The sequence below is a fragment of the Hyaena hyaena genome, unplaced genomic scaffold (genome assembly GCF_003009895.1).
Source record: "Hyaena hyaena isolate Hyena2069 unplaced genomic scaffold, ASM300989v1 scaffold_9, whole genome shotgun sequence".
NCBI classification, from domain to species: domain Eukaryota; kingdom Metazoa; phylum Chordata; class Mammalia; order Carnivora; family Hyaenidae; genus Hyaena; species Hyaena hyaena.
The window spans coordinates 5,552,406-5,616,268 of record NW_024080641.1 but is presented as its reverse complement, the minus strand read 5'-3'; the positions used below and the strand labels follow the sequence as shown (position 1 = coordinate 5,616,268).

General features: G+C 39.8%; 3 protein-coding genes across 3 annotated transcripts; 2 read left to right on the top strand and 1 right to left on the bottom strand.

The window, feature by feature from the left end:
* Positions 1-17,735: 17,735 nt before the first annotated feature.
* LOC120244501 (vomeronasal type-1 receptor 4-like) lies at positions 17,736-18,882 on the top strand. The gene is made up of 2 exons (XM_039251082.1): positions 17,736-17,826; positions 18,053-18,882. Exons 1-2 carry the CDS (start codon positions 17,736-17,738, stop codon positions 18,880-18,882), a joined length of 921 nt encoding a protein of 306 aa, XP_039107013.1.
* Positions 18,883-26,771: 7,889 nt separating this feature from the next.
* LOC120242354 (prothymosin alpha-like) lies at positions 26,772-27,104 on the bottom strand. Its single transcript, XM_039248071.1, has one exon. The coding sequence runs from the start codon at positions 27,102-27,104 to the stop codon at positions 26,790-26,792; it is 315 nt and encodes a 104-aa protein (XP_039104002.1). The 3' UTR covers positions 26,772-26,789.
* Positions 27,105-35,826: 8,722 nt separating this feature from the next.
* ZNF283 (zinc finger protein 283) lies at positions 35,827-46,791 on the top strand. The gene is made up of 4 exons (XM_039248057.1): positions 35,827-35,846; positions 35,948-36,035; positions 37,871-37,997; positions 44,090-46,791. Exons 1-4 carry the CDS (start codon positions 35,827-35,829, stop codon positions 45,784-45,786), a joined length of 1,932 nt encoding a protein of 643 aa, XP_039103988.1. The 3' UTR covers positions 45,787-46,791.
* The last annotated feature ends 17,072 nt before the right edge of the window (positions 46,792-63,863 follow it).

The following is a 63,863-nucleotide window of genomic DNA, read 5'->3' as shown; positions in this document are numbered from 1 at the left end:
TTTTAATTTCTAGGAGAGAGAGACAGCGTGAGCAGGGGAGGGTCAGAGAGAGGGAGTCACAGACTGAAACAGGCTCCAGGCTCTGAGCTGGCAGTCAGCACAGAGCCCGACGCGGGGCTCGAACCCACGAACCGCGAGATCATGACCCAAGCGAAAGTCGGACGCTTAACCGACTAAGCCACCCAGGCGCCCCCATAGCATTCTCTTATGATGCTTTATATTTCTTTGGTATTTGTTGTAATTTCTCCTCTTTCATTTCTGATTTTATTTCTTTGGGCCCTCTTTTTTTCTTGATGAATCTGCTGAAGTTTTGTTGATTTTATTTATCTTTTCAAAGAACTAGCTCTTAGTTTCATTGATCTTTCTTCTTTCTTTTTTTTTTTTTTAGTTCCTATTTCACTTATTTCCACTCTGATCTTTATTATTTTCTTACTTCTACTAACTCTGGGGTTTATTTTTTCTTCTTTACCTAGTTCCTTTAGGTTATGAACTTCCCTCTAAGAACTGCTTTTGTAGGGTCACAAAGACTTTGAAACATTGTTTCCATTTTCATTTGTCACAAACTATTTTTTTATTTCCTCTTTGATTTCTTGATACATTGGTTGTCTAATAGCACTTTGTTTAGTCTCCATGTGTTTGCGTTTTTCCCAGTTTTCTTCTTGAGATTAACTTCTAGTTTCACAGCATTGTAGTCAGAAAAGGTGCTTGGTATAATTTTCATCTTCTTAAATTTATTGAGACTTGTGGCTTAACATATGATCTTTCTGGAGAATGTTCCATGTGGACTTGAAAACAATGTGTGTTCTTCTGTTTGGGGATGAAATGTCCTATATGTATCTACTATCTGTTTAATGTATTGTTTAAGGCTAGTGTTTCCTTTTTGACTTTTTACCTGGATGGTCTGTGCATTGATGTATGTGGGGATATCAAATTGTCCTACTACTATTGTATTGCTGTCTACTTCTGCATTTATTTCTGTTAACATTTGTTTTATGGATTTAAGCACTCCTATTGGGTGCATAATTGTTTACAAATGTTATATCCTTTTGTTGGATTGACCCCTTTATCATTATGTGATATTCTTCTTGGTCTTTTGTTAGTCTTTGTTGTAAAGTCTGTTTTGTCTGCCACCTGAGCTTTCTTTTCATTTCCATTTGCATGTTATATTTTTCCTGTCCCTTCTCTTTAAGTCTGCAGTATCTTTAGGTTTGAAGTGAGTCTCTTGTACTCTTGTAGGTAGCATATAGAAGGGTCTTGGTTTTTGTGTGTGTGGGGTTTTTTTTAATTCATTCAGCCACCATGTGTTTTTTGATTGGAGAATTTAGTCCATTTACATTTAAAATAATTATTGATAGATATATACTTGTTGCCATTTTAATTGTTTTCTGACTCTTTTTGTAGTCTCTGTTCCTTTTTCTCTACATTCTTTACATTTGATTGTTTTCATTAGTGTTATATTTAGATTCCTTTCTCTTTTTCTTTTGTGTATTTATTATGTTTTTTTCTTTGTGGTTACTATGAGGTCCACATATAATATCTTATGTATGGAGAACTCTCTTTTAAGTTGATAGTAACTTAATTTTGAGCACATTCTGAAGCATTATATTTTTACTTCACACTCCCAGCATTTTATGTTTCTGATGACACATTCTGCATCTTTTTATTTTATGTATTCCTTCACTAATTTTATACTTTAAATTAATTGTGCCACTTTTGTCTTTCACCTTCCCTACTTGCTTTGTAAGTGGTTTATACACACCTTTATTATTTATTTACCTGTTCCAGTGAGATTTTTACTTTAGTATGTTTTCTTATTATTAATTGTGCCTTTTCTTTTTAGTTTAGGTAAGTCTCTTTAACATTTCTCATAAGGCCAATTTAGTAATAATGAACTGTTTTAGCTTTTATTTGTCTGAAAACTTTTAAATCTCTTCTTCAATGCTATGTAAACTTGCTGAGTAAAGAATTCTTGGTTGGCAAGTTTTTTTTCCAACACTTTGAATATATCATGCAGTCTCTTCTGGCCTACAAAGTGTTTGTTGAAAAATCTGCTGATAGCCTTATGGAGTTTATATGCAGTATGTTGCTTTTTCCCCTTCTGCTTTTAAGATTCATTCTTTTTTTTTTTTTAATGTTTTATTTATTTCTAGGAGAGAGAGACAGCATGAGCAGGGGAGGGTCACAGAGAGAGGGAGTCACAGACTGAAACAGGCTCCAGGCTCTGAGCTGGCAGTCAGCACAGAGCCCGACGCGACGCTCGAACCCACGAACCACGAGTACATGACCTAAGCGAAAGTCGGACGCTTAACCGACTAAACCACCCAGGCGCCCCATTAAGATTCATTCTTTATCCTTAACTTTTATCATTTTAACTATAATGTGTCTCAGTGTGTTTCTCTTTGGGTTCATCTTATTTGGAACTCTCTGGGCTTTCTGAATATGGATGTATACTTCCTTCCCCTGATTAGGGAAGTTTTCAGCTATTATTTCTTCAAATAAGTTTTCTGGCTCTTTCTCTCTTTCCTCTCCTCCTAGGCTTCTGAGACCCCCTATAATGTGAATGTTAGTCTGCTTGATATTATCCCTGAAGTTCTTAAGGTATTCTCACTTCTTTTAGTTCTTTTTTTTTCTTTGCAGTCCTGGCTGGGTGTTTTCAGTTGCTTTGTTTTCCAGCTTGCTGATTTGTGCTTCTATTTCATGTGTTCTGCTATTGAACCCCTCTAGTATTTTTCAGTTCAGATATAACTTCTGTTTGGTACTTTCTTATAGTTTTTTAAAACTTAAAAAAATTTATGTTTATTCATTTTTGAGAGAGAGACAGAGACAGAGCATGAGCAGGGGAGGGATAGAGAGCAAGAGGGAGACACAGAATCTGAAGCAGGCTCCAGGCTCTGAGCTATCAGAGCAGAGCCTGATGTTGAGCTCAAACCCATGAACCGTGAGATCATGACTTGAGCCGAAGTCAGATGCTTAACTGACTGAGCCACCCAGGCTCCCCTTAAAACTTTAAAATAATTTTTAAAATTTATTTTTGAGAGAGTGTGTGTGTATGTGTGAACAGGGGCAGAGAGAGAGGGGGACAGAGGATCTAAAGTAGGCTCTGTGCTGACAGCAGCAAGCCTAATGTGGGGCTTGATAGCACAAACCATGAGACCATGACCTGAGCTGAGGTGCCAGTACTTTCTTATATTTTAGAAATACCTTTGTTGAGTTTCTCGCCCTGTTCATCCATTCCTTTCCCAAGATCAGTAAGCATATTTATCACCATTACTTTGAACTCTTTATCAGGTAGATTATCTTCTGTGGGGAAATAGGTTCTATCTACATAAATGGGTTAGAAAAAAAGCTTAGGGAGGAAAGCTGCCACCATGGGGCAAAAGCACCCCAGGTTAGCTGGCGAAATATTGTAGTAGAGTCATGAGTAACTTGTTATATCACCTGCAGGAAATTACTCTCCTTCTGGTGCCAATGTACCTTGATCACAAACACCACTTGCTCCCAGACCCTTTGCTTCTTACTCACACAGTCAATGATTACTATCTGACTGTTTTCACCATGTTTGTAAGATCTTGAGAGCTCAATAAACACAGAGACAAAACTCCTGTTTCGGGCTCTTGTCTCCTCCCAAACATTAGCCTCTCTCATATTCAATTCTGTGCCCACTCTCTTGCTGGATGATACAGAACTCCAGATTCATAGTCTGCAACAATCTCCGTTCCATTCAGTTCTTTTTCTGGGGATTTCCCTTTTTCTTTGGTTTGGAATGTATCGCTCTGCCTCCTCATTTTGCCTATCTGTCTGTGTTTGTCCGTATGTATTGGTGAAGGAGTTATCTCCCTTATCCTTAGAGGAATAGTCTTGTTTAGGAGCTGTTTTGTGTGGCTCCAAAGCACAGTCTCCCCTGGTCATTGGAACCAGGCACTCTAAACCATCTCTCATGTGGGCTGTGCACTTCCTGGCCATGATAGGGTTGCAGCTCGTGCATGAGGAGGGTGGGGTTCGAGGAACTAGCTTGGCCTGGTTGCAGCTTGGCTCCTGGGCAGGGATATGGAGCTTGAGCCACTTACCTGTCCTGATTATGGCTTGGTCTCTGCAAAGGGAGGACAGATGCATGGAACTTGGCCCAGCTGTGGCCCATATGCTATGTAGGAGGTGAAGACTGTGGGGTGCTCATCCAGCCTGTTACTGTGGGGTGGACAAAACAAGAAACTGCAGTTGAGAAAGACACAGGAATAAATACGTTGACACCTAGCTCTTCTTACTGAAGGGAATACAGTAAAAATTGTACTCCCATCCTCCTCCCGTGCCAGCTGGCTAGAGGGAGGGCACCAAAAGCTTGCCTTTGGTTCTGTCACCAGCAAATTAGGATGAGATTTAAAAAATGGGGTCTGCCAGGGCTTCTAGCCCCCAGTAAAGTCCGTGCAGGTTTCTGCCCCTCCAGTCACCACTTCAAAGTTAGTAAATGGGTTTCCCTCGTTAATGGTCTGGGTACTTTTCAGGGTTTTTTTTTTAAATTAAAAAATTGTTTTAAATTGTTCGTTCTTCTAAATTTTTATTTAAATTCAAATATGTTAACATACTTTAGGAGTAGAATTCAGTGATTCATCAGTGACACACAAAACCCAGTGCTTTTCATAACAAGTGCCCTCCTTAATACCCATCACCTGTGTAGCCCACTTCCCCACCCAGATCTAAGCACTTTTTAATGTGTTGCTTTTGTGCTGGATCTCAGGGCAAATGGGTTTGAGTGCAAGTCCTTTAAGAGCAAGATCTCTATTCACTATAGTTCAGTGATTCTCTTGGTCTTAATCTCCACTGGTAGTCAAAGCCAGATGTTTTGGGGGCTTGTTTTTCTGGTACTGCCTCCTAGGGTCGAGGTGCCTGCTGTAAAACATTCTTTCCTTCACTCCTTGAGGGAATGTTCCATAATATTGGGATCCCTCCTGCTTGTGGGGTCACTGTGTCTTGGGTGGAGTCCTGGGTGAGGCTGTATCTCTGCTTCTCTTACCTTTTTTGAAAGTCTCTTTATCTTTTGTTGTGGAGGCACTATTTACCTATTTCTCAGGTTCTTTTCAGAGGAAAATTACTCTATATGTGTCAGTAAATTTGTTGTGGAGGCACTATTTACCTATTTCTCAGGTTCTTTTCAGAGGAAAATTACTCTATATGTATCAGTAAATTTGTTGTGTCCAGGAGAGGAGGTGGTTTTGGGTCTTCCTATGCCACCATCTTGAACCCCACCACCACCATTTTTTAAAATTAAAACAAATTTTTAAAGTAATATCCACATTTAATGGGGCTTGAACTCACAACTCCTAGATCAAAAGAGTCACTTGTTCTACTGATTGAGCCAGCCAGGTGCCCAAAACCCACTCCTTTTAAATGGTATTTTAAATGGTATTACTTTTTTTTAAAATATTTTTATTTATTTCTAGGAGAGAGAGAGAGAGAGAGACACAGCGTGATCAGGTGAGGGTCAGAGAGAGAGGGAGTCACAGACTGAAACAGGCTCCAGGCTCTGAGCTGGCAGTCAGCACAGAGCCCGACGCGGGGCTCGAACCCACGAACCGCGAGATCATGACCTAAGCGAAAGTCGGACGCTTAACCGACTAAGCCACCCAGGCGCCCCAAATGGTATTACTTTTAAATTTCATTTTATAATTGTTTGCTAGTTTGTAGAAATGTAATTGATGTGTAAACATTGACCTCATAAACCCCAATGTTTCTAAATTTACTTATTATTTTTTTTTAATTTTTTTTAATGTTTTATTTATTTCTAGGAGAGAGAGAGAGAGAGAGACAGCGTGAGCAGGGGAGGGTCAGAGAGAGAGGGAGTCACAGACTGAAACAGGCTCCAGGCTCTGAGCTGGCAGCCAGCCCAGAGCCCAACGCGGGGCTCGAACCCACGAACCGCGAGATCATGACCCAAGCGAAAGTCGGACGCTTAACCAACTAAGCCACCCAGGCGCCCCGAAATTTACTTATTAGTTCTAATTGTAGATTCCTTTGGCTTTTCTATGTACAGTTTTGTCATCTATAAATAAAATTTTACTTCTTTTCCAATATTTGTGTTTTTATTTCTTTTTCTTGTCTTATTGCACAGTACAAGATTGAAGAGAGTATGCTTCTCTGTTCCTAATATTGCTGTAATGTTTGAATATCACCTCTGTTCACACTTCTCAGAATCTATATTATCTCCCTAAGCCCTTCCATTTATCACCTTCACAACAGCAAAACATCAGATCAGGGTCATGGGCCTTCTGTCCATCCATGTAGCCTCCAGGATTCAAGGCCAGCATCTAGGCAGGGATTTAACTGAATTTCTCAGGGCCTAACTGCTCATCAGGATTAACCCCACATCCTGGGGGCCTGGGTGGATAAGGGAGAGACATGGAGGTAAAGAACCCATTAGATACCTCCCAAATCCTCTGACCAGAGTCAGTTTCCATGCACATCTATCTGGAAGCCTATTCCAGAAATGCTTTATCAGTATCTGGTTCTTGATGGTATCTTTTGAATCATTAAGTCTGATATTGGGTAAAGGAGTCCATGACTACTTAGAGTTCTTCTGGTTGTATTAACATGTTAGGCAATAGGAGGGAAAATAACCAATTTGTTGGATAAACACACAAAAAAATGTAGTCTGAGTCTTTTTTGTTTTTTTAATGTTTTATTTATTTAAAACATTTTATTAAGTTAACTTTTTAATGTTTATTTTTGAGAGAGACTGAATGTGAACTGGGGAAGGAGCAGAGAGAGAGACACAGAATTTGAAGCAGCTCCAGGTTCTGTGCTATCAGCACAGAGACTGATATGGGGCTCGAACCCATGAACTGCAGGATCATGACCTGAGCTGAAGTCAGATGCTTAACCAACTGAGCCACCCAGATGCCCCTAATGTTTTATTTATTTATTTTGAGAGAGAGAGAGCAAGGGAGGGGCAAAGAGAGAGGGGGAGAGAGAGAATCCTAAGTAAGCTCCATGCTCAAAATGGAGCCAGCCTGGGGGCTTGATGCCACAAACTGTGAGATCATGACCTGAGCTGAATTGGACCCTCATCCAACTGAGTCACCCAGGCATCCATGCATAGGGAGTCTTACTGAGTTTTAGCACTTTCAAGATAGCTGGTAATTAAAACAAAGTTTGGTGGTTTCTCCTTTTTCCTTTTTGTATTTGATGGTCTGAGGAAAACTTAAATATGAGGGGTGCTTTGGAAATGCAAATAATAAGATTTTTCATTAATTAGGAATGATCTGAATGGCATGGAGGGAACCTTAAATACAATTCCTAGACCCTTAGTGGACAAATACAGGATATGATTGTGGACCTAGAAATTGGTCCAAGAAGAAAGATACCAGTATTTTAACAGGAAAAATCACAGCAAACATGTAAAAAGCTATTAGACCCAAAGGCATGATCAAACCCCTTTCTTTGGCAGCATTTGTATAGTTCTGATAATGGTCTAAAATATGGTAATAAAGATTTATTAAATATTCTCATTTTGCTTAACAAAGCTGTAAATAAAATCAAGAAGTGAGTATTTTGAATTAACATACTATAAGCAATGTTTCATAGTTTTGGAAAAAACGATAATATGGGATGGTAGAGAATCATGATATCATGAAAATAAAAGCTATTTTCTTCAATTTTATTGTGAAAAAAATGTAAAGATGCAAAGGTGTTGAAATGTTGGTTTGATTATCGCTTAAATACGTACAATCTAGATCAAAATTATTAACAGCTGTCATTATTTGTTTATTCTATCAGTATTTCTGTATCAGTTATCTTTTGATGCATAAGAAATTGCAAACAAAACCTACTGGCTTAAAAAACAAGCATTTTATCTTCTGGTAAGGATTGACTTGACCCATCTCTGTTAAGACCTATCATATGCCTATGCCTAGCTAGTGGATTAGATGGTGGCTAGATGATCTAAGATGATCCCACTCACAAGACTAGTGGTTGGTTGGGGTGCCTGGGTGGCTCAGTTGGTGAGGCGTCTGACTTCAGCTCAGGTCATGATCTCACAATTCACAGCTCAGAACCTGGATCCTGCTTCAGATTCTGTGTCTACCGCTCTCTTTGTCCTTCCCTTGTTCATGCTCTGTCTCTCTCTCAGAAAAAAAAAAAAAAAGGACTGGTAGTTGGCTGGCTGTCATCCAGGCCTCAGTTCTCCTCCACATGGCCTCTGACCCTCCAGCAGGCTAGACTGGACTTTTATCATATAGGAGTGGCAAGATTCCAAAGGGCAGAAAGAAAGGGCAACTTCCAATCAACAAGGTCCTTTTATGCCTCTCCTCAAGTTATGTTTGCTAACTTGTCCCATTGGCCAGAGCAAGTCACAAGGCTAGCAGAGAGTCTGTGTTGAAAGGCAGTAACCAAGGGTTTGGATAGATAGAGGCGAATAATTTGTGGTTGTTTTTTCTTTCTTCCTTTCTATCTGTCTGTCTGTCTATCGCCGTTGTACCACTAAAAGGAAATGGTAGATACCATTTTGCTTCACTCCTAAATAAAAATCCTGGAGTAGGCAAGGGGTTTCCCTTCCCTCCCTGCGGGTTATTGTTATTACTTTTTTCCCTGCAGGCTATCTTTAACAAGCTAAATGATTTGAACACACACACCCCACTCCATCTGTCATAGGACATCCCTGCCCTGTCGCGTGCACAGTCATGCAAATACATCACTTTCACCACAGTGAAACACACTCTTGACTTTATCACGCGCTCAATGTTCACATACAACCCCTACATCATGTGTGTAACTCACCATCACGGAAACAGACTCAGTCGCTGTCCCACGCCTGTCCCTCCGTCACACGAGCTAGGGAGACATCTGACCGTATTTTGCCTACTCTCCCCTTCAAGCCCGTCACACCATCACCTCCCTCAGCTGCTCACGCCTCCCACCCCCTACCTCCACCATTGGATGGGGTCAGAGTACATAAAGCCCTCTCTGCTAGTGTTGATTTCTCCTTTTAGAAGACCCGCACACACGCGCAACCCTAGAAACGTGGACACTCCAGGGAAACCTCGGAGATCCTCCATCATATGGGCCCGGTGGCCTATGGGAAATGTAGTCCAGTGGGGAAAAAGCAGGAGACTAGAAAAGCCAAGAGCCATTGGTCGGCCTGCCTAGGGGGTTTCTGGTAGTTGTAGTCCGTCTCTCAGTGCGCAGGCGACGGCTCCACCAGCCTCGCACCTCGAGAAAGATTTCCGCGTGGGGTAGTTTGGTGCGCGTCCAGGGCTGGTGGACCCGTGAGTTCTGCGGTCGGTAAGGCTGAGTGGTGTATGTGGTGGCCAGTGTAGTGCTCTAGCCGCTGGAGCAGGGCTGGGAACACGTCAGGCGGCGTGTGTGTGTGTGTGTGTGTGTGTGTGTGTGGTGTACACGTCTGTGTGCCTGGGTGTGTCAGACGATTGAGTGCAGGGGTGTACGGGAGCCGTTTGTTACTGGCAGATTCTCAGAACACTTGAGAATTGTGTTAAACACAACCATTATTTTAAAATTCTAAATTACTTAAAAATTTTTTAAGATGTTTTTGTTTATTTCTGAGAGAGAGAAAGACGGCACAAGCAGGGGAGGGTCAGAGAGAGAGGGAGACACAGAATCCGAAGCAGGCTCCAGGCTCTGAGCTGTCAGCACAGAGCCCGATGCAGGGCTTGAACCCTCGAACAGTGAGATCATGACCTGAGCTGAAGTCGGATGCTTAACCGACTGACCCACCCAGGCGCCCCTAAAATTCTAAATTACTATAAAATTTATAAATTATTATAAAATTATATTTATTGTAAGCGTACAATAAATACATTAAAAACAAAGATAACAAATAGTCAAATGCATCACTTTCTAATTATTTCCCTATCTGTGCTCTTGAGATTATGTCTATAGTGTCTGCGTGGTGGAAATACTGTATCACTATGTCCTACTGCATGATACCACTTTGGTGGCTAGAAATTTGCCACAATGGGACTGTTTACAGTATGGGAATTGCACTGCAAATTAGGCTTCATTTATTGTTTTTGTTGATTGTTTGGGGATGGGGGAGCTCTCCAAAGTCCGAGCTCAGCTCCTAAGTGTCCGTCCAGCGCCCTCTCCTGGTAGAGCGTACTATTGCGCTCACTTTGAAGAGGAATACTTCGGGTAATAATCCCTTTGTTTATTCCAGAGCGTATATTGAAGATACATCATACAAACAAATGTCATACTACGTTTTCACTTACCAAATTTCAAAAACAAATGTAGATAGCATACAATATTTTTCAGAATGTGGGGAAATGAGAACTCTCGTAGGTCGCCGTTGGGAATGACCACAGCCTTTCAACAATTAAGTTGAGTAGTAACTATCAGAGTATCTGAAGGCAACCCCCTAACAGCCACCGTTTTTCTATATAAGAATATAACCCACAAAACTCCTGGCCTGAAAGAAAAAGATGTGGCTACAGTAATGCTTACTAAAACCATGTTTGTAATGCTGAAGAACTGCAATCAATCTCTATGTTCACTTCCTGAGGAATTGTTAGTCTGTGCTGACCAATATGGTAGTTGTTTGTGGCTATTTAAATTTAAAATTGTTAAAATCAAATAAAATTTAATATTCAGTTCCTTAGTCATGCTAGTCACATTTCAAAAGCTCAGTAGCCAGTGTAACTAGTGACTACTGTATTGGACACCTTAGGTATAAATAAAACATTCCCAAAGTCACAGAGAGTGATATTGGGTAGAGCTGGCTTAGATAATAATTCAGCAATGAAAAGAATGAGTTAGAACTCTATAACTGACATAAAATAAACTTGAGGAGCTGTGTTGAAGCGAAGAGGGCAAAGAGAACAATGTGTATAGCACGATCCCATTTCTGTATAAAATAGATGATCTATACATATATTCAGCATACAGAAAACTCTGATAGAAGATCTAAAAAAGTTAATTTTGGTCAGTTCTGTAGAGAAGGAATGAGTAGAGGAAGATTCCTCTATCTCAGAGTCTTAACTACAGAGTACAAACTGATGGTTACCAGAGGGGAGAGGGTGTGGCGATGGGTTAAATAGGTGACAGGGATTAGGGCGTGCACTTGTGATGAGTTCCAAGTGTTGTACGGAAGTGTCGAATCATTATACCGTACACCTGAAACTGATAGAACTGTATGTGAGCTGGCTGGAATTAAAGAAAACTTTTATTTATTTATTTATTTATTTTTAATGTTTTTTTTTTATTTATTTCTAGGAGAGAGAGAGAGACAGCGTGAGCAGGGGAGGGTCAGAGAGAGAGGGAGTCACAGACTGAAACAGGCTCCAGGCTCTGAGCTGGCAGTCAGCACAGAGCCCGACGCGGGGCTCGAACCCACGAACCGCGAGATCATGACCCAAGCGAAAGTCGGACGCTTAACCGATTAAGCCACCCAGGCGCCCCAAAAGAAAACTTTTAAAAAGATGCCTGTGATTCTTTCATGAAAGAAGAAGGTGGCTGTGGGGGTGGGACACCACCAGTGACTGCCGCAGTGGGGAAAATGTTCACATCCAAGGAACAAAGAAAGACATCTCAGACCTGGGGGAACTCAGCAATTATCCCAACCACCTAAACTGTCTAAGGGAACTCTGAGGAGAGGGGATCTGGCCAAATGACATTTAAATCAGAACTAAGCTTTCAGGGAAGGAGAGAGGAGGGGACCTTTCAATTCCTTTCAAAGCCTCCAAGCACTTTTCTCCTCTTGGGACTTCTGTAAGGCCAGGAATTCTCTTCTCCCTGTCTTTGCCTGAGACACTCATCCTTGCTTTTGAACTGCAGCCCAATTCCTGATTTCTCTTACTGGCTTCCTACCCACATTTATGTCATGATCACCCACCACGGGTTCTCAAAACACCCTCCTCTTTTTGTTCTGGTCACTTCTTGTTACATGGGAAATTTTACATTTATTATATTCCAACTATGCTATGTCTCTGTCGTCTGGTCAAATAAAATGTCCATTGGGGCAACAATTTTGACTCTTTGTTCATCAAGAACAGGGATCAAAAAACTACAACCCCAGGCCAGATCTGGCCCACCTCCTGTTTTGTACAGTTAGTGAGCAAAGAATAAAGGTTATTCCATTTTTAAGTGGTTGAAAAAAAGAAAGGTGAACAATATTTATGGACAGCTGAAAGTTATAAAGTTCAGATTTCACTGCCCATAAATAAAGTTTTATTGGAACACTGCTACATGGGATTGCTTACATATTGTCTATGGCTGCTGCCCCACTGTGATGGCAGAGTTGAGTAGTTGCAACAGAGACCTAGTACTAAATTCTTACTATCTGGCCCTTTTTTTTTTTTATGTTTTTTTTTTTTTATTTATTTCTAGGAGAGAGAGAGAGACAGCGTGAGCAGGGAAGGGTCAGAGAGAGAGGGAGTCACAGACTGAAACAGGCTCCAGGCTCTGAGCAGGCAGTCAGCACAGAGCCCGATGCGGGGCTCGAACCCACGAACCGCGAGATCATGACCTAAGCGAAAGTCGGAAAGTCGGACGCTTAACCGACTAAGCCACCCAGGCGCCCCTATCTGGCCCTTTATAGGAGAGGTGTGGAAACCCCTGCCCTGTATCAGTAGAGAGACAAATGCCTGGCAGATCATGGAATCTCTTGGTCCAAATCCAGTGTTTCACTTAGACATCAGGCATTCACCTCAAGAGCTGAGTTTTATTTTATTTTTTCAAAGTTTATTAATTTATTTGGGGGCACCTGGGTCGGCTAAGCCTCTGACTCTTGATTTCAGCTCAGGTCATGAACTCATGGTTTGTGGGATCGAGCCCTGAGTCAGGCTCTGCTCTGACAGCGTGATGTCTGCTTGGCTTTCTCTCTCCCTCTCTCTCTGCCCTTTCCCCTGCTCTCTCTCTTTCTCCCCAAATAAATAAACAAGATTAAAAAAAATAAAGGCAAAAAAAAAAAAAAAGGCAATCACTTCCTTCAGCAGTGCGATAGCCCTAGAGCTAAAGGGAAAAGGGAATCCTTGGCTGCTCAAGATCAAGTTTGTGGTGTCAGACAAGGATACAGGTAGATGAAAATGTCACCACGGGGACACAGGACTTTGTCACTAATGCTGTGCCTCCAAAGGCTCTGTACTCAGACACACAAGTCCCCTCTGCTCCATTCTCAAGGCCTGTCTGTTTCTACACATTACAGAAAAGTTTCTCTGCAAATTATGTTGGTCTCTCTGGATTTTTCTCACTAAGTATTACTCATGTTATTTATTTTTCTTGGGTCAACAGTTTCTCAGGGATATTATCAATTCCCCTTACAGACATTGTCATTGCTACTGGTGACATTATAATTGCTGCACTGGTGTGAAATGAGATCATGGTGTCCCTAACCTATAACTTGGGGTCAGGTGCTTTCTCACCCTCTCAGGCATAAACTCCAGCCATGACAGGCTCACTATCCAGGTATCAGAGATCTGCTTGGTGAGTTTTTTTTCTTTTTCCTCCTCTTAGAAAATGTCAGAAAAAATCACTTTCAGTGTCAGAGCTTTATCTTAGAATCCTAATATGCTTCTTACCTGGGGAGGGAAGAGTGTTATATTAAATCTGAGGATTAGAGAGAAATGTATGGCCTTCAGGAGGGCACTATTATATCTTGTGTTGGTACTTTATTTAGAATTATCTTCTTTCCCTTGCTTTCCTATTTGTTCTTGCCTTCCTGAAATCTCCTGTCCATCGCATGTCACTATTAGACTTGCTAGAATGCTCTTCTTTTCTCTCCCAACCTTTTACACCCTTTCTTAAAAGCGGGGGAGCACAGACTCTCCACTGTCTGAATATTATGAGGAATAAATAATACACATGTCTGGCTTTAAGCATGGACATAGAAAATGTAGGTTCATTTTTTTTCTTGTTTTCTCAGTGGTCACAACTGGCTTCTGAATGTTCATAGAAAGCCATCCCTTTGGGGGTGTGAGGAAAAGGCAAAAATCATATTCTTCTCAGGCTCGTCTTAGACCAAAGGAGAGGAATGTAGTTGCTGACTCTAACTCTCTTAAGGAGAGCGATATTCCTGAATTTCTTTCCCAGAATCAATCATGGACATAAAACCACCCACTGACCACATCATCAGAGCCAGAGTAATAAATGGGCCGTGGCATTAAGACAGGAAATCCTGACTTTGGGGCTCTAATTCAGGGAACTATCCCTAGGTCTGACCCTACCCTGCTCTTGGTGTGACAGGAAATGAAACAATGCCATCAAGAAAACATGCCATACAAGGGCAGGGCCCAGCAAAGAGCCCACCGAATATAGGGTTATTTTCAACATTAGTTGCTGGTAGCTGCAGGAACGAGGTGAAGGCTGCCATTTTGCTCCTGGCTAACGGCCACTGCCTAAAGAAGGGAAAACCCTCCCTTACCTTGGGTCTGCCTTTTCTGTCTGAGTATATGATTTCCCGCTATTTCCCCTTGAATGACTCACTCCTTTGTCCTTTCGTGCCCTTATATATATAGTGCTCTTTTTGACAAAGGAAGCCTGGATCCTCCTAAATATTTGCTTGTCCATGTTCTTTTATTTTCTCAATTTTTAAAGTTGTTTTAATGTTTATTTTTTGGACAGAGAGGGAGGGAAGGAGCAGGAGCTGATGAGGGGCAGAGAGAGAGGGAAACAGAATCTGACGCAGGGCTCGAACCCACAAGCCGTGAGATCGTGATCTGAACCAAAGTCAGATGCTCAACGGACTGAGCCACCCAGGAGACCCTGGATGTCCATGTTCTTATTCCCTGTTTTTGGTTTTCATTATCTCATGCGTAGGCTTCTTTCTCTACTCTAGACTTGTTTCTAATGACTTTGCTTGTTCACCATAACACATTGGAATCTGGGAGCTTATCACAGAATCTGCTTGGATGGTCATGACTCCACAATCCTCAAAGCCAGGTTGAAGTGGGGACCCCCTCAAACATGACTGGTGCACCCATATCCCAGTTGCTGTGAGTTTTGGTTGCGAAAGCCTCACACCTGCACCTCTCTCTGCATTGCCCTTAGAGGCAGTGCAACGTCCCCTGCAATGTCACCAGAATGGCCAGCGGCCAATGGTGACTGAAATGAAGTCTGTGAGCCCAGCCTGTTGCCTCAGTGGGATACTGTGCTCACTGTGCTGCACTGTGAGCACCAGGGCCCCATGAGATCAGTCCATGACCACACCCTTGCTTTTTATTAGCCTCTCTTCCTTGCCCTACCTGCCTCCCTCCCTCCTCTCTCTGAGCGTCCTTCCTCACTAGACACTTTGGGAGCTTTCCTGTCTCCAATTCCAAGGTTTCTGCCTGGCCCAGGGGTTTTAAGAGGGATTAAGGAAGTTAATCCGTAAAGGCAGTGCATTGCTCTGTAACTTTTCTTTCTTTCTTTTAATTTTATTTTAAAGTAAGCTCTACATCCAACATGGGGCTCAAACTCACAACCCCGAGATCAAGAGTCACACACTCCACCGACTGTGTCAGCCAGGCGCCCCTGTAACTTTTCTCGATTACGCGTGGAGTCGACGATGCCAGCGACAAATATCACCTCAGTGCTCTGGGGTTGGTCAAGGGGCTTCAGTTCCTGTTCTGTGATGTACAGGAGGACTGTGTTCTTTCTGCAAAGGGAGGCAAGGTCTACAGATCACAAAGGGAAGTCAGGACAATCAGTTGTGTGACCTAATAAAAGAGCATTTTACTAAAAAAAAAATTGCTAGGCTAATCATAAATCAAGGTGGCTTCAAACAGACTTGCTGACTTCTGTAGCATGGGAAAGTTTTGATCCTTCTCTCCTCAAGGCCAGTCATCGTCTGCTATGGATCAAAAGGACTTCGGTCAGCAAGTAAGGAGTGTGTCAACTTGAAGGCACTTAATCCTTAAGACCAGTGGGAGTGGTATTTACAACTCCCCTAGAAAACTTCCCTGGCCAGGAACCCCACTTTAAACACTAATGACAGAGCAGAACTTGGTGGGGGAGATTTCTTTATAATCTGCTTTTCTGGTGTTTGGTGGAGAAAGAGAGAAGGAGTGAGCGTCTGGGGAGAGCTGATTATCCTACGTCTGATGTCATCATTTTCTCAACTCAGCAAGGCTTTTAATCTTCCTGGATAACCCCATCCAATGTCATCCCACCTGGGATATCATTATCTAGTGCTATGGATGGGGACCAATTATATCCTCTAACTACAATATAAGGGAGCAGCAAGTGCAGAATATCAAAGCTCTCCAAAATTATTTCCTTCTTCTGCATCCATCAACAAAGACGTTTCTTAAGCCTGTGCACGTAATATCCTCTTAGGATGTTTAAAGCCTATCTAGATCTACTATAATCTTTTACCATTATAAAGTTGTTAGTTTTTTCCCTTTTGTCTTGACCATATTTACCAATGTTAGACTCATTCATATATCTTTTATATTTTTGTCAATTATAGAGTCATTTTTATTTCTATTTACTTATTATATTATCTTCAGTGATATCTTCCTTCTACTGCCTTCAGTATAATTAGGAGAATGTACAGTTTAACTTTAAAATGTTTTCTTCAGTTTAAAATTATTCCATAAAGTCTGTTAAATCAGGCAGGCTGATGACATTATTTAAATCCTCTACATTTTACCTATTTTTGTGAACTGAGTGGCATTCTCACAGAGAAATTTGCTAAAATCCGTCTTGTGTCTTTATATTTCTGAAAGCTTTTCATGTATAAGGAGGCAACTGTCAGTTTAAATGTTACAGGGTTGGGGCGCCTGGGTGGCTTAGTCGGTTAAGCGTCCGACTTTCTCTTAGGTCACGATCTCGCGGTTCGTGGGTTCGAGCCCTGCGTCGGGCTCTGTGCTGACTGCCAGCTCAGAGCCTGGAGCCTGTTTCAATCTGTGACTCCCTCTCTCTCTGACCCTCCCCTGCTCATGCTGTCTCTCTCTCCTAGAAATAAATAAAAAACATTTTAAAAAAAATAAATGTTACAGGGTTGAGCCATTAACATGAATAGATAAACTTGGTTTCATTAAGGCTATTATGAACTAGGGGGTGCCTGCACTAGTCAATGGAGTTGACATTACCTAGCTCCATCAATCATTTATCATGGGAGAATGCTGGCCACATCATAGCATTTTCTAATTTTTAAAGAGAAACAAAAAATTTCAGATTGTTTAAAAGTTGGCAGATAATCTAAAATATTTAAACTACAGAGTGGGAAAAGGAAGTGAAATATCGGGATCATAAACTTACCATTTCCTACCCTTGTGTAGTCTATGTTTAGAAAAATGTCATTCGTAAATGTGCATCCACATACCCTAAAGGAAATGCTAGCAAATCATACTCTTGGATGAGAACTAGATTACCCTTTCAGAGTAGTTTGACTCAATATTTATATATCCAGGGGCGCCTGGGTGGCTTAGTCGGTTAAGCGTCCGACTTTCGCTTAGGCCATGATCTCGCGGTTCGTGGGTTCGTGCCCCGCGTCGGGCTCTGTGCTGACTGCCAGCTCAGAGCCTGGAGCCTGTTTCAGTCTGTGACTCCCTCTCTCTCTGACCCTCCCCTGCTCATGCTGTCTCTCTCTCTCTCTCTCTCCTAGAAATAAATAAAACATTTAAAAAAAAAAAGAAATAAATTAAAAAAAAATATTTATATATCCAATATTATGGAGTTGGATTTTGTAAATATGAGTAAGGGTGAAATTTAGTAACAGTGAACTTGCCATACAAAAGAAAATAATATACATATTATTTCTTTCTAGATCATCTGGCTTTGAATAAAACAAACTCCTTCTGGGCACTGACATTATGGCTTCTTGTGAGTTTGTAATGGGGATTCTCTTTCTCTTCCAGACTGGAACTGGGCTCCTAGGGAATTCCTTACTCCTTTATTTCTTTTTTTTTTTTTTTTTTTATTTCTAGGAGAGAGAGAGACAGAGTGAGCAGGGGAGGGTCAGAGAGAGAGGGAGATACAGACTCTGAAATAGGCTCCAGGCTCTGAGCTGGCAGTCAGCACAGAGCCCGACGCGGGGCTCGAATCCACGAACCGTGAGATCATGACCTAAGCGAAAGTTGGACTCTTAACCGACTAAGCCACCCAGGCGCCCCACTTCTTTATTTCTATATATTGACTTTGTTTTCTAAACACACTCAGAAACCTATAGATCAAATTCTCAACCAATTGGCCTTAGCCAACTTTCTGGTCCTTTTCTCTAGGGGAATCCCTCAGACACTGGCTGCTTTTTGTTTGGACAATTTCCTGGGAGAAGCTATGTGTAAGATTATCTTTTATACTCACAGGGTGACCCGAGGGGTTTCTCTGTGCACCACCTGCCTTTTGAGTGGCTTCCAGACTATCGCTATCAGTCTTAATAATTCCAGGTGGGCACAACTCAAACTGAGAGCTCCTAAGTTTGTTCAACCCTCCTGTTGCCTCTGTTGTATTCTTCATCTTCTGATAAATATTGTTGTGCCAGTGAAAGTGACTCACCCAGGGAATACTAGAAACATTACAAAAAAGGAGTTTGGATTGTGTTCTGGCAATGGGTCCAATGCATTCATAAACTCATTCTGTGCATTCCTGTTTACCTCTCTTGATATTTTGTGTTTGGGACCCATGTGTTGGGCCAGTATTTCCATAGTGTTCTTCCTGCAAAGACATAAGCAGAGAGTCCAGTACCTTCACCGAATCAGTCTCTCTCCCAGAGCCTCCCCAGAGACCACTGCCACTTACAGTGTCCTGCTTCTAGTGAGCTCCTTTGTTGCCTTTTATTTTATGTCCTCCATCTTATCACTCTATATGACTTACTTTGTCAACCCAAGCCTGCAATTGGTGACCATCTGTACATTCCTTTCTGGTTGTTTTCCAGCTTTCAGTCCCTATGTGCTCATCAGCTGTGAAATTCAAGTCTTAAGAATCTACTTTGTCAGTTGTAAAACAAGAATCTCCAAATAGTCCCTTTACAAACAGCTACCCTCCATTCAACAATTTTTTAAGTACAAAATATTTGGCAACTTTGGGTCTAACTGTAGACTCATTTAAAATATGTCCTGGAGGGGCACCTGGATAGCTCCTACGGTTAATCGCCCAACTTCGGCTCAGGTCACAATCTCACGATTCCTGGGTTCGAGCCCCGCGTCAGACTCTGTGCTGACAGCCAGCTCAGAGCCTGGAGCCTACTTCGGATTCTGTGTCTCCCTCTCTCTCTGCCCCTCCCCTGCTCATGCTGTCTCTCTTGCTCTGTCTCTCAGAAATAAATAAAAAACATTTAAAAAATTTAAAATATGTCCTGGTTATGTTTCAATGTGAGATTTCAGTTTTGTGATTTAATTTTATAAATTAAATTAAATTATTTATTAATTACTGTATTAAATGAATTTAATTATTATATTAAATTTTATAATGCATTTATTTTCTTGTTGAATAGTGCCTTCCAATGTAGTGAAATATGTTCTATTATCTGCAGGAACTACATAACCCAAGAAAAAGGGGCTCACTTATATTGACATTTGCTGTTATCCTAATGAGATGGCAGAGACAATATAATAATCTTAATGGAAGACCCACTTGACACTCTTTGTGCTCTACCACACATGATTTGAATCATTTTTTATCTTTTATTTATTTTTTATGTTTTTTATTTATTTTTGAGAGTCAGAGAGAACGCGACCAAGGAAGGGTCAGAGAGAGGGAGACACAGAAACTGAAGACAGGCTCCAGGCTCTGAGCTAGCTGTCAGCACAGAGCCCGACGTGGGGCTCAAACCCATGAACTGTGAGATCATGACTTGAGCCGAGGATGGACGCTTAACTGACTGAACCACCCAAGAGCCCCATTGAATTAGTTTTTATTTATTTCTGAGAGAGAGCGAGAGAGACAGCGTGAGCAGGGGAGGGTCAGAGAGAGGGAGACACAGAATCTGAAACAGGCTCCAGGCTCTGAGCTGTCAGCATAGAGCCTGACATGGGGCTCGAACCCACGAACCGTGAGATCGTGACCTGAGCCTAAGATGGATGCTTAACTGACTGAGCCACCTAGGCACCCCATTGAATTAGTTTTTAAAGGCCTCATCCTTTAATATGAATCAGCCAAATGCCAGCAGTCATCTGAAGAAACATTCTACCTTGATAGAAAAAAACAATGACAGGCGTTGGGGGAAAAGTAACATGGGAAAAACAAAGCATATTAAGGAAGTAGGATGAAGTCCTATAATTTGTAAGTAATATTGTTGATGAGATATGAAATTCTATTGCATGCACAAGGCAAGGATAGGATGCTATTAAAATGAATGATAGAAGACTAAAAAGAGCTTTTGGGAATTAGGACCATGACAGAAGAGATAAAGTACTCAGCCCAGCAGTTGGAAGGTAATATGGAGCAACCTCTAGGAAATTGGAAGAAGGGAAAAGAACATTGGAAACATTAGAAAAACAGGAAAACTTTCCTGGATGAATAGTAGATATGCCTTGGAGAAAGAATTATAAATGTAGAGAGAAGGATAGTATCAAAGAAATTCTACAAGATGGTTTGTCACATCCATTAACAGACTAAAAGGATCTATTTGTTTAATGGGAAATGAATCAAAATAAGCCCATATCTAATTTTAAAATATTAGAGAAACTAATATTCTGTACTTCCATCTATGGCATTGCAAATGGCAAGATTTCATTCTTTTTTATGGCTGAGTAATATTCCACTGTACGTATTTAATTTTTGTGGAATTTAAGAGAAAAAAACAAATGAACACTGGGGGAAAAGAAAGAGAGGCAAAGCAAAAAACAGACTTTTAACTATAGAGAACAAATTGATGGTTTGCTTTAGGGGGGCAGTAGGCTAGGGGATGGGTTAAATGGGGGATGGGTATTAAGGAGGGTACTTATTGTGACGAACACTGGGTATTATATATCAGTGACGAATCACTGAATTCTATACCTCAAACTAATATTACACTGTATGTGAATTAACTGGAATTTAAATAAAAACTTGGATGAGAAAAAAAGTATTGGAGAGAAATAACAACTTCCTAAAGATTCTGGAGAGCAAACAACAGGTATATCCAAAGGGAGGAAAATCAAATGGCCTCATGTTTCTAAAGAGCAACACTGAAAACTAGGAGTGATGGAATAATGCTGTCAAACTTTTTAGATAATGATTTACAAACACAAATTGAACACCTGTCAAACTAATTTTTTTTAATGTTTATTTTTTAGAGATAGAGATACAGAGCACAAGTAGTGGAAGGGCAGAGAGAAAGGGAGATACAGCATCCGAAGCAGGCTCCAGGCTCTGAGCTGTCAGCACAGAGCCTGACATGGGGCTGGAGCCCACAAACTGAGAGATTATGATCTGGGTTGAAGTATGCTCAACCGACTCAGCTACCCAGGTGCCCCAGATGCCTGCCAAACTAAACTCAGGGATGATTTAAAATAGAGGTATTTTCAGGAAGGCAAATTCTCAAAATATTCTATTAATGCTTTTCCAGGAATTACTGAAGGGCAAACTCTGTAAAGAAAGTAAATGAAAAAGGGGACGCCTGGGTGGCTTAGTTGGTTAAGCATCTGACTTCAGCTCAGGTCATTATCATGTAGTTCATAAGTCTGAGCCTCATGTCGGGATCTGTGCTGACAGCCTAGGGCCTGGAGCCTGCTTCCGATTCTGTGTCTCCCTATCTCTCTGCCCATCCCCTGCTCATGCTCTCTCTCTGAAAAATAACTAAACATTAAAAAAAAAAAAAGAGCATCATAGATGAACTTTCTGAGAAAAACTAGAAGGATGATTCAAATATTCTTTATGACATTGAGGTTGAGTTCCCATAAGATGAACAACTGCAGTCTTGTGGCTGGGACACAGAATAAGCTGACGAATTCTGATACATAAAAAACTCAAAAAACATATCAGGCTAGCAGAAAATCTATGTTTATACAAAAAGTGTATGAATATAGTTCTAGCAAAATCCATAAAGTACACTAAACGTACATGTTGAGTCATGTTTGGATTGACCATGTTACTTTTCAAAACTAGGACATGTAGAATATCTACTATTTAGATGCATAAGGAAAATACAGAAAACAGAATATAGGAATCTGCCTTTAAGGAGCTTACAATCTAATTGCAAGATAAGTAAAAAACTTGTGAAAAGCTAATTAACAGTATTAGCCACATGTTTGATAAAGATTAAAGAGGGTCAGGTTACCATAGGATGGAGTAGTCAGGGAAGACTTTGTCCTTTTGTGGTGAGATGGGACTTTGTCTCATCCTTGAAATGGTAGTATTTGGATAGAAATTTATATAGAATTCCAGATGACAGAAACTGGGAGAAAAAAGGAAGGAGGAAGATAGTGGTAAAGAGGTAGGGGTTAGAATATTTTATTTGAGGAACAGTAAGCAAATTATAGTTTGATAAGATTGGAGGACATATATGGTTACCAAGGGATTATTATATATGCATTATGTCTTTATATGTATTTAGCTCTGTTTGTTACGTCGTTTTCTTGTCTACTTGTTATGGATTTAATTCTGGAGTAGAAAAATGGCCTGCAGTTGCAAGTGGATGGCATTTGATGGACAACAGGGGAAATCTGCCCCTCCCCCCGTCCCCCGGGATCAGGAAATATATGCCAAAGACTTTCTGAAACCCTAAAGCTCTTCCCATAAATAAAGAGATTTGCTTGTAAAGTGGGAAATCTACCCATAAATGCCAGTTTAGGCCTGTTCTTGAGTTTGGACCTGCAAAGAGAACATCTTTATTGAACCAGATTATTTGTACACAAATACATCTTTTGTCTTATTAGAATACTGTGTAATTGGCAGAAATTCTATGTTTTCTGTAAGGAAATTAATACTCACTATATAAATGTTTCAGCTTAAAAAAAAAAAAGAATTATACTAGGTAATATGAAGAATGGTAAAAGATGGGATCAGAGAAGTGGCTGGGGCAGATCATGAAGGAGATTATTGGTAAGGATCTTCTCCTAAATGAAGCCAGTCTATAAAGACTGAGGAAAGTGGTTGTCTTTTGAAATGCATGGATTTTAACACAAAGTTATCATAGTTGTAAAGAAATAAGCATGGCCCAAACACAGGAGCAAAACAATCCCCAGAAACTGGTCCTAAAGAAATGCAGTTATATGACTAACTTAAAAATAATTCAAAATAACCATCATAAAGATGCTTTACATGCTCAAGAAAATGATGCACGAACAAAATGGGAATATCTACAAAGAGGGAGAAATTATAAAAAAGGATCAAGAAGAAATTTTAGTACAAAAGAATATAATAACTGAACTGAAAAATTTATTAGAAGGGTTCAACAGCTGACTTGATCAAGGAGAATAATCAATGAATTCAAAGATAGATCCTTTAAAATTATACATTCAGAGAAATAAAAAGAAAAATGAAAAAAGAGTGAAGAAAGCCTAAGGACTTATGGAATACCATAAAGTAGACCAATATATGCATTATGGGAGTCCCAGAGAAGAAAGGAAAGAGAAGGGGGCAGAAAGCTTATTTAAAGAAATACTGGCTAAAAACTTCCCAAGTTGGGGGAAAGGAAATAGATATGAGATTCAAGAAGCCCTGTGGACTTCAACGAGGATGAATCCAAACAAATCCACACTGAGTCACTTTATAGTTGAGTCTTGAACAATGTGGGAATTAGGGGCACTGACCCTATCTTTTCAACATGCAGTAAAAAAACAAAAACAAAACTATATATAACTTTTGAATTTCCTTTAAGCATAATAGCCTACTGTTGACCAGGAGGATTACTGATAACATAAACAGTTGATTAACGTATATGTTGCATGTTATCTGTATTATATACTATATTCTTACAATAAAGTAAACTAGAGAAAAGAAATTGTTATTAGGAAAATTATAAGGAAGAGAAAATGCATGTACATACTGTACTGCATTTATTTTAAAAAAATCTGTCTGTAAGTTGACCTGTACAACCCATGTTGTTTAAGGGTCAACTGTATAATCAACTTAACAAAAGTTAGAGAGTATTTTGAAAGCAGCAAGAGAAAAGCAGCTTGTCACATATATGGGAAACCCCATAAGACTCTCAGCAGATCCCTTGCAGGCCAGAAGGGAGTAGGATAATATATTCAACATGCTGAAAGAAAAAAAAATGCCAACCAAGAACTCATATATCTGGCAAAACCGTCCTTCAAAAATGAAGGAGGCAGACTTTCCCAGAAAAACAAAAGCCAATGGGGTTTACCACCACTAGACCTGCCTTACAAGGAATGCTAAAGAGAGTCCTTCAAGTTGAAATGAAAGAATGCTAAATAGTAACATAAACTATGAGAGGTTCATAAAATATGAACATGAGAGTAACATAAAATATGAGAGGTTCCTGGTTAGGCTCTGGTGGAGCATGCGACTCTTGATCTCCAGGTCATGAGTTCAAGCTCTACATTGGGCATAGATTATTCTTTAAAAAATGCATAGTATATGAGGGGTGCTGCCTAGTTGAGTTGGAAAAAACTTGCAACTCTTGATCTCAGGGTCCTGAGTTCAAGCCCCACATTGAGTGTAGAGATTACTTAATAAATAAAACTAAAAAAAAAAGTGTATAAAAGTATAAAGCTCACCAGTAAGTACACAAATACACCATACTATAAAACTGGAATGGCAGTGCATAAATCACTGTGTGGTTTAGAAGTCAAAAGAAGTATAAGAAAGCTTTAACTATTAAAATGTTAATGGATGCACAATATAAAAAGACACAATGTATGACATAAATAACAAGGTGAGGGGAGAAAAGTAAAAGCGTTGAGTATTTCTTTGCAAGTGAAATTAGGTAGTTGTCAGCTTAATACAGATAGTTATAACTACAAGATGTTTCATGTAAGCCTCATAGTAACCACAAAGAAAATACTTATAGAATATACACAAAAGAAAATTTGAAAGGAATCAAATCATGACACTACAAAAAAAAATCAATGAAACACAAAGGAAGAGAGCAAAAGAGGTAAAGAGGGAGAAAAGAAAAAAAAAGCCATAAGGCAGGAGTGCCTGGGTGGCTCAGTCAGTTAGGCATCCAACTTTGGCTCAGGTCATAATCTCATGGTTGATGGGTTCAAGCCTCGCATCAGGCTCAGTGCTGACAGCTCAGAGCCTGGAGCCTGCTTCAGATTCTGTGTCTCCCTGTCTGTCTCTCTGCCCTTCTCTCAAAAATAAAAAAAAAATGTTTTTAAAAAGCCATAAGACATATAGAAAATGACTAACAAAATGAGAATAGTCCTTCCCTATCAATGATTATTTTAGATATCCATGGATTAAATTCCCAATTCAAAAGACACAAGGTGGCTGAATGTATAAACGTAATCCAACTATATGTTGTCTACAAGAGAGTCATTTTAGATTTAAGGACACACATAGGCTGAAAGTGAAGTATGGAAAAAGTCATTCCATGCAAAAGGTAACCAAAAGAAAGCAGGGGTGGCCACAATTGAATCAGACAAAATAGATTTTAAGTAAAAAATGAAGGACATAAAAATAAAAGGTGAAAAACATCTGAAAGCCTACTACCTCGTAATAATAATTGTTAATGTTTTTAAAAGTTTTTTTCTTTTAACTTTTAATGTTTATTTTTGAGGGGGGCGGTGAGGGGCAGAGAGAGAAGGAGACACAGAATCTGAAGCAGGCTCCAAGCTCTGAGCTGTCAGCACAGAGCCCGACGTGGGGCTTGAACCCACAAACCATGAGATCATGACCTGAGCCAAAGTCTGACACTTAACTGACTGAGGCACCCAGGTGCCCCTGCATTTTACACTTTTAACAGAAATTTCTTTTTACACTGATTATCTATTAGTTTCTCCTCTGTACATACCTTTACAAGTTTTCACAGTCCCCTTGTATAAAACATATTGAAAATCTAGTGTACATATCCCCCCCACAGTTGTGTTCAATTCCTACATCAAAAAAGTTTTAAAATTTCATCACAAATAAATTAATGTTTATAACTAATGAGGAATATATCAAAATAACAGTATACGATTGTGTAATATAATGCAGTTTAAGAAATTTAATACATAGGGGCGCCTGGGTGGCTCAGTTGGTTAAACGTCCGACTTCGGCTCGGGTCATGATCTCATGGTTCGTGTGTTTGAGCCCCACATTGGGCTCTGTGCTGACAGCTAGCTCGGAGCCTGGAGCCTGTTTCGGATTCTGTATCTCCCTTTCTCTCTGACCCTCCCCTGCTCACGCTGTCTCTCTCTCTCTCTCTCTCAGAAATAAATAAAACATACAAAAAAATTTTTTTAAATGTTAATACATAAAATAACTGTGTTTTGTTTCATTTTTAGTTGGAACAACTCAGCAAAATAAAATTCCAGTTTATTGTTGGAAAACATTGTTTCACACATACATCAAAGAGGACAAATAAATAAACAGCAACTTCATAGACAAAAAAAGGAGGGAAAGAAATCTTTTATACTTGGCTTTTTTCATTAAATTTTTTAAAATTTATTTATTTTGAGAAACAGACAGACAGTGTGCATGGAGGAGGGGCAGAGAGAGAGGGAGAGAGAGAGAATACCAAGCAGGGGTGGGACTGGATCTCACCAACTGTAAGATCATGACCTGAACCCAAATCAAGACCGGGAAGCTTAACCCACTGAGCCTCTCAGGCGCCAGGGAAGTTTTGATTCATTTTTCCTTCTCTGTTGCAGATTCCCATTGTGGTTCTGGGTGGCTGGCAGAGCAAGTCATCTGTGGGTGGCGCTGCCCACGTGGGGTGGACAGGACTCTTCACTCAGCAGTGACCATGTTTACATTTTGAGACTGGAAATGGGGGGTGAGTAGGTCATGGTGGCCTTTTTTGTCGTTAAGTTTAACTTTTCCTTTTTTGCTGTCTAGTCATCCTCATTGGTGTTCTGCTTCTTGGTGTTGATATTGTCATCCTCATCATCTTCAGCTGCCCGTGTGCCCGCAGCTGCCTCAGCCTCATCATCTTCCTCTCCATCCTCTCCCTCTTCTTTGTCTTCCTCATCTACCTCATTGTCGGCCTCCTGCTTCCGATTTTCCTCATCAGTGTTCCCATTAGTAGGGGCAGCTCTTCCCTTCACCTCCTCCTCAATCTCCTTCTTCTCCTGTAAGTCCCTGATTGTGATATCAGAGCTGGTGTCCACTGCAGTGTCTGAAATGACGGGGCATGCTGGTGACCCCATGCAGCTGATTAAAAAGCAAGCAAGAGTTGGTGGACCATCATGGAGGAGGCATGCGTTGGAGGTGGTGGAGCCGGTCACCAGAACAACGCAAACAAAGCTTTTCAGGGCAGCCAATGGGGCCATGACATAGTTATGAATCCCTTTGGAAATTATCTTTTCATCTTTCCTCCCCTCTGAACTTACCACATTCCTGAATTTTATTCACCATACCCTTGTTTTCCATTATCTTCCACTTAAGCACAAAATAACATTTATTTTGCTTCCTTTTAAAGATTTTATGAATGAAACATACTGCATGTATATTTCTATGGCTCAGTGCTCATCATACGTTAGATTCAGTAACTTTCACTGCTGTGTACTATTCCAGTGTAAAGGTACTAATTGTTCATCCTACTTTTGATGGGTATGTTTCATTTCCAGATTTGTTACTGCAGTAATATTAGTGACAGCAATGCTACTGTGTTTGATGACAGGGAAAGCATTTTAAGAATTTTCAGCTGTGATCTAGCCACTTAGGGAGGAAGCAAAAGACAGACTTTTGGAAGAGAAACAACAACAAAAAAGTTCAGAAAAAAATTTTTTTTCTCCCCAGGAACATTTAGGAGTTCTGAATTTGTGTTAGAAGAGGAATTTTATCTTCTTCCTTAATACTATAACCATTAGCTCTTTATCTTTTTTATCTACTATTTGAGATCTGAAGTGTCAAAAATGTCTGAAGAAGTACAAATATTTGGGTTCAACATTATCAACTGCAATAGAGGAATCAGGCACTGTTTAGGAAGTGGTAGCCTGGTTTTTTGTATACTCAGAATACAACAAAATGTAATTACCATTTTTTGAAATAAGACAAGTAGTGTTCTGATGGACTAATTATGTAGTCTCAAACAGGTTCCTTGCCTTGCATGACCTATAAGCTAGTATATCTGATTCCCTAATTCTGGGCTCTGTTCTAATATACCTGCCTCCACAAACAGGAAGTTATTTCCTTAGTCTAGGCCTTTCAAAGTTATCTGGTTAAGTACCCTTAACATCACAGAAGGATGGAAACCTACAGCAGCCTCTCTATAACTGGATGTTACTTTGATTTCTTCTTTCTTTAAAAAAATTTTTTAAATGTTTTATTTTTGAGAGAGGGGAACAGAGAGCAAGTAGGGGAGGGGCAGAGAGAGGGTGGGGGAGACACAGAGTTGGAAGTAGCCTCCAGGCTCTGAGTGTCAGCACAGAGCCCGACTCCAGGCTTGAACTCATGGGCTGCAAGATCATGACAGAAGCTGAAGTCAGAAGCTTAACCGACTGAGCCACCCAGGCACCCCAGATTTCTTCTTTCTTTCTTTTTTTTAAATGTTTTTTTTTTTAATTTATTTCTAGGAGGGAGAGAGAGAGAGAGAGCGTGAGCAGGGGAGGGTCAGAGACAGAGGGAGTCACAGACTGAAACAGGCTCCAGGCTCTGAGCTGGCTGTCAGCACAGAGCCCGACGCAGGGCTCGAACCCACGGACCGTGAGATCATGACCCAAGCGAAAGTCGGACGCTTAACCGACTAAGCCACCCAGGCGCCCCTCTTCTTTCTTTTAAAGAGTTATAAACTCTTTTATTTCTATTTCTATTAAATAGTTAATAAACTATTAAAAATTTTAAAAATAAAGTTATGCCACTTTGCAGTCTTTCCCATAAAACACCATTGATTCATTATATAATATCTAAATTATTTGGTGCATAAATTGTAAATATTTTTTCTGCATCTTAAGTTTGATGCTCCAAGACTTAAAAAAAATTTTTTAATGTTTTATTTATTTTTGACAGAGAGAGAGAGAGAGAGAGAGAGACAGCGTGAACAGGGGAGGGTCAGAGAGTGAGGGAGACACAGAATCTGAAGCAGGCTCCAGGCTCTGAGCTGTCAGCATAGAACCCGACGTGGGGCTCCAACCCACGAACTGTGAGAACATGACCTGAGCCCAAGTCAGACGCTTAACCTACTGAGCCACCCAGGCGCCCCCCAAGAAGATTTAATAGTACTACTCTATTGTATAGATAATGAAACTGTGGAAAGAATGAAACTCACTATCCTAACAGTTACAATTTTCCAGGCACATATAGTGATTGGCAGTCAGGTAATCAAACTAACACATACTAAGCCAGCCAACACTGCACTGTTTTTCGATCTCAGCTGGACAGTCATCCACCATAATCACCATAGTATGCAAAAGAAAAGCCTATTTTAAAAAATCTAAATTATCCTCGGTTACTGATATGAACACACAGTGTCACAGAGCTCATCTCTTAGTCCTACAGAAACCTATGCACATGATCACAATATCAATTCACGACCACGTATTGTTGCTTTTCAAAGGTGGTATATAATCTCTAACAGAAACCATCTTACACGTAAATAAAGATTCACACCAGCAGAAAGTATCCCATGAATATAAACAACTTCACAAAAGGTCCTAGTCACTGAATTGGACCCACAAACTCACCCAGAGCAAGACGTACCCATTTGTTCAACCCGCCAGACCCTACTCGACTCTCCTGTAAACTATGTAAGCCCGTAGCCTCGCTCAGGGTTATTTTCAAGGACCTTACTTGCGATGTTGCTGCTCGTTGAAGCGTAAGTCTCTGGTCCCGTCCACCCCGCCCCTCTCTGCCAAACGCTCCCCTTCCCATCTCTAGCATTCTCAGAATGCATTCCTCAGCCGTCTTTGAAAACCATTTAATTCGCCCTCAGTCACAGCAAAGATTATTGAGATATGATGTTCGCCAAGCCGGGACCTATCTCCTGCACCACAAACTAGAGGTTCGGGTTGACTTTGGATACAGCGCCTTTGCTAGGCGTAGCCGAGTTGCATGCTGGGAGCATTCTTAAGTTCCTAGATCCCAGCTTCTGAGGATTTGCCCGCCGCGGACTACATTTCCCAGAAGTCGCCGGGCGCAGGTCTTTTTCCGGGCGGTGTGAGTTTGCCTGCGGAGAGCTCCTAGGACCGCCTGGTTCTCGCCCTCCGAGGACTTTCCGTCTCTTATTTCCCATAAGTCTGTGGGGCCGTTTCCGGCGTCCTGAAGATTCTCGGGCTCCTCGCAGGGAGTTGCTCGCGTCGGAGGAAGTAGTGAGCGCCGGGTCAGAACTCGCAGCGAGGGTAGGGGTGACTCCGGGAGGCGCCCGAGGTGAGGAGGCCCGGGTGTGTCGCGTTCGGAGCCTCCGGCCTGTGTGTGCGCGAGCGGCTGAGAAGGATGGTGTGTGACAGACGGCGTGGCAGGGCCGGGGTGTGTCTCTGTGATGCGGAATGCGATTGGGAATGTGTGAGGGGGTGCGTGGCCTTGTGGTTTTGCTTTGGCTGCGTGCACTAGGTTCCCTCTAGACTTTCTCTGGGCCTGCCAAAGTTCAATGTCCGCAATAAAAGGGGTCCCACCCGAAGCCCTAGAGTGAACGTTTCACGCAAGAAGGCCTAGGGCCGGCCTTGGGATGGGTTTGTATCTCCTGTAGTGTCCTCGTGACATGCTCCTAGAAGGACGTGATGGAGAGGTCCCCGAGGCACGATTCTTAGAAGGGGGTGCACAGCCAGACCTTCGTCCCCAGCAATTGCTGTCAACTCAGAGATAGATTGCAGCCGGCCTTCTTTTCATCTCCGTTGGGTTTTGTGTGGATGAAGGTAAATACTCTAGGCGGCGTTTTGTTTTTTGTTTTTTGTTTTCGTTAGGTCTGTGTGCTCCAAGAAGTGCTGGTGTCTCATGAGTCTTTTTTTTTTTTTTTTAAATTACCCCTACTGTGGCGAGTTTCTAAGAAGGACCATGAGGAGGAGGGAAGAATTGTTGCGTATTTTGAAATCAAGGACCAGGGTGAGTTTGTGTTTCTTTTTTTTTTCCACACAGTTAACTTTCGTTTTTAGATTGTGAGCATATTTGCTTTCTTGGCCTGAAATATCACTAGTAGCGTCTATCCTGGGTGTTCTTCCTGGTGAATGACCCACTCTGCTCATGCATCCCTCATCTCAGTCGCCGCCTGTTGCCCTTATTCTCAACCAATAGCTAGCTGTTCAAGTTTATTCAAGTTTCAAAAAGTGGCCAGCTGCTCAAATGATCTAGTACGGGAAATCTTTTTTTTTTTTTTATGTTTTATTTATTTCTGAGAGGGAGAGACAGCGTGACCAGGGGAGGGTCAGACAGAGAGGGAGACACAGAATCTGAAACAGGCTCCAGGCTCTGAGCTGGCTGTCAGCACAGAGTCCGATGCGGAGCTCGAACCCACGAACCGTGAGATCATGACCTGAGCTGAAGTCTGACGTTTAACCGACTGAGCCACCCAGGCGCCCCTAGTACAGGTAATCTTAACCTGAGGTCTTGTTCCATTTATGAACTGCCAGATGGTCCCATACCTCTTGAAATTGAGACCGAGTTTTTGTAAATATTTGTATTTTTTTGGTGGAAAAAAATGTCTATAATTTCGTGAGATTGTCGGGTGTACATGACCCAAAAAAGCTCCAGCTCCATTGGTCCACAATTAGGATTTGATAGCTGGGAAGGAGATTTTTACAAGATCAGTGTCCAGTGATAGTGGCAACAGTGTCTCCTGTAATGAAACAGTGTGCACCTAATAAAAATTATGTTCATGAAGAATCAGAAGGAAAAATGTAAATAATAAAATATTAAGTAATAGTTATAGTTATGAACAAAAGTCTGCCAGAATATTGTGAGTTCTATACGAATCCCATTCAGGAGGAGTTTTGAAAGATATTTTTCAAGGACTGTGTCCAGGGCGCCTGGGTGGCTCAGTTGGTTAAGCGTCCAACTTTGGCTCAGGTCATGATCTCATGGTTCGTGGGTTTGAGCTCCGGTCAGACTCTGTGCTGACAGCTCAGAGCCTGGAGCCTGCTCCAGATTCTGTGTCTCCCTCACTCTCTGACCCTTCCCTGCTCATGCTCTCTCTCTCTCTCAGAAGTATATAAAAACATTAAAAAATTAATAAGAAAAAGGATTGTGTCCAAAATGTTTTAATTGACTACAGTGAACAGGTGGAGGGGTGTGGCCATACTTGCTGAGCACCTTTTCTGTACCAAATGTTGTTCTATTAATGTGCATATATTTCCTTCCCTTAGCTTTGAAGGTGACTTACGTAATTGGTGTGTTTGTTACTGGGAATCTCGATAGTGAAAGTGTGTCAGTGTAGTGGTGAGCTCCAGCTCCAGTGTGCTCAACAGCTGAGCGGTGTACTTTGTTTCTGGCCCACTGATCTTCAGGATCGGGTCTGTTTTTTTCAGCTTTCTTAATGATGGAAATATGCCCCTTTCCTATCATTTTTTTTTTACATTTGGAAATACCTTTATATTTCTGGTTATGGAATTAATACACTTTTTTTTTTTTGCAAAAAATTCAACAATCCAGGAAACAAAGAAAAGGATGTTACAATTACATCCTCTAGAGTTAATCATTAAAAAATTTTTTTTTAAACATTTTGTTCATTTTTGAGAGAGACAGAGCGTGAGCAGGGGAGGGGCTGAAAGATAGGGAGATACAGAATCTGAAGCAGGCTCCAGGCTCTTAGTTGTCAGCACAGAGCCTAATGTGGGCCCAAACTTAGAAACCATCAGATCATGACCTGACTCGAAATCAGATGCTTAACTGACTGAGCCACGCAGGCACCCCTAGATTTAATCATTCTTAATGTTTTGGTGTGTTGCTGTTTAAATTTTTTTTCCTGTGGATCTGTGTGTCTGGTTTTGTTTCTGCTGAATAAGAACAGTAATTGGTAATACAATTGAATTGAAGACTCTCTAGCTTTTACTTTGATGGAGAAGTCCAACCCAGATGTGGATTTTGTTTTACTCTTGAATATGTAGAAAGAAGAGGGAAGTGTTAGTGATTTCTTTTTTATTTAGAAACTCAAAGTATTCAGAACTTTTGGGAATATAAAAACACCATTTGAAAATTAATTACGAGGGCCACAAAGAGGGACTTTCAGAATTAGATTATTTTAAAGGTTATTTCCACAGAAAATAGCAGTAATTTCCACTGTATACATTCTGTCTTATGAAAACCTGTTTTACAAATAACATTTCCAAGGACAGATACTAATAACAGAAGGTAGAATAAGTAGGTTATGATTATGGATATTCAAATAAATCGCCAGTATACACAGAACCAGAGCAAACCTCTGGTTAATGTTCTCCTCTTGACTTCTAATTGGGTTGTATTTTCTGAGCCGGCTTTATGATGCTGAGCCCTGTCTCTATCTGCAGCTTTTGGGAGGAAGGGGTAGTGCCTCTGTGTCTTTCTGAGAACGTGTTTTGCTTATATTGTTACTCAGGAGGAATAGCAGGCTCAGGGCTGGACTGTGAAACTTGTAAGAAAACAGGCCTGAGTAGCATGGATTTTATTGAGGAAAAAATGGAAAAGGTCATTAACTTTTTTCTTGTTTAGTAGAATCAGGGGCAGTAATCTCCATTTTCTTTCTTTCTTTCTTTCTTTCTTTCTTTCTTTTTTTTTTTTTTTTTTTTTTTTTTTTTTTTTTTTTTTTTTTTTTTTTTTTTTTTTTTTTTTTGCAATGTTTTCTTAGTACTTTTATTGTTCCATATAACTGATTGTCCTTTGTCAAATGTATTTTTCTTTTTTTTTTTTTAACAAATAGTTTATTGTCAAGTTGGTTTTCAGCTGAAACTTAGGTTAAGTAATTATTGTACACTAGTGTTTAAAAAAAATTTTTTTAATGTTTATTTATTTTTGAGATAGAGACAGAGCACAAGTAGGGGAGGGGCAGAGAAAGGAAGACACAGAATCCAAAGCAGACTCCAGGCTCTGAGCTGTTAGCACTGAGCCCAGCGAGGAGCTCGAACTCATGGACTGTGAGATCATGACCCCAGCTGAAGTCAGACGCTGAGTCAGCTACACCACCCAAGCACCCCAGTATTTTTATTTTTAATTTAAGAAATCTCTACACTCAACATGGGGCTCAAATTCACGACCCTGAGATCAAGAGCCTTATGCTCCTCCAATAAGCCAGTGCAGTCATCTGTAGTAGACAGTGTTCCTATCTTTCTTTTATTCTTTTATTGACAAGGAAATAAAATTGTTGAGAAATTGGTCACTGTCAAGGCCAGATTCACATCTTGAAAGTTGACACCACAGCCTTTGTCTTAATTTCAGATACACCTCCCACATGCCTGTCTCACTAAGAAATTGATTATGTCTGTCTGTCTTCAGTTTATATGGTCTAATGCCATCAAACTGATGAGGGCACAGCAGACCAGTTGAGCAAACCTTTTGCTTACTGTTCTGTGGTTTCTAATTCTTGGTTATCATAAATGATTTTGGGTTGAATATTCTTTTTTTTTTTTTTTTAATGTTTCTTTATTATTGAGACAGAGAGAAACAGAGCATGAGTGGGAGTAGGGAGAGAGAGAGGGAGACACAGAAACTGAGGTAGGCTCTAGGCTCCGAGCTGTTAGCACAGAGCCTGATGCGGGGTTTGAACCCACAAACCTTGAGATCATGACCTGAGCCTAAGTCGGGTGCTTAACTGACTGAGCCACCCAGGCACCTCATGAATATTCTTGTGTATACATCTGTACTTCTCTAACTATTCAAGGATACATTGCCATTTGATCTCAGCCAAAAGGCCGAGAAAACAATCAATGACACATTTCCATAAGGGAATTTTAGGTACAAATTTGCTCCAAATTTAAGACCCTGAGATAGTACTTGAGTAGTTATACAGTAACTGAAAGACATGGTTGTTGCCTTTAAGACAAGGAAAACTAAATTTACATAGGAATGAATGTAAGGCCGCCTGCCACAAAGGCCAACAAACAACTCAGGAAACCTGTCTTAGGAACTCTAGGAAGGTAATTATAGGCAATACTGTTGGGTCATGACTAGTTTTGCAGAGGCAAATGGAATTTGTCCTATGAGTTTTATACCCTATATTTTGTATCCTCCTAATGTTAGTTGCTAAGTGAGACCAGTAGGACCAGTGCAGCACTTATGGGGAGAGTGTCCTGTCTAAAAAGACATGAGGTTCAGATACAAAATAAACCCATGTGTCAGAAGACATGAAAAGAAGCAGGATTGAGATCTCATCAATGTATCCCTGACATTTCTTGAGGGAATTTCAGCCATTTTTTTCTAGGTGAAACAGGAGTGTATGTAGAAATCATATAGTTAGAATAATGCGTGGCCTTGGTTACAGCAATTATGCTGAATACTTAAACAAAAAGAACATTATGACCACAATAAAAAGAAAACCATGTTTTGTACATAGATGTATAACTTTCTAAACCCTTTATCTATGGACGTGTGATTGTCAGTCTTTCCTATATTGTTAAACATATATAATCTATAGTCATACTATACGTCCTGCAAGCTATATTTTTCTATTAACAATATATCTTTATTATTTTCCCCAACTTAGCATAGTTTCATAGTGTTCTAATGCAAGGATGTTCTGAATGCGTTAAGAGGTCAGCTTTTTAAGAGGTCAACTGCTCAGGCAGTTGTACATCCTGTCCACTCCCGTGTCTTGACCAACCTTCTTCAGCCCCGAGCCCATGAAAGATATTCTGGCTTGGACATGTTGCTCTTTCTCAGCCCCGAGTAGCAAAATGGCGGGTGGGAGATCTGGTCTGGGAAGGACCAGTAGTCTACCCTCAGGCCCATATCAGCATCGCCAGTATCAGGCACTGCCAGAAACCTTCCCACTGAGGGACCTTCAGGTTTGAGGTGAGAGTGTAGATTCCACCGATGGTGTGGGAGTGCGGAGGGTAGAAGGAGGAATGGAAGAGGTAAAAGTTTATGTTAGCTTAAGTCAGGATGGAATCACTTAAGCATACCTGGTCTAAAGCTTTTTTTTTCCCCTCCCCAGCTCTGACTTTTCTGGATTCTGTGCTTCACCAATAGAGGAATCCTATGGATTATTAATTAGTTCTTGCAATTCTAGAACCATGACTGATGTAAGTTGGTATTTCTCTCTCCTTGAAATATTGTGGTTTTTAGGTCATATGAATCTTTTCCTTAATTATCCGAATGCTTTCTGCATAACAGAACCCCACTCCTGAACCTGCCTCTCAGTTCCTCCTGTTCCAGTAAAGGTGACAGAGAGCCTAATGTCCTTCCTATGTGCCTTTCCAGTGCCCTTGCCAGTCAGTGTCGTCATATTCATTGAACACGTTATCCATCCATCACCTGTGTGCTCGGTCTTCAATCAAGAGCAGTGAAGGGATTGAATCTTTGGAGAGAAATACTTGAGCTTCTGTCAGGGAATAACTCGAAGAAATGTAGTTAACAATTAGCACACTTTCACTTGCATACAAGGGAAATCAGCAGTAGACTGATTTCACATATCAAAGCACCAACAATTTACTTATAAGGGAAGGAAAAAAAGAGAGAATGAAGACTGTAGACATTTTGAAAACAACAGTTATTCCTTTTTCAGGTTAAGGTGCTGATTGGCAGGCATCTGGGAAAGAAGCCAGTCACGATACAGTGCTCTTAGACAGCTGGATGGTCACCCAGGAACAATTTCAGTTGCTTGTGCCTTCTCTGGAAGAGCTTTGGTGCTTACCTAGGACAGTATGGCAGGCTGTGTCGGGTAGTGCCCTTTGTTACCGCCTCTGTCTCTTCCACTAGGGCTGCGCCATCTCCCTTATCAGAATTCCTCATTCCCATCTCAGGTCTGTGATGTGACGAGTCAGGGATGAGGGTCCCATTTGATCACGCAAGCAAACTTGGACCTTCTTCATGGACCTGAGCTTCCCAGAGAGAGAAGATGGAATTTGGAACTTGTTGGTTTCAGCCTCAGTCTCTGTGAGGCTTTGCAAGGCCTTTTGGTTGTGGGGGCTTGTGAGTGGGCCTTTCCAGGGAAAGTGTGGTTCCCTAATCGATGAACACCAGTGTCACCGTTCATTTGGTTGTTGACAAGGATGCACAGATCTTGGTGTGTCATTCATCCGTGTCATATATGGTGTGCTCTCTTGGTGTCCTCCTACTCAGGATCGAAGAGGGTGTCAGGTGAGAGGTGGTTGATGGTAACAAGTAAGAAGGTGATTGAGATTTCTAAATACTGGATGATAGCAGATTTCTAGAATTAAAGTCTTCAGAAGTTTTGTTCACCCTAAATGTATAAATATAACGGAGATATTAATCTCATTTCTCTATATGATGAACTGAATGCAGCTAATAAAAACATCTTATGTATTCCTAAGATGTGTAAGAAAAAATGCTTATGTTGTAATCTAATGGAATGGTTTACTTGAAGCTTAATGATAATCTTCAATTTACTGGAAATCATTTTTCTGAAGTAGAGATTTTATAGTGCATTTGGGAAAAACAGTTTTCTTATTTGTGTTTTCTATTCCTTAAAGCCTTAAAGGGAAGAGATGTTGTAGCAGTTTATGGAAAGAATTTATGAGGCAGGCACATAGCAGGTTGTGTGTATGTTTATATACTCATAAAACAGCCCCCCTCCCACTTTTATTTAATAGAAGAGAAACTGGGATTATTTTATATATTACCAGACAAGTCTGGATGGCTTGGTTATCTCACAATATCCAAGAAGTTTTTTCTGCTGTAACAGGATTCTTCTAGAACATGTAGACGCTCTGCTTTAGTCGTACTAATTTCTTTACTTTTCTCTATGTATCACAGGCCTCCAGCCTACTTGATTGTTACACATTTTCCTCTTCTTGCAGTTTATCCTTCATAATCCTTTTTCTCCCTCTTGGAAATATTTTCTTAAATTCTTAAAGTTCTTTAATTTCACAAGTAATGTATGGGTTTTTGGTTTTAGGGCTTGGTGACTTTCAGGGATGTGGCCATCGACTTCTCTCAGGAGGAGTGGGAGTGCCTGGACCCTGCTCAGAGGGACTTGTACGTGGATGTGATGTTGGAGAACTATAGTAACTTGGTCTCCTTGGGTAAGGTCATCTGCCTGAAATACTTTAGAACCTTTTTTTTTTTTTTTTTTTTTTTGCACTATTGGCTTTCTCTGTGGGAATTATAGGACCGTCTTTGAAGAAACCAGGTCAATTTCTTCTCCCTCTTAGGGATGACTTGATGTTTGTTGGATTAGAAATGGCTTCAGCAGTCTCCTTGATTGTCCCATACCTACACACCTTCTTCCTCTGACTTTTCCTGCAGTGGCCTTTCTTCTTTACAAGGAGCTGGATTTGCATTATGGGGCATTCAGTTCATAACCATTGTCACAAAAACCAGGTTTAACTTCAGTGTGCATACACATTACCTGTGTGCTTGCTGCTCAGAGTGTGATTGTTAATGTTTGAGGACCTGTGGGAAGACTGGAGCAGAGTTAGTGAGGGAGAAGATACCAAGAAGTTAGTAAAGGAGACAGGCAGGGCCCAGATGACAGGCAGTTTTGTTGGTTTGGGGGAGGAATGTGGATTCTCTTAGTGATTAGAAGCCTTTATTTGGCTTAGTGAGGCTTTAGCTTTTTTTTTTTATGTTTATTTATTTATTTTTGAAAGAGCGAGAGTGTGTGAGCGAGCAGGGGAGGGGCAGAGAGAGGGAGAGGGAGAATCCCAAGTAGGGGCTTGAGATGCAGGGCTTGATCTCACTGAGCTGAAATCAAGAGTCGGCTGCTCAACCAACTGAGCTACCCAGGTACCCCGGTTTTAGCTTTTTTATTGTTAAATATTACACACATCAGCTTTTTCTACCAGCTTGTCTTTTTTTTTTTTCTTTTTCAAGTTACTGTTTAAGTTCTAGTTAGTTAACATACAGTGTCATATTGGTTTCAGGAGTAGAATTTAGTGATTCGTCACTTGTATATATAAGTGAGTGAATTAATGAATGAATAAAATATTAAAAAAGAAATAACAGGGGCACCTGGGTGGCTCAGTCAGTTAAGTGTCCGATTTCGGCTCAGGCCATGATCTCACAGTTTGTGGGTTCAAGCCTCGCGTCGGGCTCTGTGCTGACAGCTTGCTCAGAGCCTGGAACCTGCTTCAGATTCTGTGTTTCCTTCTCTCTCTGACCCTCCCCTGCTCACACTGTCTCTCTCTCAGAAATAAATAAAACATTAAAAAAAATTAAAAAAAAAAAAAAGAAAGAACAGTTGTCATGTCCTATTCCAGACATGCAGAACAGAGTCTACATTTATACAAGATCCCTGGGTGATTTTTATACACATTAAAGGAGCACTGCCCTGTTAGTTTTTGACCCACATGCAAAGAGTACAGCTAGAAACGGGCCTGATGTACTCTGACTTTCAGAAGAGCCTCTCCACTTGATGTAGTGGAGGACTGAATAAACAATTCATTTCATTCTAAGTGAGCACATTCCTTTACTTTCAGCACGTGAACCTTGGTTTTTACAAAGTTAAACTCCACACTGAATTAAATCCTAAAGATGTCTCCTGAAACTTCTTTTCCTGTTAGCAAAATGGTAACAGTGACAATATTAACAACGCTGTGCTAACTACAAGCCAGGCTGTGTTGTTTTCTCATTTTTAAATTTACTTATCTTGAGAGAGAGAGAGCATGTGTCCATGTAGAGAACTGGGGAGGGCCAGAGAGAGAGAGAGAGAGAGAGAGAGAGAGAGAGAATACCAAGCAGGCTCCATGCTGTCAGTGCAGAGCCTGACTTAGGGCTCAATCGCACAAACTGTGAGATCATGACCTGAGCCAAAATCAAGAGTCAGATGCTCAACAGACTGAGCCGCCCAGGCGCCCCAAACCAGGCTCTGTTCTAAGCAGAGCAAATACATTAGCCTAATTAACTTTCACGAGGGCAGGTATTGTTTTCATCCCCTTTTTATAGATGAGAATACAGAGATAACAGACAGTGAAAGTGACTTCCCAGGGTCACACAGCCAGTGGGAGGAAGTTGCAGCCACTGACCCTGCAAAGAAGTCTGGCTCATGAGCCTGTATTCTCGACCCTTGAATGTGCATTTAAAAAATCTTCTTTGTGGTGAAATTCATTAAGTATTCATTACTCTTCTGCTGCATACCCAAGTATGATGGGTACCTTGGGGAAAACCACTTGTGCAGGTATTTGAATTGTGAATTAAACCGGCTGTTATTTTCATGGGACACCGCTTTGTTTTTGAAAGAATGCCTAATAGACGAACTATTATTATTTAGAATTAGGTAGTTGGAAAACTTTTCTTATAAGTGAGCCCACCACTTTAAAGACAAATAACAGTATTTTTGCCAGTGATAGAATTCAGACTTTCAAGTAAAAATTAGAATTGTGTGAAACTTATATCTACCATTTTGAGCTTTTACAACTTCCCAATACATAAACATTTTTCTGGGATGAGATAGATGGATATATTAACATATGATTTTTAAAATATTATCTAATGAAATAAGTGAACGTTTCGAAGATCTGCATAACTCCATGAACCACCATTTTTCACATGACCAGCGCATGATATTTTAAAATTAGGCCTGGATTGGGGCGCCTGGGTGGCTTAGTCGGTTAAGCGTCCGACTTTCGCTTAGGTCATGATCTCGTGGTTCGTGGGTTCGAGCCCCGCGTCGGGCTCTGTGCTGACTGCCAGCTCAGAGCCTGGAGCCTGTTTCAGTCTGTGACTCCCTCTCTCTCTGACCCTCCCCTGCTCACGCTGTCTCTCTCTCCTAGAAATAAATAAAAAATTAAAAAATTAAAAAAAAATAAAATTAGGCCTGGATAAAAGATCATCCAAAATGCAGTGGATTTTAAGGTAACATAATACGAAAAGTTCATGGATATATTTGCATATTCCACATTGCAACTATCCTTTATGAAACTATGCTTTTTCAAGTTTTACTGTAATATCAAATAGTAACTTACCTATAGTATCAAAGAATAACAGCTATGTATATGTGGGAGGCTAGATTTTCCTCATATACTTCAATCACAATAGCATATTGCCATAGAGTGAATGTAGAAGCAGATAAGAGAATCCACTTGACTTCTTTTAAGCCATATATTGAAGAGAACCACCAAATATTAAGATAATACTTACTTTTTGTTTCAGAAAATATAATTTTCATAAATTTGTTATTGTGCTTACAGACAATGATTCTTTATTAAGTGTTTTTATTTTATTTTTTTTGAGAGAGAGAGGCAGCAAGTGAGTGAGGGGCAGAGAGAGAGGGGGAGAGAGGGAGAATCCCACGCAGGCCATGCACTGTCAGCACAGTGCCTAAAGTGGGGGTCGTGCTTGCCTGATGCAGAACTCAAACTCCCAAACATTGAGATCATGACCTGAGCAGAAGTCAGATGCTTAGCCGACTGAACCACCCAGGTGCCCCAATTTTTTTTTAACATTTAAAAAGTAGTTAAATCTCTTTTGGTTAAAAAAAATTTTTTTTTTAATGTTTGTTTATTTTTGGAGAGACAGCACGAGCAGGGGAGAGGCACAGAATCCAAAACAGGCTCCAGGCTCTGAGCTGGATGTGGGGCTCGAACTCAAGAACCATGAGATCATGACCTGAGCTGAAGTCAGCTGTCCAAAAACTGAGCCACTCAGGCTCCCTTAAATCTATTTTCATTTACTAATATTGTTAAGCCTTCCTTACCAAGTAATTGTAATGTAAGCTCTTGCATGGCAGTTCAGATTGGTTGAACTAAATTCAAGTTTACTGAACTATTTATTGATGTTAAGCTATACAAAAGTGCACTGCATTTAGTATATACTTGGCCATCTCATGGTAGTTGTAAGGTAGGTTGGTCACTTTAGATACTCTGACTTCCTTTTGGATATACACACAGTCCTTTTACCCAAATGTTCGTGTATACAAAGAAATAAAACATCATTAAATAAAGCAGCAATAGTTACTACAGTTCATCTATGACCACTTATGCATGATTAAAATGACTTACCACAGACATATCCACAGTACTCCTCTACCCTTTAATAAGTCACCTAAAATGTTATAAAATCACCATTAGACAAAAATACCAACTTTGTATATTTTGTATTGCAAATACACTTATGCTTGAGCAAGCAAAGAATTCACCAGTAATTAAGAGTATAGGGATTCTGAGACCAATGAGTTTGAGGACTGCTCCACAAGATGATGAGTCTTTCCATATATGGTCTTTGTGAAGCCTCAGATGAACGCCTCTTTCCACTCAGTCTGGGTTGGTACTCTGGCTGCCTTGTGGACAGTCACTGTATGGATGCATAAACTAATATTTAGTTACAGATCCAAGTGGGGAATCCCTGCATAGATTTCTGGGACTGCATTGCATTACTTCTTTACTTAATAAACCTTGAGCTACAAATTCCAGCTTCCTTAGTAGCCCTGAACTCAGATACCAGTATCCTTTGCCCAGTGAAGCCACTGCTCTATAGTTGGACTTCATTTTCCTGAACCTTGTTTTGGAGGACACAGCCAGGCAGAGAGGGTGAATGTGAAGTTCTCCTGATAATCTTCTCTAAAAGTTTTTGCAGCCCTGTGTCTAGTATACTGTTTTATAGCTTTATAGCTGTTTATAGCATGAGAGTAAGTCTAATACCAGATTTTTCTTCAAGGCTGGGCCTGGAAATCTCTCATCTTCATTTTAAAGACTACTTTGTGTTTTATATAAAACTCTAGGTTGAAAGCTTTCTTTCAGCCATTGAAGATATCATTCCATTGTCTTGTAGCTCCCATTGTTAGGGTTGTGAAGTCAGCCATGCTTCTTAAAGTTGTTCTCTAACTTTAAGGTTCCCCCTTTGCCTCCTTTTACTCTTTTCCTTTATTTTCAGTTTTCACCGGTTTGAATATGATGTTGCCAGTTGTTGCTGTTCTTTGTATTTATCCTGCTTGCAGTTTGCTAAAAGTAGATTGCTTGTTCATACATTTTAAGAATATTTAATTAATAATAAAGTACTTATTTGGCTCTATCCTTTTTATGGAACTGCTGTTGTCTGAAGTTGGATTGTTTAATATTGTCGCACAGATCTAACTCTCTTCCCCCCCCCCCCCATCCTTTTTCTCCTTGTGCTTCAGTTTGGGTTTTTTTAGTTACAGAATTTCCCTTTTACAATTTTAGAGTTTGTTTCTTTGCTGAAATTTCCCATCTGTTCTGTATATTTTCTTCCAGAATCTGCAAAATATAGTTGAATGGCCTTGCCTGCTGATTCTAATATCTGTGTTTTCTGTTCTTTGTCTCTTTTGTGGGTTTTGGGGGTGAGCTGGGGGGGGGAGTGATTTTAGGTCACACTTTCCCTGTTCCTCAACTACAGCCTAATTTTTCATTGTGTGCCAGACATTTTGAAGAGCAGTAATAGATAGTTCCCTCCGCCTAAAACTGTATGCCCGTTTCTCAGTCAGCTATTTAGAGGCAGGGTCTGATAACTCAGATCCCACCAGGCTTGCAGCTGAGTTGGGACTGGATCATAGCTTTCATGAATGACCACTGATGTGCTTATCTCTTTGATTGTATCAGGATTTGAGCTAAGTGGAGGTTCTATTAACAGTTTAGGTTTTGTTTCACATATTTCAACTCCAGTAGAGCCTTGGAACTTAGTAGATTTGTCTGCTTTTAGCTCAAAACCAATCAGAAAAATTCGTATGGAGTATTATCTAGCTTAATGGTTTGTTGTGGTTTGGTTCCCCCCCCCATTTTGTTTTGTTTTGTTAGTGTAGTTGACATACAATATCAGTTTCAGGTGTTCTTGGTTTTGAAGATTCGAGTTCATCATGTCAGCCTACACAGTTTGAAAAAGTTCATCTGAACCCCACCTGTGCACATAAGGGCTTGCTTGATGGAAAGGCATTTTGTTTAAGGGATCATCCACACAGGGAGATATGGAACTTGTTATAGTGTTCTTTGTGGAATCCTCCAGAAAACTGTCAGATCAGAACATTAAGATCATAAGAGCTGAAAAGTCAAAACTGAGGTTGTAGTTCCAGCAGAGTAGAGACTGGATGCTTAGGAGTGAGCTCAGGAGGTTTTCTAACCCAGTGCTTTTATGGGTAGTATTTCTAATTTGCCTTGTATTTCTACTCTGGAGGGTTTCTTAAATTTTTTTGTATGGTAAAGTATGTGATTTTCTTGTTTTCTTTCAGATTTGGAGTCAACATATGCGACTGAAAATAAAATTTCAGAAAAAGACATTTTTGAAATACATTTTTCCCAATGGGAGAGGATGGAAAGAAGTAAAACTCTGGGCCTTGAGGCATCCATTTTCAAAAATAATTCTAAGCACAAAAGCAAATTGGGGGGACTACAGGGACATCAATACTTTAGCCAAATGATAATTAGCTATGAAAAAATGCCCACTTACAGAAAAAGTAGATCTTTTAGTGCACATCCAAGAATTCATAATAGAGAGAAACGCTATATTTGTAAGGAATGTGGGAAGGCTTGTAGTCATGGCTCAAAACTTGTTCAACATGAGAGAACTCATACGACTGGAAAACGCTTTGAATGTAGTGAATGTGGGAAGGACTTTTTTAGTGCCTATCAACTCACTGTGCATCACAGATTTCATACTGGTGAGAAACCCTACAAATGTAAGGAGTGTGGGAAGACCTTTAGTTGGGGATCTAGTCTTGTTAAACATGAAAGAATCCATACTGGTGAGAAACCTTATGAATGTAAAGAATGTGGGAAGGCTTTCAGTCGTGGCTATCACCTCACTCAACATCAGAAAATCCATATTGGTGTGAAATCGTACAAATGTAAGGAATGTGGAAAAGCCTTTTTTTGGGGCTCAAGCCTTGCTAAACATGAGATAATTCATACAGGTGAGAAACCTTATAAATGTAAAGAATGTGGGAAGGCCTTCAGTCGTGGTTATCAACTTACTCAGCATCAGAAAATTCATACTGGTAAGAAGCCTTATGAATGTAAAATATGTGGAAAGGCTTTTTGTTGGGGCTATCAACTTACTCGACATCAGGTATTTCATACTGGTAAGAAACCCTATGAATGTAAGGAATGTGGGAAGACCTTTAATTGTGGCTCAAGTCTTATTCAACATGAGAGAATCCATACTGGCGAGAAACCTTATGAATGTAAAGAATGTGGGAAGGCCTTCAGTCGTGGCTATCACCTCACACAACATCAGAAAATCCATACTGGCGAGAAACCTTTTGGATGTAAGGAATGTGGGAAGGCTTTTAGTTGGGGTTCAAGCCTTGTTAAACATGAGAGAATCCATACTGGTGAGAAGTCCTATGAATGTAAAGAATGTGGGAAGGCCTTCAGTAGCAGCTATCAACTTACTCGACATCAGGTATTTCATACTGGTGAGAAACCCTACAAATGTAAGGAATGTGGGAAGACCTTTAATTGTGGCTCAAGTCTTGTTCAACATGAGAGAATCCATACTGGCGAGAAACCTTATGAATGTAAAGAATGTGGGAAGGCCTTCAGTCGTGGCTATCACCTCACACAACATCAGAAAATCCATACTGGCGAGAAACCTTTTAAGTGTAAGGAATGTGGGAAGGCCTTTAGTTGGGGTTCAAGCCTTGTTAAACATGAGAGAATCCATACTAGTGAGAAGTCCTATGAATGTAAGGAATGTGGGAAAACCTTTGGTAATGGCTATCAACTTACTGTTCATCAGAGATTTCATACTGGTGAGAAGCCTTATCCATGTAAGGAATTTGGGAAGACCTTTGTTCATGGCTCAAACCTTGTTCGACATGAGCGAACTCATAGTAGTGATAAACCTTATGAATATAAAGAATGTAAGAAAGCCTTTATGTGGACAACTTACTCAAATGAGACAGTTGATACTAATGAAACTTTATGATTGAAGAGATGTGAACACATTTTTTATGTGTATGAACAACTTAATATGAGGAGAATCTTACTCTTGAGAAAGCTTATAAATGTAGGGAATGTAAAAGCCTTACCTGTGTGTGAACAGTTTACTTGATATATCAGAAAATTCATACTAGTGAGAAATGCTTTGAATATAAGGAATATGAAAAGGACTTGAGGATTTTGTATAGTCTTATCAAACATCAGTTTATGCTGATGTGAAACCACTCAAATGTAAGGAACGTGTGAAGATCTTTATTCATGGCATAATCAGGTAAACATTGGAGATTCATACTCATGAGAAACACTTCAAGGAATGTAGGAAGAACCTAAACTTAATGCAGTTTTTGCTTTGCATATTAGAGAACTCATACTGTTGTGAAATATTTTGAATATAAGGAATATGGGAAGGCTTAGAGATATGATAAATATCTCAGAGTACATCATAGAATCCATCCAAATGAGAAACCCTTTAAATTGGGTTGTAGGAAGGCCCTTAGATAAGTGCTACTGAAATTTGTCTAGAGACTAGTGCCAGGCCACAAAATTGTCACCTGTCTGTCATGAGATGAATGCAGAAAGCAGGAGTAAATGTTTGGAAACTTTTATAGCAATCTGACATTGCCATACAATTATCATTTTATTTTATAAAAGTATCAATCAGTTCATGAATGATTAGAAATTAAGAAGTTTGCCCTTCCCCAGAAATAATGTGAGAGACAGCATTCACAGTTTTAAAAACATGAGACTAGCCACAATACGATTTAGTTAGAGTAAGAAACTCCTCACTTGCCTCCTCTCTGATTAGAATAGCAGAATATTCACACTGTAGGAAGATTTGGTTACCATGAGTCACAACTTCCTTGTGCTTATAAAAAGCACACAGAATTTATAACAGATGTGTTCATTTAATGAAGGTATAGAAATGTTCCAACACTATCCAGTCTTTTTTAAAGTTTATTTCATTTTTGAGAGTGAGCGAGAGAAAATCCAAAGGAGGCTCCAGGCTCTAAGCTGTCAGTATGGCCAACATGGGGCTCGAACTCACGAACCATGAGATCATGACCTGAGCCGAAGTCTGCACTTAACTGACTAAGCCATCCAGGTGCCCTATCCAATCTTTTTAAAACTTAAGCGAATTCCTTCTAGAGAATAATCTTACTAATGCAGAAAATCCCTCATGGCACAAACCATACTTACTGTCCTCACAATTCCACTTCCTTACTACCTGCGGGATGTTGGGCAAAATTTTGCTTCCCTCGGCATCACCTTTAAAATGCTGGTGATGGTAACTAAGTCCTGTTGCAGAGATTGGGTGGATTTAGTATGCATCTGATCCTTGGAAGAATATCTGGTATGTGGCATATGCTCAATACAAATTTGCTGCTGTTCTTTTTTATTTTTAAATTTTTAATTGTTTATTTTTGAGAGAGAGTGTAAGCAGGGGAGGGTCAGGGAGAGAGGGAGACACGGAACTAGAAGCAGGCTTCAGGCCCGGAGCTGTCAGCACAGAGCCCGATGTGGGGCTCGAACCCATGGACTGCGAGATCATGACCTGAGCTAAAGTCAGATGCTTAACCGACTGAGCCACTTTGGTGCCCCTGCTGTTATTCTTACTATCCTCATCATTACTATTACTACTAGTGAATTCTTATGAAGAGAATGCTCATTGGTGTAATGAATTTAGAAAAGCTTCCATAACCACTCATCCACTTGAATTTCAGATAGTTTATTATGGATAAAATCTAGAAAAAACAAACCTCAAGAGGGTTTTTATTCAGTTTACCCCTTAAGCTTCATAAAAGATGAAGGCTGAAAAGAAATGTGGATTTAGAAAGTGTTAATGTGTTGGGAATGTACCTCTTGAAGAGCAGGGAGGGGTGTAAAGTACTTTGCCTGTAATGAATTCCAACAGGTAGCCAGTAATTAAAATTCTCTGCTCACATGTCAAGATAAATCACACATTAAAAAGAAACAAAAAATTGTCTATTTAGGAATTCTTTCCACAAATATTATGGCAAATTTCAGACACTCAGAAAAATTTAAAGAACAGTATAATGAATATCCATATATTCTGTTTAGAATCAATAATTGTTAGCATTTGGTCATATTTGTTTTCTTTCTGAATTTATACATACGTATGTGTATCTATACTCGTGTCATTTGACTTATGATGTAGAAATCATGATACTTTGTTCCTGGACATATTAGCATGCATCTTTTAAGAATAAGAACAGTCTTGGGGTACCTGGGTGGCTAGTCAGTTAAGTGCCCAACTCTTGATTTTGGCTCAGGTCATGATCTCATGGTTGTGGGATCGAGCCCTGTGTCGGGCTCCGTGCTGGCTGTGGAACCTGTTTTAAGATTTTCTTCCTTTTCCTCTGCCCCTCCCCTGCTCGTGCTCCCTCTCAAAAAAAAAATTTTTTTTTAAAAGACTAAGTATGGTCTTTAATGCTATGATCATACAAGAAAATTATCAATAATTCTGTAATATTCTTTTATATTCATTTTGTATGTCCCAGTACTCCTAAGCTACCCTCCTGCTTTGTGTTTCCTAACGAGCCTCTTGTCTGTATTCGTGCATTGAGTTTGGTTATCATGTCTCTAGATTTTAATCTTGAACAGACTTAAATTCTTAACATTTATTTTTGAGAGAGAGAGAGACAGTGCATGAGCAGGGAAGGGGCGGAGGGAGACACAGAATCCAAAGCAGGCTCCAGGCTCTGAGCTGTCAACACAGGGCCAAACTCACAAATCACGAGACCATGACCTGAGCCGAAGTCAGACACTTAACCGACTGAGCCACCCAGGCACCCCTTGAACAGACTTTTTGAAACATTAAGGAAAGCTGGTTTGTAGAATGTCATGCATTCTAGATTTGTTTCTTCCCTCCTGGTGAAATTAAGTGTGCCTCTATCCTTTGTATCTCTCATAAAGTCAAGTTAGAGCCAGAGGCTTAAACATTTGGCCAGAATACATCATAGGTGGTGATATGTACTTCATATTGGAACACACCAGAAGCACGTAGTTCCCCTTTCTCCCACTATTGCCAAAACTAAGTTTGCTCATTTGACTAAGATGGTGAGTGTTAGGCTCTCTGTCATAAAGATCCATTATACAACTACCAAGGTTGGTGGACCTTGGCCAACTACTTTTGAAAATGTAGTCATATCATATGTATATATGTTCTGAGCTAAAGAGAAAATTGAAGCAATTCTAGATTGTTTGAAAAGTGATGGAATTGTGTATCAGAACTTGTAGAATGTTCCTGAAGCTCTTTTCTTGGAAAATGCCGTTTAAAGTGTCTTGGAGAAAACCAAGATGCATCTGGCCAAATGGAGGACCAGAACTATGCCTTGTTTTCTCAGTGTCTACATGGTCCCCATCACACTGAACTGAGAAGCTATAAAATTAACAACCCTAAGCCAATATACAGAAACAATTTGTACAATTAAAATTGTCCCAGAACTTCTGAAATTATATGTCAAAAATTACCATTACTGAATAGTGCTTGATAAACAGTGGGATTCTCTGGTTAAAGAAGCTTATGAAGTAGCACTTACTAAATCCTCTCTTAAGGAAAAATAAAAAGCACTTTATCAATTTATTAGAAAACTAAAGAGTATTCTAGTGAATAAAATTGTTTACCTACAAATCCATGTATCTCAAACTTTGCCATGGAAATACTGGTTCTCATTACATATTTCCATCTTAGGGATATGGAACTATATTGAGAAATACTCCCATAGCTAGAGGCTCTAAGGGTGGACATTTCAGTCACCAAGTCTACTTGTTAGCTATGATGGAATGGTGGTTAACATGATGCTCTCAAACAGTTGCCTTCTAATGTTTTCTCTTACTTGTGAGTAAACATCTTTGTTTTATCTAAGTCGAAATGGCTCCTGAGTCTTATCACATGTCATTTCATCATCCCTTCCTGCAATGTATGGTATTTATTTTGTTAAACAAATTAAATTAAAAGATAATTTATATTGACAGATCCTCTTTTTCCCATTCCTGGATAAACCCAGGTTAACTATTGACATATGTGTATATTTTGAGGCACTGCTGGGTTTCATTGGCTACTATTTACAATGGTTACATGTCATGAGTGAGATTATATAATAGTGTTATTTTTAAGTCATGTTTGTTTATGTATTGCAATTACCTGTCCTTTAAAACTGTATACCTGTATTGGGTTGTTTTGATGGAGATCTTTAATCACATTTCTAGTTCTATCTGTTGATTTTTCTTGTCTTTGAAATTCTACTTTGGACACAACAGATTCAGAGTGCACAGCACATTTCCTTTAAGGAGACTTTGCAGCCATGTAGTACTGGCCACGATCCACAGAAAAGTGGCATTCCAACATAGCCCCTCATAGAAAATCCTTCACTTTGTGTTCCTGGGAATACTATGTTGGGAAGTCAGAGCTCCCTATCAGACTGTTGTGATCATACTTGTACATATCTTTCTCCATATACTGGAAGTGGAGTGGTTTGGGTTTGGTCAGGGATATGCTTGTGTCCAACTTTAAGTTTAATTTTTCTAAATACATTTCCAAACGAATGTACCAACTCCCACCAACAATTATATGAATGTTCTGCTTTCTCTATATCCTTGACAATCTTTGGCATCAGTTTAAAACAATGTTTGCTACTCTGGTAGGTATCAATGTTTGCATTTCCTTTTTTTTTTTTTTCTGATTCTTTATTAGCTGTTTGGATATTCTTGCAATTTTTCCACTCCTTGCTCCTGACGTTGGATGCATTAGGTGTATCTGGTTTCACAAAGCATCTGTAAAACATGTAGGACAGGATGTAGCACTTAGGCAGTGATAGGCAGTGACTCTGCGTGTGTGTGTGCGCACACGCGTGTTCATCCCCAGCACACATGAGCTGGGTGATGGCTGTGGTAGAATCAGTTTTATTTCCGTATCTCTAGCTCCCAGGATGAGCCATGACCCTTAGTTATTTGATGTAGTTAGGATACACTCAGCAAAATCAAAATACTAAACTAGCTGAAGTAATGAGGAAGTGTACTGAGTCAAATAACAGGCTCTTGGGGGGAAAGGAGTTTCCAGAGATTTTTGATTCATCAGCAAAAGGAAATATTCAGAGACTCAGATTCTCTTCTGTTTTTTACTATGCATTCTCCAGTGTTGGAGGGTACCATGACGGCTGACAGATTTTTAGACAGGTATGACAATATTCAGGGAGAAGAGTAGGAGAAATCATTTTTTGTGACTCTTTGGAGCAAGGAACATCTCCTATTAGCCAACAGGGTATGTTTGCTTTTATCCCAATTGTTAAATTGGGTCACAGGTAATTTCTGAAATAATCACTGGTATTAACGTTAAGTTATTCACAGATTCTTGAAGGCTTTATTTAAATAAATATATCAGGCTCAAAGATTTAATTATTTTTTTCTTTTCTTTTCTTTAGAGAGAGAGAGCATGCAAGCAGGGGAGAGGGGCAGAGGGAGAGAGAGAATCTTAAGCAGGCTCCACGCTTGGTGTGGAGCCTGACATGGGCTCAATCCCATGACTCTGTTATCATGACATCTTGATATCATGTTATCATGTTATCTTGAGCTGAAATCAAGAGTCAGACACTCAGACACTCAGGTGCCCCCTTTATTATCTTTTTATGAACACCTGAAGAACCAGTGGTCCTTTATTTTAACAACAACAACAAAGCTTACATGTATACATTTCATGAATCATAGATGACAATTTAAATTAAGTGTATATATTAAGACCATCAAACATAATCCCAGACTAATCAGAGGTTAGTGTTTATTTCAAAAAGACAGCAAAAATTCTGAAGTGTTCAATATTAGAACATTTACTAGGGATTTTTTATTATCTGATTTTGTGTGCATGTGTGCAGCTATGAGGGACAGGGGAAATATTAATGGCTTAACCTTGTAAGGTTTTTTTTTGTTCCTAGAGTCAGAGAAGCCTGCTCTTTTAAGTTTAACTCCTGGAATTCTGTTTCAAGGATGAGAAGACCAAAGTTGACAATGTGGAAATGAAGTCAAAGGTGTAAGTAGAACTTGAGGGGGAATATATTTGCTAAGCTTATTTTTATAGCACACAAACATAGTGCTAAATTCAAAAGAAGTGTTATTTTCTCCTATTTCCTATACAATGACTCTTCAGAGATAACTACATTTTTCATCTTCTGTATTCTTGGGTAGGTATCCTATGTAAATTACCAGAATATATTGCCTCGGAGTAGACATTCAAGACTTGAAAATACTCCATTAATGCCTCATAATTCAGTGTCACCCATACGCCATCATTATGGATTTCACCAATAAAAATTTTGATTCAGTTTACTTTTACTATTCCTGAGTGTTTACTGTGGAGGAAAGGGTCTGCATTAACCTTGGCCACAAGTTCTTTTTTTTTTTTTTTAAATATTTTCATTTATTTCTAGGAGAGAGAGAGACAGTGTGAACAGGGGAGGGTCAGAGAGAGAGGGAGACACAGACTCTGAAATATGCTCCAGGCTCTGAGCTGGCAGACAGCACAGAGCCTGACGCGGGCTCGAACCCACGAACCGCGAGATCATGACCTAAGCAAAAGTCGGATGCTTAACAGACTAAGCCACCCAGGCGCCCCTCCTTGGCCACAAGTTCTAAACATGATCCATTCTTCATGCTTGCTTTCTGTGCCTGGTGCTTGAGATGTTCTACCACCATCACTATAGGGACTTTCTTCACTTCTCTCCTATATTGAATTTTTAATTTTGTATTCATTTACCTGGTGGAAAACCTTTAGTTGCTTTCTTAGAAGGGGTGATTTTGAAATTATGTGGTTAAAAAAATTATTTTACCCTTCTGTTTCTGCTGTTTCCTTATTTGGGCCATATTTGTGTTAAATTTATGCCTACATATAAGTGATTGCTTTTATTTATTTTTATTTATTTCTGAGAGAGAGAGGCAGCATGAGCAGGGGAGGGTCAGAGAGAGAGGGAGATACAGAATCCGAAGCAGGCTCCAGGCTCTGAACTAGCTGTCAGTACAGAGCCTGACTCAGGGCTCAAACCCATGAACAGTGAGATCATGACCTGAGCCAAAGTGGGACGCTTAACCGACTGAGCCACCCAGGCGCCCCTAAATGATTGCTTTTTAAAGTCTAGCCTTTGAGGTAAATGCCTGATGCCTAAGTGCTACACCAGACTTGAACCAATTGATTCCATTACCTTCCAGGCATTGTTCTCCCTGCTGAATATAGTGCAGCAGTTGGCAGATTTTTTCTGTAAAGGGCCTGACAATCGGTATTGTAGTTTGTGGGCCATGGGGGTCTCTGTCACGACTCCTGAGCTCTGAGATTGTAGTATGAAAAGCTGCCATAGATAATATGTAAATGATTGGGTGTGGCTATGTTCCAGTGACATTTCACATGACCTTGAATCCTAAAAGTTTCAACTTCCACAAAGGACTGTTCTTTGATTTCTTCCAACATTTAAAAATGTAAAAACCCCATCCCTTCAAAATGCAAAAACCATTCTTACTCTTTGCTGATTGGCCATAATAGCCATACAAAAAAAGGCAGTTGGCCAGATTTGGCCCATAGGCCGTAATTTTCTGACTCCTTTTATAGATGAAGAACTGAAAAGTCAACAATCATGCTGTAACGGACATTTTATTTGACTTTTGGAGATGGACTTAGCAAAATCTAAACATAAATAAGCATAAACTGGCTCATCTGATGAGTGATAATGAAGAAAAAGAAGGATTTTTTTTTTGAGAACCAATGATGGGTGATCTTGATTTAAATATGGGTATAAGGAAGGCCTCTAAGAGAAATTAATAAATATGCTGCAGTTTGAAAGATGAGAGCAAATTCTTATGGCAAAGACGGGGGGAAGAGAATTCCTGATATCACAAGTCCCCAAGAAAAGAAAGTGCTTGAGACTCAGAGGAATTGGAGGAGGTTCAGAAGTGTGGGAACATCAGTGCTGAGTGTTTACCTCATCTCATCCCTCCTTCTGTGAAAGCTTAGTTCTGATTTAAATGTTTAAATGTCATGTGGCTGGATCCTCTTTCTTGGGGGTTCCTTTAGACCGATTATGTGGGTCACTTACAGTAAATGGAATAATTGCTGAGCCCTTGTATGCCTGAGATTTCTTTCTTTTGCTCTTTTATTAGTCTGGGTTCCCCAGAGAAACAGAGCCAATAAGATAGATAGAAATATAGAAAGATTAGATAGATTAGATGAAAGATACACAAAATCTGTAGATTTTTATATATTTATGTCTGTCTATCTACCTATCTATCAATCTATCATCTATTGAGCTAATAGGATGGGGGTGGCGGTAAGCAGGCCAAGAAGCCCCAAGATCTGCATTTGACAAACTGGAGACCCAGGAGAGTCAGTGATGCATATGTAGTGCCAGTTGGAGTTTGAAGGTGAAAGCTGATGATGGTGTAAGTTCCAACTGGAGTCTGGGTCAGAAAGCAGGAGGAGACTGATGTCCCAGCTTCCAGACAAACATGGAGAATTCTTTCTTATTCAGCCTTTTCATTCTCTACAGGCTTCCCATGGCTTGCGTGTGGCCTCCTCACACAGGGGAGGGCATCTGCTTCACTCAGTCCCCGATTCAGGTGTTCATCCATACAGGACACCCTCACAGACACACCCAGAAATGGCGTTTAACCAAATACCTGAGCACCTGTGGCCCAGTCAGACTGGCAGATAAAACGAACCATCACGGCTCTCATATGATAGGAGGGTTTTGGCTAAAGCAATAGATGCTGTTAGTGTTTTATTCCAGCAACAACACGCCTCTCCCAAGGAGGGTGACTAAGTAAATTATGTTTATGCTTAATGAGTCTGGTGCAGTGCTGAAAGATTCATATAATTAACCAATTTAAATATAGCAACAAAACTCTGCATGTATGGTAATAATACTGCCATTAAAACAATGAGGAAAAACAGAGCTTATGGAAGGTAAAAAACTTGCTCAAGGCCCACCAACTTCCAAGTGGGATGACACGGATCTGAGCTGAAATGGTTGTGTTTCAGGGCCTTTAGGGCTTACCCACTCTTAACATATATATTCTCTAATTATACAAATATTAAAGAAGGAATTATTATCTTTTTGAGGAGGAAGAAATTTGAACCTCAAATTTTTGTCAGCTAGTTAGAATTAACCATTGTCTAATATCAAATAAATATACTTTAAAAAATACTGCTTATATTACATATTTATAATTTAGGGCAAATTTACAATTTTACAAAATTGGAGAGACCTGTTTTCGTACAGAACCTGTTTTATTTTTTGAAATCTTGTGAATATTAGTCATTCTACCTCTACATAATTATTAACTAATACCTCTCCAGATTCCCATTTTTGGAGTACAATATTTTATTTGCCTATTCATAATTGTTGATTGTTTGCTAATATAATTAATCCTATGGAAAATAAAAATTTTTTTCATTTTAGTTTATCCATCACCACGAAGTATTCTTTTATTTTTTGTTTTATTTTTTAATTTTTTTAACGTTTTCATTTATTTTTGAGACAGAGACAGAGTATGAGCAGGGGAGGGTCAGAGAGAGAGGGAGACACAGAATCTGAAACAGTCTCCAGGCTCTGAGCTGTCAGCACAGAGCCCGACGTGGGGCTCGAACCCACAGACCACGAGATCATGACCCGAGCTGAAGTTGGCCACTTAACCGACTGAGCCACCCAAGTGCCCCCTTGTTTTTGTTTTTAATGTTTATCTTGAGAGAGAGAGAGGACATGTACACATGTGTGTGAGTGGGGTAAGGGCAAAGAGAAAGAATCCCAAGCAGGCTCTATGCTGTCAGGCAGGAGCCCAAACCAGGGCTTGATAGCACAGTCTCACAAACTGTGAGGTCACAGCCTGAGCTGAAACCAAGAGTTAGATGCTTAACTGACTGAACTACCCAGGTGCCCCTGAAGTATATTCTTTTAAATGGGTTGCTGGATTAAATAATTTATTTTTATTTTTTTAGAACATACTTATTTTTAAAATTTTTTTAGAGAGAATTCATGATCAGGTAGAGGGGCAAAGGGAGAGAAAGAGAATCTTAAGCAGGCTCAACATGGAGCCCAACGCATGGCTTGATCCTATGATCCTGATGTCATGACTTGAGCTGAAATCAAGAGTCAAGACTCTTAAACAAGTGAGCCACCCACGTCCCCCTAGAGCATACTTTTTTTTTTTATAAGGACATAAGATACCCTCTAAGAAAGCTGTATATGAACTATTTTATACCAAATTAACTTGGAATTAATAGTACATAAAAATTATGGTACAATAGATATTTTTCTATAAGTTTGTCAGTTTTAGGCCAATATGTAATATTTAATAACATTTCTACTCATGTCATAAGTTTAGATATATTTACATGAACACATTTATTTTTATTACATCTCCATTTATATCCTTAGCTCATTCTTTGTCATATCAGAGTGTTTATCTGTGTATTGCTGCGTATGAGCTGCTTACTGAGGTGCATGGCTGACTGTTGGTACAGCAGGTGACTCTTGATTTCAGGGTTGTGAGTTTGCACCCCACATTGGGTATAGAGATTACTTAAAAATAAAATCTTTAGGGGTGCCTGGGTGGCTCAGTCAGTTAAGTGTCCAATGTCAGCTCAGGTCATGATCTCATAGTTCATGAGTTTGAGCTCCACATCGGGCTCTGTGCTGACAGCTTAGAGCCTGGAGCCTGCTTCCAATTCTGTGTCTTGCTCTCTCTCTACTCCTTCCCCACTCACACACATACTCTCTCTCTCAAAAATAAACAAACAATAAAAAAATAAAAATTTTAAGAAGACTGCTTATTGATTCAGTCCAGTATTTTTTCTCATATGTGGAACAAAAGCTTTCTGCTTAATTTCCTTTTAACTTTGCTCAAGGGGGTATTGGAAAAGGAGTGTTACTATTCTCACAGATAAGTCTGTTAATTATTTACTTTATGATTTGTACTGGATGTCATGCACTCACATCAAGAGTCATAATAGCCTTGATTTACATTTTATAAATACATTGGTAGTGTATGTTTTCTTCATTATTTTTCTTACTGTGGTAAAATATGTAACATAATGTTTACCGTTTTGACAGTTTTTAAGTTCACAGTTCAGTAGTCCTAAGTACACTTAACACATTGTAAGCACTATCACTATCCATCTCCAGACTTTCCGTCATTCCAAACCAAAATTCCGTGCTTATTAAACAATAACTCCCCATTGCCACAGCCTTTGCCCTCCCAAGCTCCTGGTAACTAGTATTCTACTTTCTGTCTCTAGGAGGAGTTTGACGATTCAAGGTACTCTATATAAGTGGAATCATACAATATTTGTCATTTTGTGTCTAGTTTATTTCACTTAGCCTAGTGTTTTCAAAATTCATCCATATAGCATATCTCAACGTTTTCCTTTTTTAAGGATGAATAATATTCCACAACATATATATCTATCACATTTTGTTTATCCATTCATTTATCGTGGACATTGGGTTCTTTCTACTTTTGGCTATTGTGATATAATGTGAATATTGGAATTCAGTGCTGTGAGCATTAGAGTACAAATATCTGTTGAAGTCCCTGCTTTCATTTCTTTGGGATATACACCTAGAAGTGGAATTGTTGAATTATATGGTAATTCTATATTTAAAATTTTGAGGAGTCATCATATTGTTTTCCACTGCAACTGCACGTTTTACATTCCTGCCAGCAATGCACAAATGTTGCTGTTTCTCAACATCTTCACCAACACTTGTTATTTTCTTTTTAATTGTAATGTTTATTTGGGGGCGGGGAGGGGCAGAGAGACCCACAGAATCCAAAGCAGGCTCCAAGCTCTGAGCTGTCAGCACAGAGCCCAACACAGGGCTCAGACTCCAGACCACAAGATTATGACCTGAGCCGAAGTCAGATGCTTAGCCAACTGAGCCACCCAGGCACTCTCCTTTTTCTTTTTTTAAATAGCCATCCTGCTAGGTGTGAAATGGTATCTATTTGTGTTTTCAACTTGCATTTCTTTAATGATTAATAATGTTGATTATCTTTTCATGTGCTTATTGGCCACTTGCATATCTTCATGGGAGAACTATCTCTTCATTGGCTTATTTTTTAATCAGGTTGTTTTGTTTTGTTGAGTTGTAGTAATTCTTTATATATTCTGGATCTTAATGTGTCAAATAAATAAAGTATTTCCTCTATCTGAGGACCACATTTTGACTATATTTATAGTAACTGTTGATATACGAAGGTTTTTAATTTATTTCAATTTATTTTTTCTTTCCTGTGCTTTTAGTATTACATCTAAGAAATCATGGTCGAATCCAATTTCATGAAGATTTCCCCCTACGTTTTCTTCTAAGAATTCAGTACACTCTTAGTTTTAGGTCCTTGATCCATTTTGAGGTATTTTTTGTATATGGTGTGAGATAAGGGTCCATCTTTATTCTTCTGCATGAGAGTATTCATTTTTCCTAGCACTGTTTGTTGAAGAGACTGTTCTTTCCGCATCAAATGGTCCTGGCCTCCTTGTCAAAATCAGTTGGCAGTATAGCGTATGGGTTTATATATGGTCTCTCAATTCAATTCTAGTGATGTTTATGTCTATCACTTATGTCAGGAACAGTTTTGACTATGATAGCTTTGTAATAAGTTTTGAAATCAGGATGTTTGAGTTCTCTAACTTGGTCCATTTTTTAAGAACCCATATGCATTTCAGCATGTAATCAGTGCATGTTAAGTACATGACTTTTATAATATGCTCATAAGATCAATATATTCATTATGCAGTTTTTGTCTGCTTGAACTATTTACTGAGAGATGTCTTAAAATCTCCCACAATGTGTACGGATTTGTCTATTGCTCCTTGTAGCTTCTAGCATTGCTTTTGTCTCTAGGTCCATTCAATTTGTATCATCCCAAGTAGCCCCAGTACTATTGCCTTTTCAGTTTCCTTTTTCACTTTTTTCCCAATGCAGATTTAATATTCTTAGATACTCAGCTACATAACATTTGATAAAATATCTATCAGCATTTGAGATAATTTTTCTATTTTACTGAGCATTTCTTGATATTTTGTATCAAGTGATTTTTCAAGTGATCCAGTCTGCGGCAAACAGAAGTCTTCATATTATTTCATGAAGTCCTTCCAGATTACTTGTTTTCAGTGCCTACCGACTTCAGCCCCCTTTACTATTAATTTCATAGCTCTTGGTTGTACCGCATTATAAGTATCATTTTACTGGTCTTCCTTACTAACTCAACAGGCAGATCTTTGAAGAGAGATACATTTCAGATTCATGTCCATGTCCTCAGTAGAAGAGCTCTCTGTAGGTTAAAAGAAGGGTTCTTGGTCTCAGAATCCTGATGGGAAGTGAAATCACAAAGTGTCAGAGGTCATGATTGGAACTTAACCAAATTTGGTAAAGAGTAAGCTGGTGGAAGAAGGGCTTAAAATATTTTTTTTCTGGGCTAGGTGAGAGAAGAGCCAATCACATGTCTGAAGGGGATAATTTGGGTCTGAGAGTTCACAGGAGTATTTACTTATTCCAGGCCTTAGGGCAAAAACCTTCATCCTTACAGTGCCAAGGACATAAGTCGTGCATCTAGTTCTTTCTGTGAGGAATTAAGCTCAGGAAAGATTAAGGATAGACATCCTAGCCTAGACCTCAATCCTCAGACTCTTTCATGGGTCTAGTTTCAGTTCTACCCTTTGTAAGAAAAATTGTAACCCCTCTCTGCAAATTTTGAATGAATCAGAATATGGCATCTAATAGGCTAGCATTCTGTCTCCGCTCTTGAAAGAACCTAGGATTCCTGAGGTTGGAGGTTAGCAGTCCAGATTCATTAAGTCGACTTTCAGAATGGAATTAATGTAAATTGCCTAATTAGGAGATCTAAGACAGCACAGTTCATTCATGGATGGTAGCTCCTCTTTCTCTACCTGTTTCAAAGCAGTTTTCTATGTCAATTTCCCAAAGATAGACATGGAGGAATAATCAGTTTAAAAGCCAAGTATAGCAGGCTTTGATAATTCCACTAACTTCCACTAATGCTCACTGCTTATGTTTCCCAAGCTTAGGAGCATTTATTTTACTTAAGCTCCTATCTTACAATGTTCTATAAATTATTTCACTCCTCTTCTCCGAGGAAGGTCTCAAATAACAGCTGAATGGAGACAGGGAGGAAGGAAGGAAGGGGGATAACCAGTGTTTAAGGAAGTTTCCCCCCAACTGCCACACAATCTTAATGGTCTCCAGTTGGCCATAACAGAAGACCCACAGGCAAGTATGGTGGGGGATCATCATCCTGAGTTATGCACATAAGCAAATAAAGACGTGCTCTTTCTTTTATTATGGAAGAAAAGTGGTTGGATACGGGGGATAGTTAGCAGACTTGGTCCTAATTCAAAAACCAGCCATGGAAACCATCTTCCTGGACACCAGTATGGAACAAAAGCACTAGGTAATAAATAACTGAGGGGCGCCTGGGGGCTCAGTTGGTTAAGTGTCTGACTTTGGCTCAGGTCATGACCTCACGGTTTGCGGGTTTGAGCCTCTTGTTGGGCCCTGCACTGACAGCTTGGAGCCTGGAGCCTGCTTCGGATTCTGTGTCTCCCTCTCTGCCCCTCCCCTGCTTGTGCTGTGTGTCTCCCTCTCAAAAATAAATAAAACATTAAAAAATTATTTTAATAATTGAAATGGGAGTTTAGTACACTTAACATTATTTAAGAATCTTTCTGGAATTTTTGGTCTCTTTCATCCCATTATGGCCTGCTAATTCTTTTTTTTTTTTTTAATATTTTTATTTCTAGGAGAGAGAGAGAGACAGCGTGAGCAAGGGAGGGTCAGAGAGAGAGGGAGACACAGACTCTGAAATAGGCTCCAGGCTCTGAGCTGGCAGTCAGCACAGAGCCCGATGCGGGGCTCGAACCCACGAACCGCGAGATCATGACCTAAGCGAAAGTCGGACGCTTAACTGACTAAGCCACCCAGGTGCCCCATGGCCTGCTAATTCTTAATATGTGAAAAATATTTGACATTTTTTCCTACCATCATAGCTATAGTGAATCTTCCTTATATCCATCCTGGATTATTACAATACCTAGTAATATTGGACAGATACCTTGTATTCACTTTTTCCTGATGCTCCTCTCATTCCCATCCTACTTCCAATATATTCTGTATGGCCACTCGATTGCTCTTTCTAAGACACAAGGCTAGTGTAACTGAGAAGTTGATTTAAGTTTTATCTAATTACAGTTAATTTAAACATATAAACAAAATCAGTGTAGGGGCGCCTGGATGTCTGAGTCAGAGTCTGTAACTGGATCTCTGGGTCATGAGGTCAAGCCCCACACTGGGTGTAGAGATAAATGAGTGAATAAATAAAAACTTTTCTAAAAAAGCAGTGTGAAATATTTTCCCATTACTGACAACTTTATTGCTTTGGAAGGACTACATTTCACTTCAACCACTGCATAGATCTTACTTTTGTGTTCTGGTGTACATGTCCTGTGTAGATGTTGGTTCTAGTGTTACACATAAACACCTCACTGATCTAGCTGGTGTCAAGCCATTGATGGGCTTATTTGGGTATTTTATGAAGACAGCATGAGTTGCAGTGATATGAAGGAAATGATAATTGGTAATTAAATATAATGCTTTTAAAAAATGTTTTATTTCTGAGAGAGAGTGATAGAGACAGCTTGAGCAGGGGAGGGTCAGAGAGAGAGGGAGACACAGAATCTGAAGCAGGCTCCAGGCTCTGAGCTGTCAGCACGGAGCCCAACACGGGGCTCGAACCCCCAAACTGTAAGATCATGACCTGAGCCGAAGTCGGACGCTTCACTGACTGAGCCACCCAAGAGCCCCTGTTTGTTTGAAAATTTAAATGTTTATTCATTTTTGAGAGACAGAGCTCGAGCAGGGGAGGGGCAGAGAGAGGGAGACACAGAATCCGAAGAAGGCTCCAGGCTCTGAGCTGTCAGCACAGAGCCTGATGCAGGGCTCAAACCCACGAACCGTGAGATCATGACCTGAGCCAAAGTTGGACTGAGCCACCCAGGTGCCCCCAATTAAATATAATACTTATTACTCTATTTATAGTTAAATTATTCTAGGTTAAATAAATATGTACACATTTTAAAACTTAAAATGAAAGCATACTAATGGCACATAGTCAAATGGAAGCCAGTACTCTGGTCAGAGCAGTAAAAAATAAGAGACCGTAATAAGTGCTATGAATTTCACCACAAATGTCACTTGCAATTTGCTGTGAACAGAGCAAAACAAAACAAAAGCCTGTTAGATAATGTAAAAAAAATTTGTGTTAAAGTAGAGGACATTGCAGCAAACACATAACACATTTGATGAAAATTTTTCTTTCAGTAACTAAAAAGGAATAGATAAAATTAGTTACCTGAAATCAGAATAAAATGGGCAACCAAAATATTTAAATAACTTTGAAACATAATCTAAACTTACAACTGTGTGTAGCTATAAAATGGTTTTGTGTCTTCCACACACAAAAAATCAAATTTTAGATGGAAATATAGAAAGATCAATTATTATTTTAGTCATGGAAGTTTTGTTAGGATATTACGAAGAAAGACTAAACATTATATTTTATAAAAAGTAAAGGGGCGCCTGAATGGCTCAGTTAAGTGTCCCGACCTCTGCTCAGGTCATGATCTTGTGGTTTGTGGGCTTGAGCCCTACCTGGAGCCTGCTTCAGATTCTGTGTGTCCCCTCTCTCTGCCCCTCCCTCCTCTCAATAATAAATAAAAACATTAAAAAAATTTTTAAGGTAAAAAAAATTTTTAATTAAGCCACCAGTCAGCTGCTTATAAATAATCTAAAAATATCAAAGATTAATTCAAAATTAGTAAGGCTACATATATTCTGTTTTAGTTTTAGGTGAGTTGTACAATATGAAATATTGCCAAACTCTCTGGGTACATTCTGTCTCAAAAGACTTCCAAATCAAATAGAAATATTGTCAATTTTCAGCCTACAAAATAAGATTCATAGTATACATATTTAAAAATCTATATATGTCAAAAAAAAGTATTTCCTCTAGATATGAAAAAAAAAACCCAATAATTTCTATCACAATAGGTGGTGCTCCAGCCATGCTGTTAAAATGTGGATTCCTTGGAATTTTAAGGTAAGAGCCTGATTTGTCCCTAATTGATTTGCTCCATAGTATGAAAAGTATGATGGTTTGGTATATACATATCAGTGTTATGAATCATTGTCACTTATGGAACTTGAAAGAAACAGAAAACAATGAATTTATTTGCCTTATAATCATTGCTAGTGCTCATTGGTTGAATGGTGGAAGAATTTTACAAAGATTTACTGTACTTTGAACTCCAAGGCTTTCTTTAAAAAAAAACAAACTTGGTGGGGTGCCTGGGTGGCTCAGTCGGTTAAATATCTAAATTCAGCTCAGTTATGATCTTGTGGTTTGTGAGTTTGAGCCCCATGTTGGGCTCTGTGCTGACAGCTCAGAGCCTGGAGCCTGCTTTGGAGTGTGAGTGTGAGTGTGAGTGTGTGTGTGTGTGTGTGTGTGTGTGTGTCTGCCCCTTCCTCACTTGTGCTCTTTGTCTTTCTCTCTCAAAAATAAACATTTTTAAAAAATTTGAAAAATACTTGGCAAATATTTCATAACCAAGATCCCCAAAATGATAGTGTGATTTGACGCTGTGATTTGACAAGTATGATGCTGCATTTGAACAAACAAAATCTGAAATTCAAAGGAAAGAAAAACCTGTTTTTGTGACCTAGCTAAAAGTGTAGGAATAGTTCTTGAAAGTGATGCTTTTCATAATTTAATAGTAATTTTACTCATTTTCCTATCATGAATCAGTATATGAAAGATTTTCATTGGAATCAAAAGCACTGTCAAAATATGCAGTTAAGAAACAGGAAATCTTAGTAAGGAAATAGAAGCTATTAAAACACTAAATGGGGGTGCCTGGGTGGCTCAGTCGGTTAAGCGTTGACTTCGGCTCAGGTCATGATCTCGTGGTTCGTGGGTTCAAGCCCATGTCAGGCT

Excerpts from the sequence above, each read along its gene's own strand:
- LOC120244501 (XM_039251082.1), top strand. The coding sequence starts at position 17,736 with ATGGCTTCTTGTGAGTTTGTAATGGGGATTCTCTTTCTCTTCCAGACT. Across the intron at positions 17,827-18,052 it reads CTTACTCCTTTATTTCTTTT|TATTGACTTTGTTTTCTAAA; the intron begins TTTTTTTTTTTT and ends TTTATTTCTATA.
- LOC120242354 (XM_039248071.1), bottom strand. The coding sequence starts at position 27,104 with ATGGGGTCACCAGCATGCCCCGTCATTTCAGACACTGCAGTGGACACC.
- ZNF283 (XM_039248057.1), top strand. The coding sequence starts at position 35,827 with ATGGTGTGGGAGTGCGGAGG. Across the intron at positions 36,036-37,870 it reads ATTCTAGAACCATGACTGAT|GGCTTGGTGACTTTCAGGGA; the intron begins GTAAGTTGGTAT and ends TTTTGGTTTTAG. Across the intron at positions 37,998-44,089 it reads TAGTAACTTGGTCTCCTTGG|ATTTGGAGTCAACATATGCG; the intron begins GTAAGGTCATCT and ends GTTTTCTTTCAG.